This window comes from Siniperca chuatsi, linkage group LG9 (genome assembly GCF_020085105.1).
Source record: "Siniperca chuatsi isolate FFG_IHB_CAS linkage group LG9, ASM2008510v1, whole genome shotgun sequence".
In the NCBI taxonomy this organism is placed as follows: Eukaryota; Metazoa; Chordata; class Actinopteri; order Centrarchiformes; family Sinipercidae; genus Siniperca; species Siniperca chuatsi.
This window is the reverse complement of record NC_058050.1, coordinates 31148947-31209894: the sequence shown is the minus strand read 5'-3', so window position 1 is coordinate 31209894 and position 60948 is coordinate 31148947. Positions and strand designations below refer to the sequence as shown.

The window sequence follows — 60948 nt, the reverse complement described above, 5'->3', positions numbered from 1 at the left end:
TACGGGGAGCCAGCCAGCACATCCACAGCCAACCACTGTATGCTTTTAACTCTTAGTTTGTAACGAGCTGCACTGAACAACACTCAGCTCTGCTCAAATGAGAAACACATTTTCATTCTGCATTCAGACCACATCAGTGCACAGATTCGGACAGGGACAGGGTTTCTGTACGTGGAGCACACACACACACACATTCACACTCCTAGATGCACAGCAGGATAGCAGTTGATTCCACACTGAGGAAGTAACATCCAGGTTGTGCAAGTTCAATAATTACAACTCTACAACACATTTGGACACTTCTATATTACAAAACATTCTAAGTCAAAGGTTCACTCACTAGCTTTTCAAAGTTTTCAACCACATCTCATGGTCTTCATTCAGCAAATGGAGGTGGCTCAGTGTCATCATGTGACCAAACTTTTGGAATTAAAGGTCCACTGTGTAGGATTTAGTGGCATCTAGAGGTGAAGTTGCAGTTTGCATCCATTTGAATACCACCCCCCCTCCAAGCGTGTAGAAGAAACTACGGTGGCCACGAAAAATCGTGAAAAATGCGAAAGGGCATATCTAGAGCCACTGACTTTTGTCCGTTCTGGGCTTATGTAGAAACATGGCAGTGCAACATGGCGGCCTCCGTGGAAGGGGACCTGCTCCCTCTGTAGATATAAACAGCTTATTCTAAAGTAATGAAAACATAACGGCTCTTATTTTCAGGTGATTATACACTAATGAAAACATACTTATAAATATTATATTCCATTTGCCAATAGCTTCTCCTAAATGTTCCACACTGGACCTTTAAAACTGGAAACAGAAAACATGAACTGTCTGTGAACACCACACCAAATCTGGCTGACCAAAGAGCAACAACTGGGAAGATGTCAAAGGTCATTGACTGAGCAAGACTGTTTCACTTTTGAAAGACGAAATAACACAATCCTCCTCTTAAAAATGAAAGTTATATTTATAAGTTATTAAACACAGCCTGGTTAGAGAGTAATATTCAACACTTTCTGTCAAAATGACGGATAATGATCTTTGACCCTCAGTCCCCACCGACCAATGAGACATTGTGGGTGGAGTTAACGTGAGCCAATGAGAGAACAGAGGGTGGGGTTAGTCTGAGCCAATGATAAAAGAGAAGGTGGACTTTGTCCTAACCAGTGAGAGAGGCGAGGTAGGAAGTATTACTTCCGACGGCACTGTGACAAGCTGGTGAAAAGGCTTTGGATAGATCCTACCATTCAACGGGCGCTTCAGTCACGTCACATCCAAGTGTCTGAATACAGAGTCCATGGTGCTTCCAAGGCCTTTCTTCACAATCTCAAAATGACGAGACGTTTGTAGATGTTGTGTTACTGTGTACAAAACAACTTGTCTCAGAATATTTTGAGTGAATTGAGAAGATTGTATGATGATATTTGCCGTACCGTAGGAACCTCTGTGTTGTAGTTAGCCTTAAGAACATTGAGAAGATGATGAAAACTAATGTGGAGTGAAGATAGTTGATTTTTTCCTACGGTGTTGAAGTTATTTTTCATATAAAACGAATGTCGAACGAGTCAACTACATTTATTCGATATCTTTGGTTACTTAGCTAATTCAGATTTTTAATATAAAATATAAATAATGAATAAATTATGATGTAATATTATGATTAATCAGTTCAAATCAGCTCCATGTTTACCAGCCACAACATTAAAGTGATGAAGACATTAAAGTAATTATAATACAATAATGTATATTATTCTGAAATAATGAGTACTTTTACTTCTGGTACTTTCAGTGTATTTTGATGCTAATACTTTTGTACTTTTACTTTAGTAAGATTTTGTAAAAGAATATGTCTACACTGTGGTATTACAACTTTTACTTAAGTAAAAGATGTGAGTACTTCTTCGAAAAAAAAAGAAAGAATATCTCCGCTTCCTCCCCCTTGCCCTTCTCTTACTTCTTTTGTCTTTTGACTGCTGGTCACCCCATTTAACATGGGACAGATAGCATCATGCTGACAGATATTTGGTTTGCCAAAGTATTGCTTTAGAACCAAACCAAGATGAAAACATAAAAACAGTAGATAAAGAAGATTCTAGCCTACAGTGTGCCATGGCAGAGTTTCTGCATCCTAACTACCCTGCTCTCAGCCATGCAGACTTTATAAGAAACTTCTTAACAAAACATTCAAAGAATCACAATTACAATTACAATTTCTGAGGGTGTCTATGGATTTCGAATTTTCCCACAGAGAACAATACTGCTGGGTCAGACTTAGAAACTTAGACAAAAGACACATCTCAAACTCCTCTGCGTCTGGGTTCAATTATTGGGGTGTCTGGGTAATGTGTGCGGGCTCCTGGTTGACCCTTCTGAGCCTTCTTGTTTTTGATGCCACCATGAATGCTTCCATTGTTCATACATAATTTGTAGTAACATATAACCCTTCTCTTTCCTCCTCAGTCACTACTACACGCTCAACTGCTCCAAAAGCATAGCTGTCAGAGCACCCAAAGGCACCTAAAAGCACTTCAGGCACTAGTGGCTGTTTAAAGATTATGACTTATGCTAGCTTGGCCCTAACCCTACCTCCTACCCCTAACCCTTATATACCCACTTAATACCCAGATGCTTATTATTATATATTATATATTGCAATTTTTGATCCAGCATGAAACCTGCTTGCTTGTGTGTGTGTGTGTGTGTGTGTGTGTGTGTGTGTGTGTGTGTGTGTGTGAGAGAGAGAGAGCGAGAGAGAAGTAGGGGGCAAATTCCTTTTTGTGCACTCACACAGTCTGTAGTCACTGCATGTTGAGCAGAGAACAGAGACAGAGGAGGGATTTGGAAGAGAGGAGGAATATCCAAAATCTGACTCTATTTGAAATAGCACAACTCAATGACTTGTGGCAGCAGCAATTTAAGACGGATTTTCCTGAGAGGGAAAATGGTGGTAAGTGTAAATACACCCATAGGCCTTGCTGTGACACAAAGCTTGCCAAGTTTTACCAATTTGAATTGCAATTTAAAAGCAGTTCTAACTAACTGTTCTTCTCAGTGTTTTTTTCTCAAGGTGCTAACACAATGCTGGAGTCACCAACAAAACCAGACACAGAAAAACTGTGACATAGGGACACAGATTATTTAATTCATTCAACTTCATAACCAATCCATTCATTGAACTCCACCCTCTCTTCTCTCATTGGCTCAGACTAAGTCCACCCTCTTCTCTCTCATTGGCTCATGCTAGCTCTACACACATCTTCTCATTTGTCGGGGGGCTGAGGGTCAAAGGTCATCATTTTGACAGAAAATGTTGCATATGCTTTTGACAAAAATAAAACAAGAGAACACAGCAGGAGACATGTTGTTCATGGTTGTTGTCAGTCCTGTAATTGCCACTTGTGGCTGCTGTTGACACTGAAAAGTCTCTCCCGATAATAGGTTGTTGTAGTTATCAGTTTTATTATTTCATTGATGAGAATTGATTTCATTAGTTTGGCATGTTGGATGGCTCTAAATACTACAATATTCATAAGCCTGGGCTACGTTACTATGGAAAAGAAGTCAGTAGGAGGAGTGAAACAGAGCTTTAGAAAATTCTAAACGCTTTGTGATTGGAACAGGACTAAAATTAGTTGCTGAATTCATCTAAAATTGATCCAAAATTAAAGTGCTTTAAAGTGCTCCAGTTGTCATTTAACATTGTCTATGTAGAAAATGAACTTTTTTCAGGGAAGCCTTTACACTCAGTATAACTCCTCTTTGCATCTCGGCAAGTTGGCTTTAGTCGCCTAACCTAAACCAAGCTTAGCCTTTCTGTAGTTACCAGCTGTAGATACTGAGGGAATAAACAATCGTAAAACACTGGTTGTGAAGATCTACCTGATATATTGAAGAAAATTGTTATCCAGGTGGTTATTTTCTCCCAAACCCCCCAAATTGTGCTAATGCAAAGCAGTCAAGCATGAACAAAATTGGTAGGAGATAAGGTTTACCCTGAAGGATTATGAGGGATCAATTTTGCCAGGGTATTTGGTGCAGGTTGTTCTGTGAGCATCTGTTGAACATCAAAATGTTGTTAAGGAGCAAATGATGGAGAGACAAAGTAAAGTTAGGAGTGTAGTTCTTAGCAGAGGGCAGAGAGTGCAGTGTGAGGAACAGCAGTCAGAGACAGGAGCTGTGGAAAGACAGAGTGTGTTGGGGAATAAAACAGGGCTGAATGGAAACTCCACAAGGCTGCTGTCTCTCCCCTGCTCACGTGCTTTTACTTCACCAACACACACTGCAGCACTGCTCTGCTACGCTCTACTCAGCTGGTTCTCCTTTTGAACTGGTGTGTGTGTGTGTGTGTGTGTGTGTGTGTGCCGATATCCCCACCCAATTTACAATCTACCAAGAAGGAAAATTCTGAAGGCATTACTGAATTTGTGACATTGTTGAAGGCTTTTGGAAAAGGTTGAATGTAAAAATACAAAATACTGGTGCACAATATCTTAAATCTGTCAAATATTGGTATAAACCCCTCACTCTCTCTCTCTGTCTCATACACACACATGCACACACACACACACACATTTCACTTCTTCCCCCTTTTCCAAGCAAATTACTTCACCAGGGTTCCTGGATACCTGCTCAAACATCTGGGGCTGTAGTAGCTCAGAACTCAGGACGTAGTCAGAGTCCTGCACATAGTATTATGTTTTACACAGTAACATTACAGGGCTGGGAATTTCCCAGAGTTTTACAGATTATCTTTCTTTTTATTTTTTATTTTTTGGTGGGGGTTTGGAGATGGAGGCAGGGTGGGGAGAGAGGCTGTACTCTGCCTGCTCAGCAGCAGTGGAGGATTATGCAGCAGGGACCAGGTGTGCTGCCATGACCCTTTTTGGTCCTCCCATTGATCTGCATAATGCATGATGCTTCCATTGCACTCCACCCTTGTGTGAAATCAGCCTGTTGACCAGCTTTGTGCATCTATGAATGGGATATTAGGAAAGAGAACAAAATAAATCAGTACATTAGAGACAATTAAGAGCTTGACATGCAGTGCTACAATGCAGTGTATCCCCTAAAAAAATTGTTTTCCAGGGTGATGTGTGCTTGCCTTGCTTATGTTGGATTGTTCAACCACTGAAACAAGTAGCTTACCAAAAATAATTCAATTCAATAAAATTTTATTTACATAGCGCCAATTCATAACAGAAGTTATCTCATTGCACTTTTCCTATAGAGCAGGTCTAGACTGTACTATTTGTAGTATTATTTACAGAGACCCAACAGTTCACCAATAAGTGAAAGTAAGTGGTGTAGAGCGCTGTAGCAACCTTTAAGGACACCAAGGTCATGTTCTTGGTATTGTTTTTGGGAATCTGGAGGTTGGAATGACCTGAGGAGGATTCAACAGTTATACAGTTATATATTGGTGGGTTTTAAAGGCGGATTCAGATTTTAAGCAAAAAATACTAATTGAAGTGATCATTTGTCTAGAGTTGATTGTTTTAAATGCCTGGGTGAAAGATGTTTTTTGGCTCTATAACAATGTCATGCTACTCCCGCTGTTGCTTCTGATAGAGGACATTATTCTTATGATGGCAAAAGGTTGCTTTAAAAACGTGTGTTTAAACAAAAACAGTTTTTTGGGTGAGGACAGGGTCTGCAAATTTTCTGGAAGCTCAGGATTGTGACATGAGCAGATGTTTTTAAAAATGCCAAACCCCATGGAAGTGACTTTTTAAAATGTGTTTATTACTGTGGTTACCTTTGTTGTCCAGCCCCTTTGCCCCACAGCCTGCTTAGGGAATAGCAGCTTCCTGCATCACTCCTTAAATGTTGTTACTTTGTTGAACAACCACCTACCTGTACCAAAGCTCTCGGTCCCAATGGACTTTTCAGCATTCGTTCTGAAATGCTCAGGTGGATTTTGGCCTTTTTACAGGTCAGCTATTATGGAAGTTCTTTGGCCTCTTTATTCAAATGGCACTGCAGTTTGCAAGTGGCAATTCAATGTGCAAAGTGGCAATGCAATCCTCAATTCAGTTAGAATTATTCTGATTAAACGTTTAAATGAAAGTTCAGTCAATTGCATTTCATATTGCTATGTTTTTTATGCCTCTTTATTTAAATGTCAATTCAATGTACCAGTGAAACAGCGCCCCCAGTCTATTGCATTTACATTTACTTGTCTACATGCTTTTCTGGTGTCAAAATTCAATTGGAAATGCAATCTGTCAGTCCTCTCATCAAAGCGGGTCTTCAGTTAGGACGTCACTTCTGTCTGGGAGACAGATAGTTATCGAGCTTGTTGATGTTTCCTGTTATGTGGATCTTAATATGCAGCATTGATTAACTGGATAAGTAGATGTAGCTCAGTAGTCATTTTTTTGTGTGCTGATAAAGTTTACACTTAAAAAATATTGTAATTTTCAGCAAACCTAGCAAAACTAGCTACCATAACAGAAAATCCCAAGGCTTTGATATGAACATAAGTTATGCTAGAAATATTTGTCATAATGCCGATTTTCAGTGCAGTTTAACTTGAAGATGTGGCGATTTGTTGGTTGAAAGGATTAGCTATAAAATACTAGAATGTAAAGACATAATACAAAAACATTTTTTGTGTGCAATTCAACTTTCTTAAGGTGAGGAAACCAGGCTGAATCAGTGGGTGTTGAACATGAGGAGAAAGAAGTGGACTCCCTCTAGCATCTTGAGGAGGATCAGCTCATCACAGGTAGACTGATCAATTCTGAGGCTTGCGCTCATGCAATAACAAATACTTACTTTTCAGTCATTTCATAAAACAGTTAAGAATCACTATTAAGGAATGCTTTTATTTCACAGTTTGATTAATCATGCCATAATAAAGTTAAAGGTGAGAACTGTGTCATACACACACAGTAGTGTGTTCAGAGGAAATGTGTCCATTTCAGGTTTTGGGTTTTAAATATGTAAGTCTATACACATTATGGTCCTGCACTGAAGCAAACTTGCATACACCTGGTCTGACAAGCTGGTATGTATATGATACATATTGCCATCTTTTGTGTCTTGCTTATCCAAACGGTGAAAACTGAATGACCACATAAGGAAAACCTGATGTATGGAGCGTGTTTGGTCTCATCCATCTGGTTGTGGAGAAGGGAGACCACATGGTAAATGGACTGTACTTTTATATTATCTAGTCTTTCTAACTACTCAAAGCACTTCAACTACATATCAATTGGGTATCATCCGCATAACAATGAAAGTTTATGGAGTGTTTGCTAATAATATTGCCTAGAGGAAGCATATATAAGATGAATAGAATCGATCTAAGCACAGAACTTTGTGGAACTCCGTGACTAACTTTGGCATGCACGGAGGACTCACCGTTAACATGTACAAACTGAGATCAATCTGATATATAGGATTCAAACCAGCTTAGTGTGGCTCCTTTAATGCCAATTACATGTTCCAGTCTCTGTAATAGGATGTGATGTTCAATGGTGTCGAACGCAGCACTAAGATCTAACAAGATGAGTACAGAGACAAGCCCATTGTCTGATGTAATTAAAAGGTAATTTGTAATTTTCACCAGTGCTGTCTCTGTGCTATGATGCACTCTAAATCCTGACTGAAAATCCACAAATAAACTATTGTTATTTAGAAAGTCACACAACTGATTGGCGACTGCTTTCTAAAGGATCTTAGAGAGAAAGGGAAGGTTAGATATAGATCTATAGTTGGCAAAAACTGGGCTTTTTAAGAAGCGGTTTAATTACAGGTACTTTAAAGGATTGTGGTACATAGCATGTTAATAAAGACAGAGTGATCATATACTGTAAAGAGGTGCTAACAGAATAAGAAATACTTCCCAGAGATCCCAGAGTGGAAACTCTTTTGTTACAGCAGCTCACTATCACGTCAGTGCACACAGGAATAGAAGTACTAAGCAAAAAATATAATACACTATAATACCGGTCAGATAAATTAAGTATCAAGTGGGTATAAGTATAAAATTAAAATAAAAAAAGTACAAAGTGGATTTACCGGTTGATGATAAGAATGTATGGTATAATAATACAATGTAATAATACAAGTAGTAAGTAATAGTGCATGAACTGTGTTAGGTGTAGCCTATTAAGATTATAATGAGACGGTAGATGTTGCACAGTAGTAATAAAAGCATGAATAAATATCAATAAATAGGGAATTTAACTAAGGGTAAAACGTCTTTAAGCAGCCTAGTTGGAATGGGGTCTAAGAGACAGGTTGATGGCTTAGATGAAGAAATCGTCAAAGTTAGTTGAAGAAGATCGACAGGAGCAAAGCAGTCAAAATATATATCAGGTTTTACAGTTTGTTTCTAAGGTTCCTGTGTTTGAATATAAGTTGGTACCGGTTTAAGGCAGGACTTGATGAAGTTTTTATAGTTAAAATTGTATTATTGAAGAAACTCATGAAGTTGTTACTACTGAGATCTATAGGAATACATGGTTCAATGGAGCTATAACTCGCTGTCAGCCTGGCTACAGTGCTGAAAAAAACCTGGGGTTGTTTTTATTATCTTCTGTTAATGATGAGTAGTAAGCTGCTCTGGCATTACGGAGGGCTTTCCTGTATGTTTTAAGACTATCTTGCCAGACTAAACTAATTCTTCCAGATTGTTGGAATGCCATTTCCTTTCAAGTTTTTGTGATGTTTGCTTTAATTTGCGGGTTTGAGGATTATACCATGGAGCTAATCTTCTTTGTTTTATTATCTTCTTTTTTAGAGGAGCAATAGAATCGAATGTCGTTCGCAGTGAGCCTGCAGCACTATGAACTAGATGTTCAATTTGGGAGGGGCTGCAATTTGCATAGGAGTCCTCTGTTATATTGAGACATAACATTGAATTAAATGCAGATGGGATCGCTTCCTTGAATCTAGCCACAGCAATATCAGATAGACATCTAGAGTAAGAGTTTTTGCCTAATGGCGTGTAGTACCGTAATAGCAGTTCAAAAGTTATTAAATAATGGTCCGATAAAGAAGGATTCTGTGGAAAGACTATTAAATGTTCAATTTCAACGGCATATCATATACCAGAACAAGGTCGAGGGTGTGGGTAAAACAGTGAGTGGCTTCAGTACACTCTGACAAAAGCCAATCGAATCTAATAATGAGATAAATGCAGTACTAAGGCATTTTCAATGTCTATATGAATATTGAAATCACCTACAATAATTACTTTCTGTTTTAAGGACTAAACTTGATTAAAAACTCTGAGAATTCAGATAAAAATTCAGAATAAGGACCAAGAGCGTGGTACACTATAAGAAATAGAATTGACTGTCGTGTTTTCCAGGTTGGGTGTGAAAGACTAAGAACAAGGCTTTCGAATGAGTTATAATTTAGTTTTAGTTTAAGGTTGATTGATAGGCTTGAGTCAAAGATGGCTGCAATTCCATCTCCTCGGCCAGTGCCTCGAGGAATATGAGTATTAATATTTCTGGGCGGAGTGGATTCATTTAGGCTAACATATTCTTCACGACCCAGCTATGTTTCAGTAAGACAAAATAAGTCAGTATGATACTCTGATATTAAATCGTTCACTAGTACAGCTTTAGATGACAGAGATCTGATATTTAAGAGTCCAGAGTTGTGCTATTTCAGCATTTTTGTTTAGATTTTTATGTAACTCCTCTTCTGTTAACTTTTGATTTTATTCATTTAAGTGGTCGGGGGGAGTTTTGGGTGGGTAACTGCTCAGAGAAGCGTGTAGGACTGCAACTCTGACTCCTGGTCTCAACTCAGAGTTGTCATGGTTTTGGTCCACTATTAAACTCGGACAGATTTTTAGATATGAGAGCTGCTTCATCCAAAGTGGAACGAATGTCGTCTCTCCTAACTAAACCAGATCTTCCCCAGAAAATCCGCCAACTATCTACAACGCTGGCATCATTTGCTGGACACCACCTCGACAACCAGCGGCGGAATGAAAACATGCGGCTAAACATGTCATCACTGGTCAGGATTGGCAGGGAAACTACGGAGTCCGACGTTGTCTTTGCATATGTACACACGACTCACCATTAACTTTAGTGACTTCCGATTGGCAGTTGTTCCATGTTGACCTTGCATGGATTTTTGGATTTTGTACCTTAATTGCTCCTTGTCGGATTTGTTTGCCTGTCTTGGCCTGCCTTCCCGATTTGGACCTCTGCCTGCCTGACTATCCGTGTAAGCTCTCCCTTGTAATAAATTTGCTGAACTGCCTCTGCTCTGCCTCAAAGTCTGCATTTTGGTCGTATTCCCTTGTGTTCCCTCTTTCCCCGCGTGACACTTAAACGACAGAATGAACTGGCTATAACATGGACCCAGTGGACTTTGGTTCCCTCTCTGAGGAGCTCCAGGAGGTAAATTCTGTTTTGGAGAGACTACACATGTCTATAGCAGACATTGAAAACAGGCTGGTTGCTTATTCCTTAATGGAGAAAGTGATTTTGTCAAGGTCCAGGCTATTGGTCATGCCGGCTGTGGCTACAAATTTATCAGTGATTTCCACCCTGAAGCAAAGCCTCCAGCCTTCACCCCAGTCTGCTAGCAACCAGCATGCTAGCAACCAGCCTACATCCCTGCCTACTAGCCCTCTGTCAGTCAGGCTCAGATATGTTAGCCTGCAATCTGCCTGTCCTGAGCCGGTCCCTGCTCCGAACCCGTACCTGGGCACCCATCTGGCTTTTGGTGGTCCTTGCAGCTATCAATTTGATTCCCGGCCTGCCAGTCATCAGCCTGCACCACAGCCTCCTAGTTCCCAGCAGATATCTCTGCATGCCTACCTCCTGTGTGCTAATCTCCAGTCTGCACCTCAGCCCGTTCCTGTCTTAGAACCTTCTGGGAAACCCCCCAGAAGGAAGCATGGCTCCCGCTGATGTTGTCACCGCTGCCCAGCTACTCGTCTGCACCACTGCCCAGCTGCTCTGGTTGGCAACCATCTCCTGTCCTGGTTGGGCCGCAACCATCTGAACTCGCTGTGCTGCTGCAGTCCCACGATCCCCCTGAGCTGCAGCACACTCCCGCCACTGCTGGATCGCTGCAGCACTCTCCTGGTTCCCTGCTATCACTGGTTCTGCCGGCTCCTCTACCAGTCTCCCCATTGCCGGCTTCCTGTCTTGCTGCCCTGTTGCCAGACCCCAATCTTGTTCTCCAGCCACATCCAGTGACCTTTGGCCTTTGTCACTGGCCTCTAGAAGGGTTCCGCCTGTGCCACCGGCATTCCACCAGACTTCCAGATGGTTTCGGTCTTCGTTGCGGACCTCATGAGTTGCTCCATATGGCTGGTCATCACTTGGACCTACTCAGCCCTTCAGCCCTGCCTTCTGGGCGCCCCCCTGACGTGCTCTGCTCTTCTGTCCAGCCCCCAGGCCATCTGCCTGAGGTTCCCAGCTCTGCACCTGTCCAGCCCCCAGGCCGTCTGCCTGAGGTTCCTAGCTCCGCATTTGTCCAGTCTCCAAGCTGTCTGCCTGAGATCTTCCACTTGGCCCTTACTTCCTGTCCTTGTTTGCTTTCCCTCCAATTTAGATTGTTTGCCTCACTTTGATTAATTGCACCTGTGTCTCATTGTCTCCCCTACCTAAGTGTATTCAGTCCGGGTTTTTTCCATTGTTCAGTGTCAATTCGTCATTATCATTTGTATTAGCACATGGTTTCCCTTCTGTTCCTTGTTGACTTGGCATAGATTTTTGGATTTTGTAACTTGCCTGCTCCTTGTCAGATTTGTTTGCCTGTCTTAGACTGACTTCCTGATTAGGACCTCTGCCTGCCTGACTATCCGTGTAAGCCTTCCCGTGTAATAAATTTGCTGAACTGCCTCTGTTCTGCCTCAAAGTCTGCGTTTGGGTCCTATCCCCTTGTGTTCCCTGTGTGACACTCATACGACATAGTCACTATAATGAATCATACAAAATTATCCGATGAACTAGAGCAGCAAAAATATGCTACTAGTAACACACAAACACCGGTGACTGGAAATAAGACAATGCGCTTACCGCAGCACGTCAGCACATCCCTGTTGTTGAGACTGGCTGTTAGTTTCAAGAACACAGGCATTCACAGAAGTGCCATAGTTGTTCTGGCACTCAGCATCTGAAGGCCTGGTTATTGTAAACAGTGGAGCCACAGACAGTAGCTGTGGAAAACAAACAATGGTTCTTTCAACAGTCTTAACTCTACATACCACATATCTGCCTCACACATATTCACACATGTTTTCATGCAAACATAGGGTAAGAAAACTGATCTGTATTCAGAGCCCCTTCTGAGCTTTTAGCCAGACACAGTCCTTTCTCTCAACATCCTTTCAAGCTGAGGAAAAATGGAGGAAAACCCTTCCTTCTGTTAATTCCTAACCCTGCTTTTATCATGCAGGAAGCTTCATCAGCTGCAACCTAACTCCTAACTGCAACAATTTTTCACCTGCATTTTTTCACTTGTGATATTAATACATTCAACTGACATCTTAACTGTTTTCAGTGGAACTGTTTTGGACACCAGCAGGAGTAATGGTCAGGCATCTGTCAGATATTCTGCTCGAACAAAACGTTAACTGTGTGCTGTACATGTTGGGTTTTTTTTTTTGTTTGGTTTTTTTACATTTTCTAACTTCCAAATTAGTCAGCATAATGATTTCAATAATAAGAAGCAATGTGTGGTTATAGTATTGATTGTTGTAAGGCAGTGTAGCTATCTTGTAAAACCCCGCAGCTGATAAGGCATAATGGCCAGTGTTAGCTAGTATGAGCATCCTATTTTGTAAAACCTACCATTTGATGAGTTACAATGGTAACTTCAGTTTGCTAACATTAGCAATCCTTAAGTGTGGTTACATAACTGAGTGACTTTGCACAGCTAAAACATTTGTAATGTATTTTCATGTGGTGTAATGTTAATATTCGTGTGGAGGTTTTGGGAGATACTGCAAGTAATGAAGGGATAGATGCACCTACAGTCTGTTCTGCTGGCTCCTCAACCACCATAGGGCTTCACTCTGGCTCACAGTGCAACTTTAGTTGGAAGTATGCTGGCTGAGTGCTTTCTAGCTTTAAATGGGTCAATATTTTTTTTCTTTTGAAAATATACATTTGGTGCATCCACATACATATTTTTGTCAGGACACTTTGTGATTAATGTGGTTAATTTGATTGTCACCCAAATGAGGCCATTCAAAACCTTTGTAAAGTCCTCCTTCTGGAAACTGTCTTCTGATGGCAGACAAAACACAAGGGCAAGGGTAAAGGTAAAGGGCTTTCTACTGTACCTACCCAGAATGCAATAGGCCCAGTTGACGACCTGCCTGTAAGAGTTGTGGTATTGCCTGGGTATAGGTACACAATATCTACAGTTAAACTTGATAGTCTTATATATTATTTTGTGCTTTCTCATCTCTCTCCAGTCGCTTTCAGCAGATATTTCTGCCTCCGGAGCTGCAGAGTCTGGATCTATGATTGTTTTGTATGTATTATTCCTATCAATATTATTATTACTATTCTTATTGTATTAATATTAATATTACTACCACTACCATTTGTTATGGTTTGAGACTTGAAATTTAGTTATTTCCTGTTTTATTTTGTAAGTGTTGGGATCAGCGGTATGACATTCACCCTGTGTACAGTGTATCATTTGTGACGGCCCCTGTCTAACTATTGAGATGGTGGAGTGTTTTGCCAGTTACTGTTTTCATATGTGTCCTTGAAGGTACCACAGGAACACAGTTGCAGCAAACAGCCTGATTCAGAGCACCTCTGCCTTGCGCTCCTAGGGAATAAAGGTCCAGCTTCAGCGCCTCTCTCTGTCTCTGTCTTTCTTCCGGTTTCATCCCAACCAGCTTTTGCACACTTTTGCCTTTGTTTGGCTTTGTTTCGCTTTCGCTTCCCAACACCTTACACTTCATTATGCTCACCCATCTACATCACTGATGCCACTGACTGATACACCCTATATTTTTAGTTATATGGGGTATTTCTTTAGTTGTGCACTTTATTTCAATAAATACCTGTAATTTACCATCACCCTTCATGACCATTCATATTTGTCATGACCTAGGAGCCGGGTTATGACACACTGCTGACCTCAGTATTCTGATTCAACCTGCACTGCAGTAGGCAGCCTTGGCTGCTCTCTTCCAGCTTTTATAGCTTCACATCAAAGCCCCCCTCCTGCAGCCTTTCAAAAGAGCTCCACATAACTCAACCAACATGAAAGTGTGGCAGAGTGTAAAGTTTTTCTGGACAAAAAACAAAAACAAAAGTAAACATGCTGAATCTTTAGCACACTAGATAATGGTGGGATAATACCAACGCCATACCAGTTTGGAGCTGTGCACTCAGCTGCTCATTGCTTTACTTTTGACCTCTTTCACAGTACTTCTTTTCTGTTCTGTATTTAATCTGTGATTCCTTTTCTACCTACAGCATAGGGGCAGAAGTTTTAGATTTGCAGGAATGCTCACAGGAGGCCAAGGAATTTTCTGGCAATACCATTTTATTCTCAGGCTTGACTTTGATGTGGATGGATGTATTCTCCATTCTTTCTCTTACTGAGAAAATTAGAAGCATACATGTCAGCACAAAGGTCAACAGGGACAGCATATGATACAGTGTAGTTTCACTTTACAAAATTGGCCCAATGAAAGTGCTCTATCTGTCTCAAAAGTATGATTGAGAAATAAATTATCCTGTTTATAGCCTTGTTTTAGCCATGAGTAGTCCCTCGCCTGCTCTCAAAACTTCTCATTCTCAGTAACCCCCATGCCTCCGTTCCCTCCACATGCTTCCTCGTCCTGCTGCTGCTGCTGCATGAAGGCGTGGGGGTGGGTTTCACCTCATAGCACTGGTCCAGGGAAGGTTTTGCCTATAAGCTTATAGTGGATGAGGTCAGAGGTAGAGACAGCTGAACCTAGACCAACACTCAGGGGCGAATGTGATTCCCAAGGGTGTTGGGGAAGCACCTGGTCTCCCCAGGCCTGTGATTTAACCATAACAGTGTTTCTGTGGTCGGCCCAAATTCACATCAGTTGCCATTACACAGGAAAGAAAGAGGAAGCAGTGTTTTCTGAGCTGTGAGCCGCTCCTGCCAACTTCCAAGTTGTAGTATTTGGAGAATAAAGGGTGAAGGAAGCTGGTCCTCCCGTCGCCTTGCACGGCACAGGTTCTGCTTGGGTTGATTTTGGACGGTGGGACACCCTCTGGAATGGATCTTTGCCCTTTGTTTGGATGGAGCTGTCACAGACAGATAGAGAGCAGGAATTTAGAGAAGAGAGAAGTTAGATGAATAGTTTAACATTGTTTTTTGCTTTCTTACTGAGATGAAAAGATGGATATCAATATCATGTGTATGTGTTAAGTACAGCGTTGGTTAGCCTAGCTTAGCATAAAGCAGGTGAAAACAGCTAGCCTGGTTCTGTCTAAAGTTCAAAAACACACCTACGAACACCTCAAAAGTTGAGTTTTATTTACATGTTGTATCTCATTTGTACTCAAGCCTGTACTCAGTCTCTGTACTGATGAGACTGTGTACAGGGCTGTGGTGGGGAACTTTGTCTCATGGTGTGAGCAGAACCATATGCAGCTCAATGCGACAAAGTCTAAGGAGCTGGTTGTAGATCTACAAAGGGCCAAGGCACCAGTGACCCTGGTTTCCATCCAGGGGGTCAGTGAAGACATTGTTGAGGACTACAAGTACCTTGAACTACATATGGACAATAAACTGGACTGGGCTAAGAGCACTCAAGCTCTTTACAGGAAGGGCCAGAGCCGCCTCTGTTTTCTGAGGAGGCTAAGGTCCTTCAACATCTGCCGGACAATGCTGAAGATGTTTTATGAGTCTGTGGTGGCCACTGCTATCCTGTATGCTGTTGCATGCTGGGGCAGCAGGCTGAGGGTAGCGGACGCTAACAGGCTCAACAAACTGACCCATAAAGCCAGTGACATTGATCCATACAATAACAGAGATGTAAACTACAATGTGTACATCTTTGCAGTGTTTTCTGTCACAATGTCCAGCTCTCTCTCCCTCACTTCAGCCACATCTCCACTCTCCCAGGCCCCTTCAAAGTTATTGTTTACCTGTCCACGAGATGCCCTCAGACTTTTCTCCTGTCATTACAGATCCTGCCACTCCCATCTGTCCTGCAATCGCCTCAATCCCCTCACCTGAGCTTCCCCACCCATCTCCCCATCTGTACCCCATTCCCTCAATAAACCACTGAAGTCATCCTGCAGCTTGCTTCATCTGCATTTGGGTACAATCCTGTATTTCCTGAGCCGTGACAGCCTTCAGCTATAGTGCTGGCAGCCAGATGAGCACAGGTTTTGCTTTGGGTCTCTGTATAGGCAGAGATGGGCACAAATACATCAAAAAGTGTCTAGTTCACAAATACTTGTTCATCAAATGTATCAAAATAAAATACAGTACTGTATGTTCGTAATGGTATAAATACTGGCATGAGAAAATGTATTTAATTAAAATACACTCATTTGTAATAAATTAAAAAAATGTATAAATTAAAATTTTAAATACAAAAATACATTCCATACAAATTGATATCACATTTTAGGCATTTAATAGCCTCAATATGGGTCTGACCTTAACCCCCCGCCACTGAAAAGATGAGCTCTGCTAATTTCCCACATTATAGATTTGAAGTGGCCAATCAGGATATCTTGGAGGTGGGAGGCTGCGAATTCAGGGGTGCATGCTAGGTGGTTTCTGTCAGTCAAAGTGACCATAGACTGAACAGCCAATTGAAATGCAAAGTACATGGTTATGAGGGCAGTAAAGCATGCCTGCAAAGGAGAAAAAACGCTCAACTGGTGCCGATGATGGGAAAGTGATGTTGAATCTCACAAAGAGTAGCTTGATCAGTGGATATGAATCCTGTGAGGAAAAGTCCTTTCTGGGGTCCTCCAGAAAGTGAAGGGTCTCCAACTCTGCTTTGCTGTGGCTGGGCAACATCTCTCTGCCAAAATGGTTCTCAGTTCCTGTTGTTGGGATTGGAGACAGTAGAGGCAAACAGGGAAACAAGGTTGTAATGAATTTACATTAAATTCAAGGATTTTTAATATCACAAAAATGTTTTTAAATGTGACATGGAACTAGCTACTCATTTTTTTTTTAAATTGATGAATATTCATTTGTGATGATTAAGACGGTGTAGTCCCTCATTCATCCAGGAGTGTTCTATCGTAGAAAAGGTTTCAGTCGTAGTCATCTGGACACTGTTTTCAGAATCAAGACGTTTCGGCTCCCATCCGGAAGTCATTCTCAATTGTGAAAAAATTGGACGGGAACTGGAAATTTAAGCTAATCTGAGTTACATAAGCCCTGCCCTCAGGAGGGAATCTGCCTGAGTATCTGTTAATAGCTAGTTTCACCTGAAACTGACCTAAACTATTTTTTCACAATTGAGAATGACTTCCGGATGGGAGCCGAAACGTCTTGATTCTGAAAACAGTGTCCAGATGACTACGACTGAAACCTTTTCTACGATTTGTGATGATTAATTCATGAAATTGCAGTTTAACCTTAAGACACTGAAGTGAGAGTAGTTAACCCGTACTCTGGCCAGAGAAGACCAAGAAATCCTCTTCATTCTCTTGAGCGGTGTTTGATGAGGCACTCTCACTTTCTGACACAAGGCCAAGCTCTTCAGCTGGGTGCAGAAACAGGTGATGTATCCTCTTCTTCTCTCCTGATCGTGAAAAACGTGTGGGTTGCTGTAGCCAGGATGGCTTCATTGACATCAGTCTTTAGCTGTAAGAAGCTGCTGAACCATTTCTCAAAGCCAGCTATGGCGGCTTGCAAGATATGTGAGCAGTACCACAGGTTTGAAGCTTCCAGGTCATGTAGTTTAGCCTGAACAGCCAAGAAGGTAGGTATGAGCTCACCATAGTAGCATGAGGTCTGACCTTGAAGGCGGTCAATTGCAATGGCAATGGGCTTGAGGACTCTGCAGGATTCCTTAAAGGAATCAAGCTCTACTTCTTTGAACAGTGGGAGTTGCAAGGCAGGCATGATCCCAGGAAGCTTCTCCCAAAGAAATGTCAGCTGACCCAAACAGTCATAAAGAAAATACCACCTACAAATGCAGAGTGTCTTCAGTTGCTTGTTGGTCAAGTCATTGAGTATTTCTGCATATTTTGGTCTGCCAGAAGCATTCCATAGGGCTGAACAATGATTCAGCCTGGAGAGAGTTGGATTTTCTTTATTTGCCCTTTTGGCATCAGTGGTTGAAACCAAACTCAGTGTGTGAGTGGAAAACCTGACGTGAGGTGGTAGAATGATGGTGACACTTCTTCTCCTGGATATATTATTACAAATGAAAGATCCTGTTCCTGCTCATCTGTCTCATCCTGTTCCTCTGAAACAACTGTGATATTGAACTCACGAAATGCTTTTGAGAAGTTAGATGCATTGTCAGTTACAGTAGCCACAATAGTGCCAGTTGTGTGTCCATATTCTAAACGGATTATTAGGTATATTGTAGGTATGTGGAATGGGGAAATGTCTGCATGCAAGAGTAGCTTATTCACGTTCTAGCATGTCTGTTTGTATCCAATGTAGAGGGACTCCCATATAACTTGTTTTTTTACTTGACCAGATATGTATGCACTTAAGTCTCTTATTATTAAGTCTCGTTTTATTATTAAAATTTTCATTGATTCTTCTCCCAAGTACTGGACTGCGCGAGAGCAATTTGGGGTTTAGTGTCTTGCCCAAGGACACTTTGTCATGTGGGCTGGGGGAAGCAGGGATTGAAACGCCAACCTTCCGATTGGTGGATGACCCGGTTGACCCAGGTTTTTTTAACCCATCCCCTGTCACAGGGTGACAGCTGTATGGATTTAATAAGTAACTCTCTCTGGGGTTAGTTTCTTCTTATACAGGTGTGTCGAGCTGGGCACAGGGAGGAGACAGCATAGAGAGAGATGGCGAATCAGTCCGTGAGGAGCGTCTCTCCCAAGAGAGGGAGACCAGTGTAATTGACCTTAAGCCGGTGACCTGAGTACCAGAGTATAGCGGCAGATCACTGCAGGGACACGCATGACTGAGAGAGAGACCAGCATGACTGAACAACAACCCCCCATCAATGGAGAATTGGCAACAGATCGTTGTGGGGGCACGCCCGACGGAGAGAGAGACGAGAGAGGAGACGCTATGGGATCTGTGGAGCGCGCTTCACCTCTCCTCCCAGCTAAGTATCTGCCCTTAATTCCACATGATTCCAGAAGTTATTGTGCTAGTTCTCATCAATACAGCCCCAAGAGAATATACACAGCCGCTTACATTCACCATAATCCAGCGTCAAGTAGTCGTTTTTTTTTTTTTTTTTGTTTATTTGTTTGATTTGCTGTGGTCACGTGATTCATTTGTTTGTTTGGTTGATTAAAATGATTCATTAATTGACCCACTGCATTTAGAGGGAAATATCTGGGATGTGTCCTTAGGCTGTTTATTTAATGCCCATATTGGCATTGGGAGCCACCTTTTAAAAGACTGTGACTATTCTATCCATAACTCCTGTTAACAGTGAGTCCTCCGTGCACGCCCAAGTTAGTCACAGAGTTCCACAAGGTTCTGTGCTTGGACCAATTCTATTCACCTTATATATGCTTCCTCTAGGCAATATTATTAGGAAGCACTCCATAAACTTTCATTCTTATGCGGATGACATCCAATTATATATCGATCAAGCCAGATGAAACTAACCAGTTAGCTAAACTTCAAGCATGCCTTAAGGACATAAAGACCTGGATGACCTGCAATTTTCTGATGTTAAACTGACAAAACTGAAGTTATTGTACTTGGCCCCAAACACCTCCGAGACACATTATCTAAAGATATAGTTACAACAACATACATTTGTTACTTCTAGGCTGGATTATCAGAATCAGAAATGCTTCATTGATCCCCGAGATGGAAACTCTTTTGTTACAGCAGCTCACTATCACGTCAGTGCACAAAGGAATAGAAGTACTAAGCCAAAAATCTAATACACTATAATACAGGTCAGATAAATTAAGTACCAAGTGGGTATAAGTATAAAATTAAAATAAGTGTGAAGTACAAAGTGGGTTTACCTGTTGATGATAATATGGTATAATAATACAATGTAATAATACAAGTAGTAAGTAATAGTGCAAGTTAAGTGTAGCCTATTAAGATTATTATGAGACGGTGGATATTGCACAGCAGTAATATAAGTATGAATAAATATCAATAAATAGGACATTTTAAACTGAAAAGAGTATGTTGCAGAGCAGTATTAACAGAGAATATTGCACAATTATGTCAAGTATTGCAGAGATGCAGTAATAGAAGTGAATAAATATCAATAAATTAAACTGAAAACAGAGTATATTGCAATGGAGTATTAAACAGAGAATACTGAACAATTATTTCAAGGATTGCAGTAATGTTAATCAGAATCAGAAATACTTTATTGATCCCCGTAGGGAAACTCTTTGTTACAGTAGCTTGCCTTTACGTCAGTGCACACAGGAGAAAGTAAGCAAACAATATGATACACTATAAAATACTATAAAAACTATAAACACTATAAAAACAGGTCAGAAAATAAATTAAGTAACAGGTCGGTATAAGTATAAGATAAACTAAGTGTCAAGTACCAAGTGGGTTTACCGGTTGATGATGATAGTAAAGTATAATAATACAATGTAACAAAATAAGTAATAAGTAATAAGCAGCGGTGCATGTACTGTCGAGAGTAATGGAGGTATATAATATCGATAACAATAAATAAGAAAAACTAACATGGCAAAACTAATATTGCACGGGAGTAGTACACAAAATATTGCCCTCCTCTTGGCATTCAGGATGTCTTTGATGTCCTTTGTTACCCACAGTTTGTTATTTGAATAACAATGGACCCTCTTAGTTGGGACATTGCAGTCCACACAGGAGTTAATGTAGCCGGTGATGCACTCAGTGAGCCCGTCAATGTCCTCTCCACGAGGCTCACAGCGTACATCCCCATGACACCCCATGTCACTTCAAAACATTCCTGCAGTGTCTCATAGGCCTCCTCTGACCATGTCCTCACTGTCCTTGGGGTCACAGGCTGACTTTTAACCAGAGGCACATAGCAGGGTTTGAGGTGTACCAGATTGTGGTCTGACCTACCCAGGGAGGGGAGGGGGGAAGAGCTGTATGCGTCCTTAACGTTAGCATACAGCAGGTCCAGTGTCCTCTCCTCTCTAGTAGGACAACTCACATACTGGGTGAAATTAGTCAGTGTTGTTGAAACACTGACATGGTTGAAGTCACCCAAGATTAATGCACTCGGGTGTTGAGTCTGGAGTGCTATGGCAGTGTGAATGCTGTTGCACGACAATTCCGAGTTAGCAGAGGTTGGGGGATGTAAACAGCCACAACAATGGCATGTAAGAATTCATGTGGCAGATAATATGGCCGGAGTCCCGTCAGCAACAGTTCAATGTCCGGGCTACAGATACTCTGTTTGATAGTAACGTGATCAGAGTTATACCATCTGTTGTTGACCAGAACAGCAAGCCTGCCACCTTTCCGCTTACCGCTCCCGGTGTGATCCCTGTCTGAAAGCCATCGATGGAAACGTTATGATCTGGGATATCCTGGTGTAGCCATGTCTCTGAGAAGCCCATCAAACTACACTCACAGAACTCCGTCTAACTCAGGGCTAACGCCGTTAGCTCGTCCATTTTATTCGTTAGTGATCTCACGTTGCCCATTACGAGAGAAGGCAGACATGGTTTAAATCTCTTGTTCTTAAGTCCCTTTTGTCTGTACCCCTCTCTCTTCCCTCACCGCTTCGTTCCACCTCTGCATCCTCAGTGTGTCCTCCTCCAGATCTCAGTGGGCACATAGGTTGTCCTGGGCACCATGCTGCTCGGCTTCAGCATGATCAGCTGTTCCCTGGTGTAAACAATGCGGCCAAACAGCTGATCTGCAGCAGTGCCCTGACAGAGTAGCAGGAGAAGTTCCACGGCAAAAAAAAGTATCAAAACACTTTCTACTCTCATTTTCATAAAGAGCGTAGTTTAAATTATACTTACACAAAAGTTACTCAAGTTTGGAAGAAAAAGGAAATCTAAAAGTTGGAAAAAGCATGACGAAGAGACGGAGCAATGGCAACAGGTAGCATGCACGTTGGCGCATGCGCACTACATTGCAATTCATCATCAGGCTGCCCGAATAAGTCCCTTAAGACTCCAGTTGATCCAGAATGCTGCGGCACGTGTACTGACAAGAACTAGGAAAAGAGATCATATTTCTCCAATAATAGCTTCTCTGCACTGGCTCCCTGTAAAATCCAGAATAGAATTTAAAATCCTTCTCCTCACATACAAAGCTCTTAACGGTCAGGAACCATCATATGTAAGATGTGTGATATGTGATATGTAAAGATATATATCATAATACCATATTCCCGACTAGAACACTGTGCTCCCAGAATGCAGGGTTACTTGTGGTTCCTAGAGTCTCCAAAAGTAGAATGGGAGCCAGAGCCTTCCATTATCAAGCTCCTCTCCTGTGGAATCACATCCCAGTTTGGGTTCGGGAGGCAGACACCATCTCCACTTTTAAGAGTAGGCTAAAGACTTTCCTCTTTGATAAAGCTTATAATTAGGGCTGGCTTGGGTGAGTCCTGAACCATCCCTTAGTTATGCTGCTATAGGCCTAGACTGCCGGAAGACTTCACAAGGTGCGCCTCTTTCCTCTCTCCTCCTCTCCCTCTCCACCTGTATGCATTTTTATCCCATTACTGCATGTTACTGGGTTGGTGGTGAACCGTGAGCTTCTGCTTTGGGCTATGCTTCCTTCGGACAGTTTCCAGGAGCTGGAGCTACCTCTGGTTGGTCCACACCAGCTACTGGGGGCTGGCTAACTACAGGAGCTAATGATTCAGTTCCCGTGGTGCGGAACCACATTTCCAATTCACTAAGCCTCGCCTCCAAATAAACGCTACAAATAAACAAGGAGGCAGAGGAATAGTTAAACATTTGACACACCGAACAAGAAAGAGCAGGAGAGTGAGAGAAAGAAGCCATTGCTAGCTGCTATGCTAAAGAATGGTAGCTCGCTAAAATGAATAGTGTGTAAACTCTGGGATTAGCGAGAAAGTCGTTAAAAGAAGTAGAGAGCTATGAGAACTCGTTACTTATAGTTACTTATAGTTTGTCACTATAATGAAGAATCGAACAAAATTAACTGATGAGCTAGAGCAGCAGAAATACGCTACTAGTAAAACACAAACACCGGTGACCGGAAATGAGACAATACGCTTTCCGCAGCACGTCAGCAAGATCATCATATTATTAATATTAATAATCAAACACAACACTATATAATATACTATAGTAATACTATTTAAAATAATATAGGAATACTACAAAGATCGAGATACGTAGTATTACTATTGAAATATTATAGGGCAACTATAGCTAATAAAATAGCACTACAGAAAAAAAACTATAGTTACTATAGTAGTAGTAGCATATCTGGTGAAAAATATACAGAACACTACAAACTTACTAAAGGACACTATACAATTCTTATAGTATACTATAGTAATACTATAGTTAATTTTTTTAAGACCCACACAATGCTGTACCAGAACCAAAGACACTCTCAATGACAAAAAGGTAGGCAGATGTGTTACTATCATACAGCATCTAGGCATCTGTGCCTAGCTGACGAACATTAAATGCATAGACCACCCAATAATCTAAAATTGTCAGCTGTTTTCTTACTTAGTCTAATAGTCTAATAGAAAAAATAAATCAACATTCCACATAGTAGAATGAGACCTTACAAAAGCAAGCAACTGACTGGTTTGCATTACATCTCGAATGTAGAGAGCATGCTTTAAAATCAATAAAAAATATTCAATCCCTCAACGATCCAGAATGGGTATTCCACAAGACTCAATCATGGGGCCTCTTCAGCTTATACATAAATGATTTACCATCATGCTGCAAAAGAGCTGGTTGTCAAATGTATGCTGATGACACAGTCATTTACATATCAGCTAAAACCTCTTGTGTAGCAGCAGAGACATTAAAAAAAGAAATGGAGGGTGTATCCCAAATGGCTCTATAATAATCATCTAACCTAAATCATCTATGTGTTTTTCCATGAGAAAGAAAAGCAAAAGACAAGCTTATAATCAAAATAGATTAAGAGGAAATAAGTCAGTGATTTTAAATTTTTAGGTGTCATTTTAGATTCCCAACTCAAATTTGACAAACACGTTAAAACATATGCAAGATAGTAAAGACAAATCTGAACTGTTTTAGAATGATAAGACATTACATACCCCTTAAGGCAGCTCAACTGTTCATGCATGCCATGATATTTTCACATTTATCCTATTGTGTTACTGTATGGACCCAGGCTTCACAGTCAGCTGTAAAACCTGTTAAATCACTATACAAACAATCACTGAAAATAATGGATCAAAACAAATGAATTGGCACCACTGTATAATTCTGAAATAGTTTTCTATTATCAAACTGATTTTTTAATGTGTGAATAATCTCGCTGCAAATGTGCTTTGTCCATATGTCACAAAAACAAATATCAACAGAATAGCCACTAGGGAATCAACAAATGGCAACTTCAGAGTGGCACAGCGCAAAACAGTCATCTTTTTCAATGAAACAAATACATTTTTGGAATGCCCTACTTAAGGAAATAAATACACAAACTGATCTGAAAACGTTTAATGAAAAGGTGAAATACTGGCTGAAACAAAACCAAACCTGCGATCACTGATCTCTGATCATGGACACGTACACACAGAAAGAAAAATAGATAAACACACATAGAGTATATTCTCATTAAGACTGCGTGCATGCATGCACACGTACATACACACCTATAAAATTAAGCCCATACACATATATTTCCATGAAATAGGGAACATACACATGCACACATACACATATGCAATACATGTACAATTATTGTAATGTGATGTAACATGTATGAGAATGTCATTATTTATTACATACTCAATTTAATGTACTCTTGGTAATGATGATATGTTATGACCTTTTAAGCAGAAAAGCAAATCAGCCTTGGCTAGGAATCCCATATGCAACACATCTGTATCATGTTATTTTAACCTGTTACAATGTTTTTGCATTGCCCCTGACAAATAAATTAATCAATTATTAAAGAAGTGAGAAACATATGGCTCCTGTGGAAAAGATCCCGTAACTTAAATTAGAAACTAGCTAATGTTAGTGTTCATCCATAGACATTTGACACAATCTAATTCTAGGTTTTGGGTGTGTTGACTTGGGCCAATGTAGGCTGAGAATTGGCACATGTAGCCTCAACTGGACAAGCAATGGCCCATGTGGTGGCCTGAATTTGGGTGAGATACAATATGGCCATACTGACCTGGACCAGTTGAGTGTTGGGGATGGACAGAGGGTAAACTCTAAAAATGGCCCCTGAACTTATAGGTCTATGAAAAGGTAAATTAAAATAACATTTATTTATCAGAATCAGAAATACTTTATTGATCCCCGAGGGGAAACTCTTTTGTTACAGCAGCTCACCTTTACGTCAGTGCACACAGGAATAGAAGTACTAGCAAAAAATATAATACACTATAATACAGGTTGATGATAATAATACGGTATAAGGTAATAGTGCATGAACGGTCAAGTTAAGTGTTAAGATTATAATGAGATAGAGGATATTGCACAGCAGTAATAGAGGTATGAGTAATATCAATATCAATAAATAGGGAATTTTAAACTAAAATATTGCACACGAGTATTACACAGAATGTTGCACAATTGTGTCAAGTATTGCAGAGATGTAATGATCAATGCCCAGTTTAATGACTTAGGGTCATATAGACTAACACATAGAGGGAGGAGTTAGAGTTTGATGGCCACAGGCAGGAATGACTTCCTGTGGTGCTCTGTGGTGCTTTTTGGGGGGATGAGTTGCTGAAGGTACTACTTTGTTTTGTTTATTTTAAAATAATCTTGATTTTTACTTGGCAAGTTTAATGAGCTTTTTTATAAACATACTTTAAGATTGAAAGACCCTTTTCCTTGTTGAATTTATGTAAATTATTTCTGTTTTATTATAACCCGATCCTGACGTGCTGAGGTAAGCGTATAGTGTCATTTCCGGTCACCGCCGTTTGTGTTTTACTACTAGTGTATTTCTGCTGCTCTAGCTCATCACAGTTAATTTTGTTCGATTCTTCATTATAGTGATTAACTATCTGCTATAAACGTACACTAGTTCTGCTCAAGCACTCATAGCTCTCTCCTTTTAACGACTTTCTCACTAATACCATAGTTTACACGCTATTCATTTTTGCTAGCTACCGTTCTTTAGCTTAGCAGCTAGTGATGGCTTCTCTCTCTCCCTCTCACTCTCGTGCTCTCTCCTGCTTAGTATGTCAGATGTTTAGCTATTCCTCTGCCTCCTTTAGTGATAATAGTACATATAATAAATGTCGTTTATTTGTAGCATTGGAGCCGAGGCCTAGTGAATTGGAAACGCGGTCCTGCACCATGGGAACTCATTCATTAGCTGTTTTAGTTAGCCAGCCCCCAGTAGCCGGTGCGGACCGACCAGAGGTAGCTCCTGTTAGCCGTCTCCCTGCAACCTGTTCACGTTTCAAACAAGTTCTCCCCACTCAGCGACACACCCGCTGAGAAACCAACTCTGATTATTGGCAGCTCTATTTTGAGAAACGTGAAGTTAGCATCACCAGCGACCATAGTCAAATGTATTCCTGGGGCAAGAGCGGGCGACGTTGAATCCTATTTAAAACTGTTGGCTGTTGGCGGATAAACATAAATGCAGTAAGACTGTTATTCACGTCAGCGGTAACGACTCCCGCTTACGCCAATCGGAGGTCACTAAAGTTAATGTTGAGTCGGCGTGTATATATGCAAAGACAATGTCGGACTCCGTAGTTTTCTCTGGGCCTCTGCCAAACCTGACCAGTGACAACATGTTTAGCCGCGTGTCTTCACTCTGCCGCTGGCTGTCGAGGTGGTGTCCAGCAAACGACGTGGGCTTTGTAGATAATTGACTGACTTTTTGGGGAAGACCTGGTCTGATTAGGAGAGACGGCATTCATCCCACTTTGGATGGAGCAGCTCTCATATCCAGAAATCTGGCCGAGTTTATTAGTAGACCAAAACCATGAAAACTCAGAGTTGAGACCAGGAGGTAGGGTTGCAGTCTTACATGCTTCTCTGCGCAATTACCCACCCAAAACTCCTTAGTGACAGTGTCTGCCCCCCGACCACTTAAATGAATAAAATCTAAAGTTAACAGAAGAGGAGTTTTAAATAAAAACCTAAACAAAAACACTGAAAGAGCACAACAAAATAGGAGAATTAAATGTGGACTCTTAAACATCAGATCTCTGTGGCCCACAACCACAGATCCAGTCTCTGCAGCTCCGGAGGCAGAAATACCTGCTGAAAGCGACAGAAGCAGAGAGGAGAGAAACCTGGCTGGGTCATAAAGAATATGTTAGCCTAGATTAATCCACTCCACCCAGTCATATTAATACTCACATTCCTCGAGGCACTGGCCGAGGAGGTGGAGTTGCATCCATCTTTGACTCAAACCTATTAATCAACCCTAAACCTAAACTAAATTAAAACTCATTTAAAAGCATTGTTCTTAGTCTTTCACACCCGGCCTGGAAAACACGACATTTGTTATAGTGTACCGTGCTCCTGGTCCTTATTCTGAGTTTTTATCTGAATTCTCAGAGTTTTTATCAAGTTCGTTCCTTAAAACAGATAAAGTAACTATTGTAGGTGATTTCAATATTCATGTGGACGTTGAAAATGATAGCCTTAGTATTGCATTTATCTCACTATTAGATTTGATTGGCTTTTGTCAGAGTGTACATGAAGCCACTCACTGTTTTACCCACACCCTCGACCTTGTTCTGATATATGCCGTTGAAATTGAACTTTTAGTCTTTCCACAGAATCCGTCTTTATCGGACCATTACTTAATATCTTTTGAACTGCTATCACTGAACTACACGCCATTAGGCAAAAACTCTTACTCTAGATGTCTATCTGATATTTCTTTAGCTACATTTAAAGAAGCGATCCCATCTGCATTTAATTCAATGTTATGTTTTAATATAACAGAGGACTCCTATGCAAATCGTAGCCCCTCCCAAATTGACCATCTAGTTGATAGCGCTGCAGGCTCACTGCAAACGATACTCGATTCTATCGTTCCTTTAAAAAAGAAGATAATAAAACAAAGAAGGTTAGCTCCATGGTATAACCCCAAACCCGCAAATTAAAGCAAACATCACAAAAACTTGAAAGGAAATGGCGTTCCAACAACCTGGAAGAATCTTGTTTAGTCTGGCAAGATAGTCTTAAAACGTATAGGAAATCCCACTGTTATGCCAGAGCAGCTTACTACTCATAATTAATAGAAGAAAATAAATCGTTATAGATTTGAGGGGGGGAAACCCCTGAGTAATGTCATATGGACATGGTTTGCTTGGTTAAAAAAATATTAAAATATTATTACTAATAAATAATAGTCATTATATTTGAACTGGTTTTGCTGGCAGTGCAGATTCTTTGTTGTGGTCCGTTGTGTATTCATCTAGGAGTTATATTCTAAGGCTAGCTACAAACGACACGTAAGTACTTTCCCCCCCAAGTTTTTAATCCAAGTTTTAGCCAAATTGTAAAGATAACACCACAGACTAAGCTGCAGTCAGATGTAACGTTAGCTAAAGCAGACGTAGCTAGCTAGCTATGTGAACACAGTTGATATCAGAAGAAAGGTTATATATGAACATAACTCAAGTTAATGGAGAGTACACAGAAGGTAAATACACACGTGTGTATTTTAATACTGTACCAATTCAATGCAGTTTGTAAAAGTTGTGATGCTAATTGTGATTAGCGCCCTAGCATGCTAATCGCGATTAGCACGTTAGCATGCAACATTAGAATAGCTTTCAGTGTTGTAGCAGTCCATATTACTGTATACTGCTTCTGATGTTAGCTAAAGCCTGAAGCTAAAACTACCAGTATGATATAGTATATGAGCTTTTGGTTGATTGAGTTACTTTGTTTGAACTGTCGCCACCAGTCAGAGCATCATGTTGGACCCAGCATCCAGTCTGAAATCTACTCAGTCTCCCCCTACCATTAAGTATATATTATCTGAATATATAGTATATAACGTAGTTAAAAATAGCTTTTCTTTTCTTTCCTAACCAGCCACAACATAAAATGCTGCATACACAATAATGCATCCGTAATAATAATCTAATAATATAATTTCACACTGACAGAGATAATTCTTCTGCCAGCTGAATACCTTTACTTTAGATACTTTTACTTTAGTATATTTTGCTGCTAATACTTTAAGGTAAAATTTTGAACACAGATTTTACCTACAGGTATTGGTACTTTTACTTAAGTAAAAAACATGAATACTCATTCCGCCACTGTCCAGTACCTACACAAATATAGTATCAATGTATACTCTGAATGTTTGTCTAGTTGGTGTGAACTTTAATCATACAGCATTTACCTGTGGAAAAAAAAAATAAATGTGTACCTCCCCACATACTCTGTTAACTCGTACCATCTATTGTTTCTTATTCCCCTTCCTCCATTTATTGTCACAGTTAGATTGGTCCAGATATTGTCAACAGCTGAAAAGTGTTCTTATGTTCCATGAAAGTAAATTGACTTTAATGTTTTGGTAATTTACTGGAAAGGCTTAATGTTCACAACAACAAAAGAGTCTTCAATTTTATTTATTATTTTATTATTTATTTATTTTATATAGCGCCAATTCATAACAGAAGTTATCTTGTTGCACTTTTCCTATAGAGGCGGTCTAGACCGTACTTTTTATAAAATTATTTACAGAGACCCAACAATTACCACCATGAGCAAGCACTTGGTGACAGTGGCAAGAAAAAACTTCCTTTAAAGAGGCAGAAACCTTGGACAGAACCAGACTCAGGGTGGGTAGATAGAGGGGTGAGGGTGGGGGTGAGAGTTTTTAGTTTGTTAAAATAAATTCTTATAACAGAAAACATACCACATGAATGGATGTCATGGGGGTAGACAAGGGGTAATGCAGGGTGGGGGGATAGATTCAGGATTTTTCAATTAGGGAGGAGTAGATTTTAAGAATTTTAATGAGGTAATTGAACTTTTGTGGAAAAATGATTACAAATTACTCAAAGCATTTTTATATATCCTAAAACATGTCTGGAGGGGAACTTTAATGAATAACACAAACCCTGTGCACTTGACAATAATTTTGGTAGTTTGGTAGTAATTTAAAAATTGTTTTTCTTGTTCAATAAAATGAATAATTTGTGTTCACTGTACATATCAAAAGCAAATCATTACAAGGACAGTTTCAGTGTTATGCTGAACACAAAATAAAATCCCGTGTTGCATTAAGTAAGTGTAATATTAGTTAATATTAGTATAACTAATATTGCATTGGTAAAGGGAAGGGCCCTTGTTTTAATTTCATGGTTTTGTATTACTAATTAAACATTTCCTAGTTCCAGCAGTATACAAGATCAGTCACAGGCAGATATTGGTGTAGTCCTGGCAGACCCAGACTTGGATCAGTATAGGCCAGGTCTGCCATTTTTGTTGGGGTGATTGCGGCCCTATGCCAGTTCCGTTTCAGCAGCCGTACTTTGGACAGAGCCAAACTTCCCTCTGCTTCCAGTCTTTATGCTAAGCTAGGCTAACCACGTCCGGGAGGCAGGTGTCAGCAGGCAGACACGGGACACGGAGGTTAGTACAATGACGAGGGATTTATTTGAAAAAGCAAGACAGAGTACTGGGTAAAGCAATGACTGAAGAGACGAGGGGCTCGAGCTAGGAAAGTCTACGAGTCTTATCTGATATAGAGCAGGTAGTTCAGTCTACTGGAGGAGACGGGAAACAGGATAGCCAGGAGTTGAAAACACACACAACGGTTGAGTGGAGTCCAAAGTCCTTGGGGATACTTCAGGTGACACTGCGGTCGGGTAGAATCTCATAATAGGTTTGAGACCAGACAGTGAGTGAACCGGGGGAGTGTGACTTTATAGTGTGGGGTTGGTGATTAATGGCAGGTGTGTGATCAGTACTCAGGTGAGTGAGATCTGTTGATTGCAGTGGGTGGAGCTGGTGGTGTCTGTGTTGGCTCTCTGACAGCAGGCATACAAAAAATGTACAATCTGTAGTTCGAATAACAGCCCTAGAGCCGGCAAATGAATGTGGAGCTCTGGGTGCAGGACAACATGGAGGGAAGTTAACCATTGTTCATATGCATACAGTATACTACCCACATTGTAATGATACAAAGCTGGTTGAAAATGGGCAAAGTTTCCCTATGATACAATAAATGCCTTTGAAAACCATTCAGATTTCTTTACATAAAATCTATGATAGTGTACAGTCACAGAGTATGTAGACCCAAAGTGGTCAATACTGAATAACTAATTGCCAGTAAGACATTAAAAAATAAATAATATGAATAAAACAAATAATAACTAATATCCATAACAAACTGAATGTCTATCTGGCTGGTAGTTTTTGAAATGTCTTGCTTTGGACGAACAACTGGATGGATGGACAGACTTTATTTCTAAAAAGCGATTAGCGACGAATTTAGTGACTTATAAAGACCATCTGGGAAAAGGTAAGAAATATATTTTATATTGTAATTCATTCCCATGCATGCTGAATGGCTCTTCTAACAACAGTGCCGGGGTCTGTCCCTCTCCTCCTGCGCCGTGCTCACAGGCCGCAGTAGCTGTGGGGCAGTCAGGTTTGAGTATAGACGCTTCTCTCTCATTTTTTCTTTCTGGATTAGGATGTTCCTATAGTTTGTAAATATGTAAATAGCTTGTTTGATCTTGATCTTCTCCTGCCCTTTGTAACTATTTTTACTTCAAATGTATGATGTCCCTGTAGTGAGTTTGTGAGTATTTTGCTAAAGATTTCTATATCTACCTTTTTTATATGGTTTAAGGTGATCTCTCCCTCACTGCAACTGACACAACCACTAAGCTTTATTCAAATATAATATTTGAATATTGATGACACCACCTGGCGACTTTTAGCGACCTTTGGAGCTAGTGCTAGCTACTTTCATTGGAAAAGAGTTGGCAACACTAGTGAAACCTGAGTGACACAAGAAATCTGTGCAAGAAAATCTAACAGTAATATCAAGTCAAATCTAAAGCTGTATTTTCCCTGATGAAAAACAATGTTGTTCGACAGTTTGGCAAAACGCCACATAATGTTTAATGACAATGTATGACTGTTCACCGCCAACATTTCAAACTTCTATTATTTATAATAGAATATCTGCACAATGCAACAATAGTAAGATTAAGGTATCATTAAAGCTGAATCAGATTACTTTTTCTTGGTGAAACAAGCTTTTGACTTTTAATGGTGCTGTAGTAGTTGACTTGAATTGTCTATTTTTATTTATGGAGTAAGAACAGTAATGATAAAAGTAGTGATGTTACTGTTCATGATAAACAGACGGCATAAGGCTAAGTTCAGACAGACAATAGCACTGTGAAAAAGTGCAGCCTCATCATTTATTTCAATGAGACTAGGGGGCTCCAGCAAAAGTACACAAAAGTTCAACCTGCCTGCAACATAATTCAGCAACACATTGTGTTAGCCTAGCACAATGTCTGGAAGTGGGGAAAACTGCTAGCGTTCCCCTAAGGGGGGATCAATTTTGACTATTTTGTACAACTGTTTTTTGAACATTTACATAAACTGTTTCGGGGATATTGTTACTGACAAAGAAACTGCTGTGCAATATCCATCGTCTCATACTCATCTTAATAAGCTACACTTAACTTGACAGTACTCATTATTGCACTATTACATGTTACTTATATTATTACATTGTATTATACCGTACATACTTATCAACCTCTAAATCCACTTGGTACTTACATTTGTTTTACCTGTATTATAAGTTATTATATTTTGATTTGCTTAGTACTTCTATTCCTTCTATTCTCAAGTATGCATTGACGTGATAGTGAGCAGCTGTAACAAAAGAGTTTCCCCTCGGGGATCAATAAAGTATTTCTGATTATGATTCTAGAACCAGAACATCATGCAGACGTGGTGTGGTGTAGTTGCAGAGTAGAAGAATATTGCTGCTGTTAATGTCCCAGGTTGAGGTGATAACTGCAGAGGACAGGTTGTAAATGTTGGGAATGTCTTGGAGATGACTATCTTATTGAGGAAAAAGAGAGAGGAATGAGAGCAGTCATACTCCTGGACCTGTTGATTAATGTGCACAAGGGCTGGCAGATGCATTACCCACACTCATACCTCTCACAAGTGAGAAACACGCATTGGCACTGAAAGAAAAACACCATAGTGGTGTGAGTAGTGTGTACATGGCAGTGAGTTGAATTTCTACTGCTCCTGCATTATTTTCCATCTGAAAATGTGTTGATGACATTCCAGAACTGTGGAAAATGTGTGTGCTAAGTGAACAAACAGACATTGATTCAATTCCAGAGTCATATAAGCTAGAACATGATCCTAGGAGGGGCTGAGAAGTGAGGATCTGGGGTCGAAGAGGTATGAATGGGCTCCTGAGTAAAATTTTCAGCCCACTCAGTGTGTACTGTATGTTTAGGTCAGTTTTACGTATTTATATACGTAGGTTAAAATCTCTGATGTCCAAGGGGACATGAATTTCCAATGTGAAGTGTAATTTTTTCAATTCTCAACTCTCAGATACCTCACTGTAATAATAATAATAATAATAATAATAATAATAATAACTTTATTTGTATAGCACCTTATATGTGTCACAGTCTGTCTTGTTTTCTCCAGTCACTTCGCACTTCAGACTCCCCTTCACACCGCACCCCCTCACCTGAGTATTAATTCCCAGCACCTGTCACCCATCGCACACCTGCACATAATCAGCCACTCTACTCCCTATATAACCCAGCTCCTCACCTCAGTCAGGGTCCGGTCTCGTTCATATGAAGGACAGAGCATCGCAGTCTTCCTACGAATGCTACACGGACTCACCCACGACGCTACGTTGAGAAAACTACCACTTGGAACCCCGAACCCCGGCTCCCGTCTGTCTCCAGTCTCCTGAGTGTGTCGCTCCAGCTCCCGGCTCCCGTCTATCTCCAGTCTCCTGAGTGTGTCGCTCTAACCTCCGGCTCCTGTGTGTCTCCAGGCTCCTGTGTGTTTCCAGTCTCCTGAGTGTGTCGCCCCAGTGCCCACACTCTTCCACCAGCAGTGAGATAAAGGACAGTATCAATACCATCCCATATTACCTCTTTGTTGTAATAAACTCTCTCAGTCTCCTTACCATTGTCTCCGGTTGTTCTGTCCGTAACAGAAGACCGGACCTCAACAAGGATGACGGCCAAGAATTCCCTACTTCACCTGAGTGGGTTGGCCAAACGTTATATCCTCAGCCTCCCTAGTCCCTTTATTGCTGTGGACGAGCTTCTACAGCCGGGGATTTTCTCCGGTATAGTAGAAAATTGCGAAGAGTTCCTCACGAAGTGCTGCCTCGCGTTCCTGTTACACCCTGATCAGTTCCCATCTGAGCGGACACAGGTAGCCTTCGTGGTGCTTCAGCTGGCCGGTCCGGCACTGCACTGGGCTGGATCCCTGGCGGTTAAGGAAGAGGCAGTTCTCCATTCTCTGGACCTCTTCTTGGCGAGATTCTGCCAGGAGTTTGGCCCGCCGAACCTATGGTCATCCACGAATCCCCAACCTGTCTGTCAGCCGCCGCCGCCTGCCTCCAGCCCTGAGGCGCAGCCGCCGCCGCCGCCTGCCTCCAGCCCTGAGGCGCCGTCTCCAGAGGGTCCCGGCCTTCGCCGCCGGCCTCCAGCCCGGAGGTCCGTCAGCCGCCAGCGTCCCCAGGCTCAGCCCCGGCCTCCAGCCCGGAGGTCCGCAGCCTGCCAGAGTCCGCTCCGGTTACCAGCCCGGAGGTCTCCTCTCCAGTCTCCGCTCCGGCTCCCAGCCCGGAGGACAGCAGCCGGCCAGAGTCCGCTCCGGTTACCAGCCCGGAGGTCTCGGCTCCGGCCTCCAGCCCTGCGGCGCCGCCGCCGCCTGCCTCCAGCCCTGAGGCGGCGCCGCCGCCTGCCTCCGGTTACCAGCCCAGAGGTCTCGGCTCCGGCTTCCAGCCCGGAGGTCAGCAGTCGGCCAGAGTCCGCTCCGGTTACCAGCCCGAAGGTCTCCTCTCCAGTCTCGGCTCCGGTTTCCAGCCCGGAGGTCTCCTCTCCAGTCTCCTCTCCGGCTTCCAGCCCGGAGGTCTCCTCTCCAGTCTCCTCCCCGGTCTCCAGTCGTCTCCAAGCTCCAGGTCGACCGCCAGAGGTCGCTCCGTTCTCCAGCCCGGCCCAGCTCCAGGTCGACCGCCAGAGGTCGCTCCGGTCTCCAGCCCGGCCCAAGCTCCTGGTCGACCGCCAGAGGTCGCTCCGGTCTCCAGCCCGGCCCAAGCTCCTGGTCGACCGGCAGAGGTCGCTCCGGTCTCCAGCCCGGCCCAAGCTCCTGGTCGACCGGCAGAGGTCGCTCCGGTCTCCAGCCCGGCCCAAGCTCCTGGTCGACCGGCAGAGGTCGCTCCGGTCTCCAGCTCGGCCCAAGCTCCTGGTCGACCGCCCGACACACCGGATCCCGATAAGCTCCCCGGATCGGCTTGGCCCTTAGGGACAGGCCGCGGTGTCGGGGGAGGGGGGGGGTCTTTCGGCCCTCGGGAGCTGGCCGTGGAGGGGGGGGTACTGTCACAGTCTGTCTTGTTTTCTCCAGTCACTTCGCACTTCAGACTCCCCTTCACACCGCACCTCCTCACCTGAGTATTAATTCCCAGCACCTGTCACCCATCGCACACCTGCACATAATCAGCCACTCTACTCCCTATATAACCCAGCTCCTCACCTCAGTCAGGGTCCGGTCTCGTTCATACGAAGGACAGAGCATCGCAGTCTTCCTACGAATGCTACACGGACTCACCCACTACGCTACGTTGAGAAAACTACCACTTGGAACCCCGAACCCCGGCTCCCGTGTGTCGCCCCAGTGCCCACACTCTTCCACCAACAGTGAGATAAAGGCCAGTATCAATACCATCCCATATTACCTCTGTGTTGTAATAAACTCTCTGTCTCCTTACCATTGTCTCCGGTTGTTCTGTCCGTAACAATATGCAAACATACAGCCCAAAGTGCTTTACAAAACAAGATTAAAAACAAAAATGAAAATAAACAATAAGAATAAATAATACATTTGATAATATATGATAATATATATGATAAAACATTGACATAAAAATGTAAGAGCTGACAAAGTTGCTTCCCCCTAAATTAAAAAAGCCTGATTAAAAAGATAGATCTTTAATTTCTTTTTAAAAATAATAAGGAAGTTCTAAGATCCAGGGGGAGGGTAGTCAACAGTTTTGGGCCATAAAAACAGAAAGCAGCCACAACAGTGTTGGGATTTACAACGGTTAAAGGGCACCAAATTATGTAGTTGCAATCAATTATCAGAATTATAGATAATTAAAAATAATAACTTTAATGAATTAAGTCCTCTGGGGACACCACCATAAAAGAAGGGAAAATGATGGCTAATTGATTCAGTCTCATAAAATACACTAAACTATCAATTTGGAACTCTGATTAATAATTAAATTAATAACTACCACCAAAATTACCATTAATAGCTCGTAGGTTGAAGGATTTGGAGTTCAACATAGAAGAGGTTGGCAAATTGTTCACTCTTATGCACCATTAAAGACACCAGCATTTATTAAAAGATAATAAATGCAAAAACACACAATATGAAGTCTAATTCTAAATGCACTAAACTACAGAAAAGTGTGTGTGTGTGTGATCCAAAATGACACCTTGGATCCAAAATGGCATCAAACAAAAGAAATCCAAATCAGAATGGTGGCTGAGTAGCGGCCGCATGGTTAGACAAAGAAAGGAAATTCAAAATGGCAGCTGAGCCATGTTTGAAAAGAGTGTGGCTCTGTTACAATGCTGAGGATGTTTTATGAGTCTGTGGTGGCCAGTGCTATCCTGTATGCTGTTGCATGCTGGGGCAGCAGGTTGAGGGTAGCGGACGTTAACAGACTCAACAAACTGATCCGTAAGGCCAGTGACATTGTGGGGGTGGAGCTAGACTCTCTGTCGGTGGTGTCACAGAGGAGGATGCTGGCCAAACTACATGCCATCTTGGACAGTGTCTCCCAACGACTCCATGACGTGCTAGTCAAACAAAGGTGTACCTTCAGCGAAAGACTAATCCCCTCAAAATGCACCACAGAGTGCCACAATAAGTCATTCCTGCCTGTGGCCATCAAACTGTTTAACTCCTCCCTCTAAGTGTCAGTCTATATGACCCTAAGTCGATAAACTGGACAGTGGATCATTAACATTACTGCAATACTTGAAATAATTGTGCAATATTCTCTGTTTAATACTCCATTGCAATATACTCTATCAGTTAAATTTATTGATATTTATTCATACTTCTATTATTGCTGTGCAATATCAACTGTCTCATAATAATCAAAATAAACTACACTTAACTTGACAGTACATGCACTACTACTTATTACATATATTATTACATACGGGTAAATCCACTTTGCACTTTACATTTATTTAAATTTTATACTTATACCCACTTGGTCCTTAATTTATCTGACCTGTATTATAGTTGTAATGGCAAGAACAAACAGACTCTCTGATATAATAACATACAGATATTAATATAATTGTTTGGCGTCAATACTTCATCTGTGTATGATCGTTTGGACTGCGAGATGAGAAGAGTATACTGATAATGATGACATGGAACTACAAATTATCCTATTGACTGTTATGTCCAGACTTCAGGGACACTCTTCTCCCCGGGTTGAGGAGTCTGACCCTGAAGACTGGATAAATAACTGATGCTCCTTTTTTCTCTGTACTCATTCAGAGTAGATTATACTGATGTATGTTTTTGCTGCTGTGAGTCCATCTGCAGACGCTTGAAGTAAACCTACAGAAAGACAAGTGATTGCCTTGAGTGTTTCATTATTCTGAAGGAATTGCCACTACAATTTGGCGTTGTCGGCATTTTCACTCGTGTGAGAGGACTTTGGCGCTCAGAGCGGCAGGTTAAGACCGTGCACGGCTAGAGTCTGGGACTCTGTACCTCAACCTCCCCGGCAAGGAAGGGTGGAGACGAGGGGGCCTGCAGCCCTGGGTGTCCGAGGCTCGCTCACCGCTGTGATCCAGTGAACCTAGTGGCTGTGGCAGCACTCTCTTTCAGGTGAGTTTATTCAAGGGGGCCCGGGGAATACCGATTCTCGCTACCGTGAGGGGTGTGCATGACAGACGTGTCAGCAGGGCAGGTCTGGGACCGCTGTGTGAATCATTGCAGTATTTGGCCAACCTTTTCACTGTCAGACAGGGAATTTCTTACAGACCGGTTCTTTTCTGCAATTATTTTTTACACAGTCATTTGGTTCCCTCTTGGGTTATTTAAAGATTCATAGTTTAGAAGTCATCTTTAAAAAGGAGGAGGAGTGAATGTGTGAAAGGGAAAATAAAAAGACAAAAAAAAAACATAAAATAATTAAAAAACTGAGTAAGTAAAAGGTGTGAATGCCAAACAGATGATCTGGGAAGGCAATAAAAACAGGCCACTCTTAGAGACATTGAAGGGTTATTATTATTATTATTATTTTTTGGGTTGGTTCTCAAGGAAGTCTGTAAACTATCTAACTGTCTTTCCCCTAGCAGCCAGCTTCAAGGTCCTTTTTTTCTTTCCTCTTAATTGTGGCAGAAGCGCTCCTAAGAATCCAGCAAAAATATTAAAAAGCACAAAGAGGCTATTTAAAACATCAAACGAAGTTATTATAGTTGGGGAATCCGGGTTAAAGAATAAATATGGGTTCTAACAATAGCAAAACTTCTGAGAATGAAAAACTGCTATCACCTATGTTGAAATCCCTTAATATAAACTACATGATTACCAATTATGGTAAGCACTGCATTGACCAGCTGGACATCTGGGTAAAGGAATTTGGTTTTCCATCAACCGGCAGCTTCTCTCTCAGACAGATAGAGATATCAAAAGGCAAATTAGAAGAGAAAGAACAAGTCACTCAAAAGAAAAGAAATAAGCAATTTAAAGCAGACTGGAAGGCTTATGCTTGTTGGCAGCATGAAGCCCATATCAGGGATAAAAAAAATAAATAAGGCAGGGACAGATCAGCCAAACACCTCTGTGTCTCAGTATGTCCCACAATGTGCCAAGCTGGATCTGGACCTGGACTCGGCCCCCATCAAAGGAAGTCAGCCTCAACAACGAGCAGCAGCAGCTACAACAGCAGCACCAGCAGAGGCACAGCCACCAACTGCGACCTCAAAATACCCAGACGAGGCAACAGGAGGACAAGGATCATTTATTCCCGCACCTCCAACACCCAAAGAGGCCTACAAATCACATTGGGGTGGCCCAAACACCCCCAATCGCCCTTCCAGCCCTCATCACACTCGAAGCAACAAAGAATTCCGGCCCAGATCAAACTGCGGCACCTCCTTAAAAGTGATTGCACCAATGATGGAGATGGCAGCAGGAGATGGGACCTCACAACTGATTTTCAGACCATGGACATATGCTGACCTGAAAGAAGCCACACAATTTCTCCCCTCTGTTCGGGATGGGGGGGAGGCATATGCCACACAGTTACTGGCCTTCTGCCAACAGTTCAGACCCACCACCATCGAGCTACAGAGACTGTTAGGAACTCAGATGCCGAAACAGACAGAGTGGGACCATGTTGATAACATACCGTATAAGCAGGCTGTCACTGACCTCTGTGACAAAATAAAGACTCTTTTCTCCCTGAGAATGGATTTGGGAAAGATAACAGCCTGCAAACAAAAGGATGGTGAGACTGTAGTAGAGTATTTGGCCAGGCTCACAGAGATCCATAATACAAACAGCGGACTGAAAAAGCCTGAAGCTATGGGGGGTAATTATATAATCACCCCCCTGGGAAGTACATCTACGTGACCGTTTCATCAATGGCATCCACCCTGAGATTGCGGACATGGTGAAACGCGACTGCGTGACCTGGGAGTATGGTAACCTGGAGACCATACAGAGACACGCTATCCATGCAGAAAAATTCCTCAAAGATGAGCAAAGGAAGAAAAGTACGCACCTGACGGACAGATTACAGATGGCGCAGCTGAGGGCAAGAGAGAGCACCCACACTGACACAAAAGAGCATGTGAACACACAAGACACAGACAACTGCCTGCATGAGACACCGACACACACAGAGACATTGATAAGTGAGGCTATCTCTTACCTTGAGCACACACAAGCCACTGATGACAAAGCCCCAGCAGAGATATACACTGAATATACACATGATGCATACAAACGCATGCCTGAACACACAATCAATGTTGCTGGAAAAGATATTGTTTTTCTTGTGGATTCTGGTGCGACTGATTCTGTCATCAGAGAGTCAGAATTTGCAGTCCTTCCAAAGATGAGTGGCAGATTTGTGAGGACAGTGGGAGTTTCAGGAACACCCCTGGTGGAAAGGTATACCACACCATTGCCATGCAGTGAAGAAATTGAGAAACACTTTAAACATTCATTCTTGTTATCTAAACGATGCCCGATCAACATTATCGGAAGAGATATGATGATAAGATTAGGAATTATTCTGATTTCCACTCCCGAAGGCAAAATTGTAGCCAGAATTTCTGACACTGCATCACAATATGTGAAACACAGTAGCAGGGAGCTGATGTACTCTTATCAATGGAAACTGCCTCACACAGCTGCTGGCTCTGTAAATAACACTCTGATCACTGAGGTCAGAGCTCTCTTTCCAGACAACTATACACGAATAGACATCAAGTCGCCACAAGAGTTACACTGCACATCACATGTACATCTTGGGGTTGATAAACATTTTGAGGACACATGGTTCAGGCAAGACAAAGGGAGAAACACACTAAAGCTGACCTGGTTGTACTGGAATGATAAAAGATGCACTGTCTCAGTAGCTTTCAATGATCCACTGTGTAAAGCTTTGTTTCAGGTCCCTAACACATATCCTCATGTCCCCCTGGTCAAAGCAAAGCAGGATACATGGAAATGCTTGGGCCCTTGGACCAGACGTTGTGAGGAAGCTGCTGGCTGGGTAAAGACATCAGACGCAGGGGTGGATTTTCACAACCAACTTCAGGTATCCCGGAAAAGATTTTCAGCTATAACAACAGGGGTAAGAAGCATTGAGCTCATTCCAGATTCAGAGTTTTTAATGGCCCGTTTGGTAACATCAGATGATGAAATAATGTACACAAAAACATTTTTGTGAAAGACGTCTCAGAAATTCCTGAGTTAAATCAGGTACCATCATGCTTGTGGGCACAACACAAGTATGATGTAGGATTAATCAAAGATGCTGAGCCTGTAGTAATCACACCAAAATCTTCATACAGGCCGTGTCAGAACCAATATCCTTTGAAGAAGGAAGCTGTTGACGGTATTAAACCGGTGTTTGATTCTCTTTTAAAAGCAGGAGTGATTATTCCATGCGCAAATTCTACAGTCCAAACACCTATTTTCCCCTTACAGAAACTCCGGGACGCCGGAGAACCACAACACTGGAGATTCGTGCAGGACCTGCAGGCGGTAAATGCAGCAGTACATGCAAGAGCACCCAATGTTCCCAACCCACACACAATACTCTCACAGGTGCCACCTGGGAGTAAGTAGTTTTCAGTTGTTGACCTAGCTAATGTTTTTCTCAGCATCCCAGTGGATCCTGACAGCCAGTATTGGTTTGCGTTCTCTTTTGAAGGTAAGAGTTTCACATTCACCAGACTTGTCCAAGGGTATTTGGAGAGTCCTGGAATCTTTAACGATGCATTAAAAAACAATTTGGAAATGTTGAAATTGACAGAAGGAAGTGTGCTGCCACAGTATGTAGATGACCTTATGATCTGCTCAAAAACAAGAGAAGCTTGTGTAAAAGACACACTAGCTTTGCTCAATCACCTTGCAGAAAATGGCCACAAAACTAGCTTGTCCAAGCTGCAATTTGTGTCTGAAAAGGTTACATTCTTGGGTCATGTGATCTCAGCTGAGGGGAAGTCCCTATCACCCAATAGAACCCAGGCAATTCAGCTCATCCCAAAGCCAGAAACAAAGAAACAAGTTATGGCCGTCTTAGGGATGATGTCGTACTGTAGACAATGGGTTGCAAATTATGCACAGATTGAAGGCCCTTTTGCAGATATTGTACATGAGAAAGGTCTGACAGCAAAAGACAAAGTATTGGACACGGACACGGACACAAAACTGGACACAAAAGCAATAAAATAAACAGCCAGTTCAGGTAAAATCAGGATATGCTTTCAGGTAAAAATGTGTTTTGAGAAGAGACTTAAATGAAGACACTGACTCAGACAACATAATTTCTTCGGACAAGTTGTTCCAGAGCCTTGGGGCCCTGATGGCAAAAGCTCTGTCCCTGTTAGTTTTCATCCTGGACTCAGGAACAGACAGGAGACCCCTGCCCGAAGATCTCAAACTACGTGAAGGTTCATAAGGGATTACAAGATCTAAAATATAGTCTGGAGCCAGGCCATGAAGAGCCTTAAAAGTAATCAAGAAGATCTTAAAATCAATCCTAAAACAAACAGGGAGCCAATGTAAAGAGGCTAAAACAGGTGTTATGTGGTCATACTTCTTGGTACTGGTTAACAGCCTAACAGCTCACAGTCTGCAGTCGTGTCAAAGTTTTTTGATTAAGAAAAGTGAACAATAATCAAGGCGTGAGGAGATAAAAGCATGTACAACAGTTCCTGCATCACTAAGATTTAAAATAGATCGGATCTTTGCAATGTTTCTGAGGTGATAAAAACATGATTGGACAAGCTTAGTGATATGTTGCTCAAAATATAAATTGCTATCAAACAGGACACCAAGATTTTTTGCAACAGGCTTGATATGTTGTGACAAGTTACCAGTAGATGGCAGTATTTGTTTAGTGATGTGTTGGGGCCCAATAACAAGGATTTCAGTTTTATTTGAGTTGAGCTGAAGCAATGTATCGACATCCAATCCATTTTTTATGTCAGACAGGCAGTCCTGCAGAGAACTTAGCGTACTAAGGTCAATGGGCTTGACAGGGAGGTACAACTGCGTGTCATCCACATAACAATAAAAAGAAATACCATGTTTGTGGATTACATCACCCAAAGGAGGCATGTATAAGGAGAACAGTATTGGTCCCAGAATTAAACCTTGAGGCACACCATACTTGATATGGGAAAAGGATGACATAAAGTTATTAATGCTGACACAGAATTTCCTATTGGTGAGATAAGATGAGAACCAGTCTAGTGCAGTGCCAGATATGCCCACCCAGTGCCCCAGTCTATCTAAAAGAATGCCATGATCAATTGTGTCAAAGGCACAAGCACTTAAGTCCAGCAGCACAAGAATTGAACACATGCCTTCGTCTGCATTCATTAAAAGGTCATTAGAGACTTTGAGAAGGGCTGCCTCAGTGCTGTGGTGTTGATGAAAGCCAGACTGGAACTTTTCAAAGGTATTATTGTTTTCCACAGCAGCAAGAAGCTGCTGAGTTTAAACTGTGAAGCTGTTAAAATTCAGTAGGTGGCGGTAATGCACAATTAGGGATGCCAACCGCCATAAAACTCAACAGAAGAAGAAGAAGAAAGGAGCTGCTTAGATACAAGTTTTCGATAATCGAAATAAAAGGTAATTTGGAGCTTGGGCAATAGTCATCCAGGAGGGTGAGATCAAGCCCAGGTTTTTTTTAGGACTGGCTGAACACAAGCTGTTTTAAAGTAATCAGGGACACAGCCAGTACACAGCGAGCTGTTAAAAAGCTGTTAAAAATTTGTAAAATCCATAACTTCCATTAAAAACCTAGTTGGGATTTTGTCCAGGGGGCTGGCGGATACTCTCATAAGTGACATGATGTCTGCGAGTTCAGGCTGCGTAACAGCAGAAAAATTGCTCAAAGAATCCCTAAGCAGGTGATCCACATGTAAAAAGGCAGGGTTGATGGTGATATCAGATCTTATTAACTCCACCTTTCCAGCAAAGTGCAAAACAAACTTTTCAGAATCAGTAGGGGCTCAAGGAGAGGCAGGGTTAACTAACTGATCCACAGCCTTAAATAGGAATCTGGGGTTGTGCTGATGGGCAGAAATAAGTGCAGAGAAATGACATGTTCTTGCATCCTTCACCATCCTATTATAAAGGCATAATAACTCTTTCATGGCCACAAAGTGTACCTGGAGACCTGATTTCTTCCATCAGTGTTCTGCTCTTCTGCATTTCCTTTTACAGCTTCAAATACTGTCATTTAACCATGGCTGTTTTCTAGTCTTTGAGTTTGGTCTATTTTTCAGAGGAGCTATGAGAGGTTGAAGAACACAGGTACTTAAAATAATCAACCAAATTGTTGGTGTTGGAGGAATCGGGAAACACACTGCCAGGAGAATTGAACAGTGTACAGAATTCGGAGGCACTATGCTCATTAAGGACACGTGTGTACTTAGAGTGGGATAAGACAGTACTAGCAGCCTGTAATTCACAGTTAAAAACAATGCATAGGTGATCAGATACAAACATGTCCCTGATTTCCACAGATGGAGTTTTCAGGCCCGTACTAAGGACTAGGTCTAAGGTGTGGCCTCGGGAATGAGTTTGGTCAGACAAATGTTGTTGAAAGTTAAAAAGGTTAGTGATATTTAAAAAATCAGCAGCAAGGGCATTAGAGGAGTCATCAACATGAATATTAAAATCACCAGAAAGAAGAATTCTATCATAATTTAAAACAAGACTGGATAAAAACTCAACAAGAGCCAGCTGGTTTAGGGGGGCAATAAGTAATAGCAAATATGACCGGGAGGGTGCCACCAAGTTTAAACATGAGCACTTCAAAGGAGGAAAAATCATTGCAAGCTATGAGGTCACACTTTAAATACTTCCTATAGACAGTAACAAGGTCCCCACCTCGACCACAAATCTTAGGGCGTCTAAAGCTGTCATAATCAGGAGGGCACAATTCAGCCAGCTAACTGTGATCACCAGGACGTAACCAGGATTCAGTTAAAAACATAAAATCCAAATCAGTAGAAGAGATAAAATTATTTAAAATAAACGTTTTGTTAGAGAGGGATCTTACATTGAGAAGAGCCATCTTAAGTCTGTGCTGCTTCAGATTTGAGGTTGAGAGTGGAGGTAGGGTTCTGGCCCGGATCTTTACTAGGTTATTATTATTGCTGTCGGCTGTGTCTGTTTCGCATTAAGGACCTATCCGAAATTACCACAGGAATTTTAAAAGTAGCACTAGAGGGATCCGGGCTCCAAATAGCAGCACTATGACCAGTCCACAAGGGGGAGTTAGTGACAGCAGAGGGTGTGTGGCTGTTTTTGGTGGGCGGAGAAGAGAAAGAAGAGCGAGGGGAAACAGGTGATGTAAATAGTCAACTACGTGAGGAAGGCAGGTTAGCCGCCAGCATGCAACTACCTGACGTGCAAACAAGGAAAAACGATCCCAGAATAAGTTGTGAATAAAACCAATGTCATGGGTGCTGCAGACAGACTGGAGCCAGGTATGAAGGCTGAGGATCCTGCTAAAACGGTGGAGGAAAGTCCTGCATATCCAGGATGTCAAACCTGTTGGCCAGCGGGAGGTCCTGATGTGAAGGTGGAGGAGGCAGGCGCTTTGCACCATGTCTGTCCTTACAGGCTACAGTCCAGTGCTCCGGTTGGCGTGGAGTCGAACTCACCAGATCCTTCTCACCACCCCCGCCAACGAGTGACGATGCATCCACTGGGGCTCGGCAAGAAGTAGAAATGGCAATTGCTCTGGGCTTTGCGGATCTTCAGGCTTAGCTGAAACAGCTTCATGCTCCGGGGCGCCAGTGATGATGGAGCCGAGCCACGGAAGAGTGGGATCATTGTCCAGTGCTGGAGTGGAGCAGTCAGGGGAGTGAGATGGGATGGTCGCAGTCCGGTTGCCGTAGCCAGAGGAGCTGAGGACTGCAAAGTGTTTTGCCTGGGCCAAGGCGGCAGTGGAGAACTCCAGGATGAGCTTGTTTTTTTCTCTGAGCTCAGCTTCCAGACAGGCGCTACTTTTCTTCAGCTTTGAGATGGTAAGGTGACAAGATCCACACTCAGCCATCAGGCTCATTTAGTCCGTGAGAGTGCTTCAAAGCTTAAAGTCCACAGTAAAGTCCAGAAAAGTGCTACAAGCTTAAAATCCTTGGTAAAAGCAACCGGTTAGCCTAGCCACTGGGCTAAAAAAAAAACCTAGCTAAGCTAGCAGCAGTGGAGGTACTCCGGTAAACCACGTCGAGTTGCAGCCAGCTTAAAATCACTTAAGATCCACACTTCCGATGACTGAAAACTTTCACCAAGTAAAACAATGGCCAGGAAAACAGTGTAGCTTAGAAAACTTGGCTTAAAAACTCGATAAAATGTCAATTTATGATGGTTTAAGACGAAGCTTCTAGCAACGCTTCTGCCAGGTACACATGCGTCTGTGTTGCTGACACATGCAACACACGCATTAATGCAGCAGTTAAATTAATCCAGAACATCATATTAGTAAAACACTGACAGGGACCATTTCACTCTCTGTGGTTTTGTGATACGACCTGATGAACCACACTTTGTCGCATCTCCAGATGGGAAAGTTGTGTATTCCTGCTGTGGGGTAGGAGTCCTGGGAATCAAATGCCCATATAAATACAGGGAAGGCATACAGGGTGTCACGGTCACTGAGGATTTCTGCCTTGACCAAACATTCCAACTAAAGATACACCAGTACTACCACCAGGTTCAGCCCCATGTTTGCAATGTGTGTGTGGACAACTCAGGAGCTGGTTGTAAATCGCATCCCAAGAGATGCAGCACTCTTGCACAAGGATTTACCTAAAGCAAAGCAATGTTTTGTATCTTTTATTATGCCAGAACTTCTAACCTGCAGCCAAGATCCTGCCCTTCACTCACCAGTACTTTGCAACACATGTGAAAAGCCAGAGTTTGGAAAAATGATTGACTGTATGATGTGCAAACACATTATAGTTATGCACAAGTTGAGAGGAGGCTAAATAATTGGCACTGCAGTCGCTATAGATGAATGCATCTGACTCACCTGTGTCTACCTTAACAGTTAGCCATGAAGATGTATATATGTTTCTATTTCAGCAGGCAATAAGAACTGTTTGTACAGCTACATGAGAGTGAACTGGGCCAAAATACAAAAAAAGTCAAACATTCAATGTGATGGTGTTATTTAAAGATGTATGTATGTAATTGCCAGAGAGTTATTTTAAAGTATATGCTTCCTGTAAATGATGTAAATTTAGAGTGACATTACAGTACAATTTTAAAGTAAGATGTGAACATTTACTAGAAATAACAATTCCAGACACTGCAAATTAATTATCAAACTTTCTGTATTTGATTATTCTTTCTTACCAGGTTCTTAAAAATTCTAGTCACAATCAATCACAACAATGTATATACAATCACAGAAATTGGAATGACAGAATGCAAAATTTTGAAACTCTTCCATCTGCTTATAAAAAGTCCTGTTATTTGCTTATCTGACACTCTCCCAACCCAGCCTGCGGACAGAAATGAAACTGCCCCTGCAGGTGTTATTCACCACCAGGTACTTAACGGTGTTGTTATGCTTGTAGTTGGACCCTGTATGAGCTCTAGAAGTCAAGTTAGTAGGTATCTCTATGAATATATCTGTTCAGTCAATTATACACCTGCATCTCACCTGGGCATATTTTTAAGGATGGTACCCTTACTTGGCCATTTAATAACAGATTTCAATATGTTTTCCATTACAGGCAACCTGGATCTTGACTATGTTTGACACTGTGCTTTCCCAAACTTTGAACCCATATGCTATATATCTGTTACTTAACCCCAATCTCAGTTTCATAAGGACCACTAATCTTTCAGGATGCTTTCAGTTTGCTTCTGCACACTGTCTTTTATTTTTGACATTAACCAACTGAAGATAACTGAAGTTAGCCCAGTGAGAAACAGAAAATGTGCAGCATTGTTTCTGACCATGGAGAATGAGAAGCATGATTTCTGAAGCTCCTCTTTCAGTCTGTCATTCTCCTCTTTGAGTTGGTAAGCGTTTTTTCTCAAGTTGACATATTCAGTGTTGAGTTGGTCATACTTCTCACTGAGACTGTTGTATGCTGCTTGAGGGACTATAGCCTCAGCTTCTTCCACTGGTTCCTCTGGCATCCCTGGATCATCATCAGATGAAAGACATTTGAGAAAGACAAATGTCAAAGACATGTGACAAAGCAGTTAGATTGTGAAATACAACACATACAGAATTATCAAAGGACCCAAAGGCAGAACACAGCGAAGGGGAGAACTGGATCGTAGTTTAACAGTCTTTATTTAAATATGGCAAACTTGTGGTTCCTAGAGTGTCCAAAAGAAGAATGGGTAATAGTTTGTGTTCGGGAAGCAGACACCATTTCCACATTTAAGAGTAGACTAAAGACTTTCCTCTTTGATAAAGCTTATAGGTAGGGCTGGCTCAGGTGAGCCCTAAACCATCACTTAGTTATGCTGCTATAGGCCTAGACTGCCGGGAGACTTCCCATGATGCACCTCATTCTTCTCTCCTTCTCCATCTGTATGCATTTTTATCCCATTGCTATATGTTACACAATTACTATTCTACTATTTAAAAAAAATAAATTAATTAAATTAAGAAAAAAATTCTAGGTGGTATTTATCTATATAGATAGATAGATAGATAGATAGATAGATAGATAGATAGATAGATAGACAGATAGATATGCGATAATAAGGCTCTGTTGGAATGCTACTACTCCAGTAACCCTAGTCAGAGGGGTTACATGCACAGGATGTGGGATGAATGGTTACTTTGAAACCCACAATCAAGGCTTACAGCAACTAGTAGCTCAGTGTTCCAACATCCACAAGCGGCAACTGCTATCACAACTTGAGATTGACGAGATACAACACAAATGCTAGGGCAAGGGGGAGCCAGGACTACAGGTCAGAGGGGAGCAACCAGCAGCTCCCCAACCAGAGATTGGGTACGAAGCCCCAAGAGAAATCACGCTGAACGAGGCAGCAACTGAGCTGAAAGATAAGATCATGGCGAGGATGAATACAAGGCAACCCCGACGCCAACTACAACGGCTAAGTGAAGTACCATCAGAAAGTCTCCTAGAAGATGTGAATGCAGCATTGAGAGCGATCCCTACCACAACCATCACTGAAACCAATGAGCTGATATAAGACTCAGCAGCAGTGATCCTAGAGATGCTTGGCTACAAGAGCAACCATGGGAGCCATGAGAGACAGTACCCACCATGGAAACGAAGGTTGGAGGCAAAAATCAAGGAGGCCCGGAGAGAAGTAAAGGGTACAGTCCCATCCAACTATCGGCCAATAACCTGTCTCTCCACAACATGGAAGCTCATGTCAGGCATCATCGCGGCTAAGATAAGTGGACACATGGATCAATACATGAGCAAAGCACAGAAGGGCATTGGCAGAGGAACCAGAGGAGCCAAACACCAACTCCTGGTTGACAGAACAGTCACCCAAGACTGCAGAGCCCGACACACCAACCTGTGCACTGCCTGGATTGATTACAAGAAAGCATATGACTCAAAGCCGCAGACATGGATCACTGAATGCTTAGAGATGTACAACATCAACAGGACTTCATTGCAAACTCGATGAGGCTGTGGAAAACCACCCTTGAGGTCAATGGCAAGCCACTTGCACAGGTATCCATCAAATGTGGCATATACCAACGAGATGCTCTGTCCCCACTGCTGTTCTGCATAGGTCTGAACCCCCTCAGCCAAATAATCAACAAGACTGGTTATGGATACCGACTCAGGAACGGGGCCACCATCAGTCACCTCCTCTACATGGATGACATCAAGCTATACGCTAAGAGCGAGTGGGACATCGACTCACTGATCCACACCACCAGGATCTACAGCTCTGACATTGGGATGTCATTCGGGCTTGAGAAGTGCAGTCGAATGGTGGCAAAGAGAGGGAAGGTAGTCCACACAGAAGGGGTCTCACTCCCAGAAGGAACAATAGCAGATATTGAGGATGGTTATAAGTACCTTGGAATACCACAGGCAAATGGCAACCTGGAAGAGGCAACAAGGAAGACAGCAACGGCCGAATACCTCCGAGTAAGGCAAGTCCTAAGAAGTCAGCTCAATGGCAAGAACAAGGCCCAGGCAATAATCAGCTACGCCCTGCCAGTGATCAGATACCCTGCGGGAATAATAAGGTGGCCAAAGGAAGAGATACAGACCACAGACGTTAAGACGCGAAAGCTCCTCACCATGCATGGAGGGTTCCATCCCAAATCCAGCACCCTGAGACTGCTAGCCGTAAGGAAGGCGGCCGTGGACTAGTGAGTGTGAGAGCCACTATGCAGGATGAAACAAGGCCCCAACAGATGACGTGCTCAGGGAATGTCTCAGGCAATGGGGAACAGAGGAAGACGTGCTGGAGGGCCACCAGCCCGATCTAGCCATTGGTAGGACTTCTTGATATCAGCCACTTCAGTTATGTTCCGGTGGTACATCCCATGTAGGGGTTTGTCCTCCCATGATGGTCCACAACCATCACTGAAACCAATGAGCTGATATATATCAGAATCAGAAATACTTTATTGATCCCCGTAGGGAAACTCTTTGTTACAGTAGCTCGTCTTTACGTCAGTGCACACCGGAGAAAGTACTAGAAAAAAATAAACACTATAAAACAGGTCAGAAATAAGTTAAGTATCCTGTCGGTATAAGTATAAGATAAACTAAGTGTCAAGTACCAAGTGGGTTTACTGGTTGGTGATGAAAGTACAGTCTAGAATACAATGTAACTCCTTATGTAATAAATAATATTAATAAGCGGAAAAATAGTTTCAGTAGCAATAAATAAGATAAAAACTAACAAGGGGAAAACTAATATTGCACGGAAGTATTACACAGAATATTGCACACTTATTATTAATTATGGCGGAGATGTAATGTTCAATGTCCAGTTTAGTGACCTAGGGTCAAACAGTCTAACCCTTAGAGGGAGGAGTTAAATAGTTTGATGGCCACAGGCAGGAATGACTTCCTGTGGCGCTCTGTGGTGCTTTTTGGTGGGATGAGTCTTCCGCTGAAGGTGCTCCTTTTCTTGACCAGCACGTCATGGAGCGGGTGGGAGACACTGTCCAAGATGACATGTAGTTTGGCCAGCATCCTCCTCTCTGACACCACTGCCAGAGAGTCCAGCTCCACCCCACAATGTCACTGGCCTTGCGGATCAGTTTATTGAGTCTGTTGGCGTCCGCTACCTTTAGCCTGCTGCCCCAGCATGCAACAGCATACAGGATGGCACTGGCCACCACAGACTCATAGAACATCTTCAGCATCGTCCGGCAGATGTTGAAGGACCTCAGCCTCCTCAGAAAATAGAGGCGGCTCTGGCCCTTCCTATAAACAGCCTGAGTGTTCTTGGTCCAGTCCAGTTTGTTGTCTAAGTGTACTCCCAGGTACTTGTAGTCCTCCACAATGTCCACACTGACCCCCTGGATGGAAACCAGGGTCACTGGTGCCTTGGCCCTCCGTAGATCCACAACCAGCTCCTTTGACTTTGTCGCATTGAGCTGCAGATGGTTCTGCTCGCACCATGAAACAAAGTTCCCCACCACAGCCCTGTACTCCGTCTCATCACCACCGCTGATACATCCCACCACAGCAGAGTCATCAGAAAACTTCTGAAGGTGGCAGGACTCTGTGTGGTAGCTGAAGTCTGTGGTGTAGATGGTGAAGAGGAAGGGAGAGAGGACAGTCCCCTGAGGGGCCCCAGTGTTGCTGACCACGCTGTCTGACGCACAGTGCTGCAGGCGCACGTGCTGTGGTCTGTCAGGTAGTCCACAATCCAGGACACAAGGGGGGCATCCACCTGCATCGCTGCCAGCTTCTCACCCAGCAGGGCTGGCCGGATGGTGTTGAAAGCACTGGAGAAGTCAAAAAACATGATCCTCACCGTGCTTGCCGGCCTGTCCAGGTGGGTGTGGATGCGGTTAAGCAGGTAGATGATGGCGTCCTCAACTCCCAGCTGGGGCTGGTAGGCGAACTGAAGGGGATCCAGGAGGGGTCTGACCATGGGCCGCAGCTGTTCCAGCACTAGTCTCTCCAGGGTCTTCATTATGTGGGAGGTCAGTGCCACCGGTCTGTAGTCCTTGGAGCCACTGGGGCGTGGCGTCTTCGGCACAGGAACGAGGCAAGATGTCTTCCACAGAATGGGGACCCTTTGAAGACTCAGGCTCAGGTTGAAGACATGCTGAAGGACTCCACAAAGCTGGGGGCACAGGCTTTTAGCACCCGGGGCTAACGCCATCGGGGCCTGCAGCCTTGTTTGAGTGGAGCCTCATCAGCTGTCCTCTCACCTGGTCAGCAGTCAGGCACACAGCAGAAGTTACAGGTGGGGAAGGGGGGGAGTCGTCGGTCTGGAGAGGGCCGTTAGCCTGATGGGGAGGGGGGAGCAGAGTACTCAGAGGAGCTTGAGGGCCGGCAGCAGCTGAGTTAGAGGGGGGATGAGCAGGAGCCGGTGTGTCGAATCTGTTAAAGAACAGATTCAGTTCGTTGGCCCTGTCCAAGTTGCCTTCAACTCCTCTGCTGCCAGTCGGTCTGAAGCCAGTGATGCTCTTCATGCCGCTCCAGACCTCCCTCATATTGTTCTGCTGAAGTTTCCTCTCCAGCTTCCTCCTGTACTTCTCCTTGGCTTCCCTGATTTTCACCTTCAGGTCAGCCTGGATTGCCCTCACCTCCTCCCTATCACCATCCGTAAAGGCCCTCCTCTTGGCGTTCAGAATGTCCTTGATGTCCTTTAAAATAAGACGGTGTAGTCCCTCATTCGTCCAGGAGTGTTCTATCGTAGAAAAGGTTTCAGTCGTAGTCATCTGGACTCTGTTTTCAGAATCAAGACGTTTCGGCTCCCATCCGGAAGTCATTCTCAATTGTGAAAAAATTGGACGGGAACTGGAAATTTAAACTACTCTGAGTTACATAAGCCCTGCCCTCAGGAAGGAATCTGCCTGAGTATCTGTAAATAGCTAGTTTCACCTGAAACTGACCTAATAGTTTCAAGATGGCCCAGTAATCAGGCCTATTGTTCTCTGGCTGCATCTACTTCATCACTGCTAAGTGCCTGATTAGCATGTGATAGGCGTGACCAAGGTGATAATACACTCTGATAGACTTTGGGCAGATTAAATCTCAGACCACCATTTCTGTTCAAAGAGGGGTTCTCTTTCTTCACAAAAATGGCTGAGGAAAACTGCAAAGAACGGTACATAGGCGAAACCAAACAGCCACTTCACAAAAGACTTTATCAGCACAGACGACACGCTAACTCAGGATTACAGAGCGCCGTGCATTTGCATTTAAAAGCTACAAACCACACATTTGAAGACAGCGAGGTGAAGATTCTTAGTAGAGAGAAGAGTTGGTTTGAACGGGGCGTCAAGGAAGCCATTTTTGTGAAGAAAGAGAACCCCTCTTTGAACAGAAATGGTGGTCTGAGATTTAATCTGCCCAAAGTCTATCAGAGTGTATTATCACCTTGGTCACGCCTATCACATGCTAATCAGGCACTTAGCAGTGATGAAGTAGATGCAGCCAGAGAACAATAGGCCTGATTACTGGGCCATCTTGAAACTATTAGGTCAGTTTCAGGTGAAACTAGCTATTTACAGATACTCAGGCAGATTCCTTCCTGAGGGCAGGGCTTATGTAACTCAGAGTAGTTTAAATTTCCAGTTCCCGTCCAATTTTTTCACAATTGAGAATGACTTCCGGATGGGAGCCGAAACGTCTTGATTCTGAAAACAGTGTCCAGATGACTACGACTGAAACCTTTTCTACGCTTGATGTCCTTTGTTACCCACGGTTTGTTATTTGGATAACAATGGACCATCTTGGTTGGGACATTGCAGTACACTTGGTGTAAATATGTGAAGAGAAGATCACAAACCATAGATTAAGACAAAAAACAAGATACAATATAACTATATATTATAATATATATAATAATAGATTTTAAATACATTCTTTATGTGATATGATGATTAGTCACCCATCATTTTGCAAGCCCCACAGAAGTACATGCTGACGTGCTGCGGTAAGCGTATTGTCTCATTTCCGGTCACCAGTATTTGTGTGTTACTAGTAGCGGATTTTTGCTGCTCTAGCTCATCACAGTTAATTTTGTTCGATTCTTTATTGTAGTGACTATCTGCTATACATTTAAACGTACACTAGTTCTGCTCAAGCACTCATAGCTCTCTCCTTCTTTTAACAACTCACTAATCCCACAGTTTACATGCTATTCAGTTTTGCTAGCTACTGTTCTTTAGCTTAGCAGCTAGCAATGGCTTCTCTCTCTCCCTATCACTCTCCTGCTCTCTCCTGCTTGGTGTGTGAAATGTTTAGCTATTCCTCTGTCTCCTTTAGTGATAATGGTAAATGTAATAAATGTCGAGGCGAGGCTTAGTGAATTGGAAATGTGGTTCCGCACCATGGGAACTCAATCATTAGCTGCTGTAGTTAACCAGCCCCCAGTAGCCGATGCAGACCGACCAGAGGTAGCTCCTGTTAGCCATCCCCCTGTTAGCCGGGAAACCACTGAGATTGGGTGACTGTCCGAAGGAAGCATAGCCCTAAGCAGAAGCCCACGTTTCACCACCAACCTGTTCACGTTTCTAACAAGTTCTCCCCACTCAGCGACACACCTGCTGAGAAACCAACTCTGATTATTGGCAGCTCCATTTTGAGAAATGTAAAGTTAGCGACACCAGTGACCATAGTCAAATGTATTCCTGGGGCCAGTGAGGGCGACGTTGAATCCTATGTTTAACTGTGCTGGCTAAGGATAAATGTAAATACAGTAAGATTGTTATTCATGACAACCCAGAGCTGAGACCAGGTTGCAGAGTTGTAGTCCTACACGCTTCTCTGCGCTTCCAGAGCAGTTACCCATGCAAAACTCCTTAGTGACGGTGTCTGCCCCCTGACCACTTAAATTAATTAAATCAAAAGTTAACAGAAGATGAGTTATACATAAAAACCTAAACCAAAACACAGAAATAGCACAACAAAATAGGCAAATTAAATGTGGACTCTTAAACATCAGATCTCTGTCATCTAAAGCTGTACTAGTGAACGATTTATTATCAGAGTATCATATTGACTTTTTTTGTTTTACTGAAACCTGGCTGGGTCATGAAGAATATGTTGATATGATTAATGCTCATATTCCTCGAGGCACCAGCCGAGGAGGTGGAGTTGCAGCCATCTTCGACTCAAGACTATTAATCAACCCTAAACCTAAACTAAATTATAACTCATTCAAAAGCCTTGTTCTTAGTCTTTCACACCCGACCTGGAAAACACGACAGCCAATTCTATTTGTTATAGTGTACTGCGCTCCTGGTCCTTATTCTGAATTTTTTCTGAATTCTCAGAGTTTTTATCAAGTTTATTCCTTAAAACAAAAAGTAATTATTGTAGGTGATTTCAATATTCATGTGGATGTTGATAATGATAGCCTTACTACTGCGTTTATCTCATTATTAGATTGAGATTAGAGTGTACATTAACCCACTCACTGTTTTAACCACACCCTCGACCTTGTTCTGATATATGGTATAGTAATTGAACATTTAATAGTCTTTCCACAGAATCCTTCATTATCGGACCATTATTTAATAACTTTTGAGCTCCTATTACTGGACTACACGCCATTAGGCAAAAACTCATACTCTAGATGTCTATCTGATATCTGATAGTGCTGAAGCTAAATTTAAGGAAGCAATCCCATCTGTATTTAATTCGGTGCTATGTCTCAACATAACAGACGACTCCTATGCTAATTTCAGCCCCTCCCAAATTGACCTTCTTGTTGATAATGCTGCAGGCTCACTGTGAACGACACTCGATTCTATCGCCCCTCCAAAAAAGAAGATAATAAAACAAAGAAGGTTAGCTCCATGGTTTAACCCGCAAATTAAAGCAAACATCGCGAAAACTTGAAAGGAAATGGCGTTCCAACAACCTGGAAGAATCTCATTTAGTCTGACAAGATAGTCTTAAAACATATGGGAAAGCCCACCGTAATACCAGAACAGCCTACTACTCATCATTAATAGAAGAAAATAAAAACAACCCCAGGTTTCTTTTCAGCACTGTTGCCAGGTTGACAGAGTCACAGCTCTATTGAGCCATGTATTCCTATAGCCCTCAGTATTAACGATTTCATGAGCTTCTTTAATGATAAAATTGTAACTATTAGAGAAAAAATTAATCACGTCCTGAATAGTAGGATGATCCTATAACATACAATCTAGAAACGTCTCACTTTGGTAATAACATTAAGGGCATGGTAAGACTTTTGTATGTTGTGCCAGTCAGCAACAATCCTTAGATAGGCTGTGGCGTTTAAATGGTTCTCAGTTGGTACTAAGGAGCCTAAAGTGTGTCAAGAAAATATCCCCCACACCATTACACCACCATCAGCAGCCTGAACCGATGGATCCATGATTTCATGTTGTTTACGCCAAATTCTGACAACATCTAAATGTCACAGCAGAAATTGAGATTCATCAGACCATGCAATGTTTTTCCAATCATCTATTGTCCAATGTTTTTAGTCCGGCTCCATGATAGCTTCAGTTTCCTGTTGTTAGCTGACAGGAGTGGCACCTGGTGTGGTCTTCTACTGCTGTATGCCAAAAGGTTCGTTCAGAGATGCTCTTCTGCATACCTCGGTTGTAAGCATGTTGTCTCGAACCAGTCTGGCCATTCTCCTCTAACCGCTGCCATCAACAAGACATTATCAAACTTCAGCAGATCATCTTGTGTCTACATGCTAAATGCACTGTGTTGCTTCCACGTGATTGGCTGATTAGATATTTGCGTTAACAAGCGGTTGAACAGGTGTACCTAATAAAGTGGCCGGTTGTTGTGAAATCCCCCAATTGTGTAATTATTTATTAACCATGCTATTTCATTAGTAGTGTGCTATTTTTGTTATACAACTATATGACAGAATATTTCCATGTTTTGCAGATGAAGAATCTTGCATATTTGTTTCTTGCAACAAATAAGAAAGTAACTTAGGCAGTGACCAGCAGAAGTGGTACCAAATGAAGAGCCATTTGGGAGCCAAAAGAGTTAGCTCTTATTGATGAGCTGAGCCAAATGATCTGGCTCACTAAAAAGAGCCAGAATTCCCATCACTGGCAAATGCCCCTGCCTCCAGGATCCTGGCTTTAGTTTCAGACCAGAGCTGCAAGCCAACACTGCCAGAAATCACTTGACTCGCAAACTCGCAACTGTGTGGGCAGATCTCTGAAAAGTGGGTGTCATAAACTCAGCTCTGAAAGAACAATCTGCAATACAACCACAAATGTACATCCACAAAAGTTTCAAAATAAAGATTCGAAACTCAAGTTTCAGCATTTCAAAACTTTTTTCCCAACATATGTGCACCAGTTTTCAGATCACCCTTTACAATGTTTCAAACCTGGAAAAGTACAGTTGTCTGTAACAAGAGGGGAGGCAGACTCTATGTTTACATCAATGATGCTTGGTGCTCAAATGTAGTCAAAGTTGATGGACAATGTCTCCCAGATGTCAAGTTTTTAATGCCAAAAAAACCATACTATTGTTACGTACAGAGAGGCAGGAGACACCAATAGGGAGACAGATGTAAGTTTATTTGGATTATGGCCAGAACAGACAGGTAAGCAGGTATGAAGAAGGGGAAGCCCGTTGGAGTAGGATGGAGAGGGAACCACGCAGGAGTAGGATCCCTCTGGAGTGAAGACTCGCTGGAGTGGGAGATCGCTGGAGTGGATTGTAGGTGTGATAAAGAATCGCATGTGGTGTCCTTAGATCAACGGAGGTCGGACAACTGGCTAAGGTGAGTGTTGGGCTTTAATCCTGGCTGTGATTAGGTGCTGATGGGGAGCAAGACTGTGACAGGGAGCAGGTGTGTGTGATTAACAGATGGTGGAGCCTGGCGTATCCGTAACATTACCCCCCCTCCGAAAAACCCAGCCGACGTGGTGGTCATCCTCTTTCACGGGGAGCTGGGCGGACAACCCGGGGCCTGGACAGGTGTGGAGTTGGGAGCCTCAGACGGACGATCCGGGGCCTGGACAGGTGTGGAGCTGGGAGCTTCGGATGGTCGTCCCGGGGGCTGAACATGTGTGGAGCTGGGAGCTTCTGGGGAGCGACCAGGGGGCTGGACCTGGGTGTATCTGAGGACCTCGGGGGGACGACCCGGGGGCTGGACCTGGGTGGAGCTGAGGACCTCAGGCGGACGGCCTGGTGTGGAACTGAAGACCTTGGGCGGACAACCTGGGGGCTGGACCTGGGTGGAGCTGAGGATCTCTGGCGGACAACTCGGGCGCTGGCCTTGTGCGGAGCTCACCGCATGAGGTCTGTGAAAAAGATCAAAACCATCTAGAGGCCTGGCAGAATCCCGGCGGCGAAAGCTGAGGGCCCCTGGAGACCGGCGGCAGAGGCTGAGTGCCCCTGGAGACCGGCGGCAAAGGCTGAGGGCCTCTGGAGGCTGGCGCCAAAGACGGGGACCCTCTGGAGGCCGGAGGCGAATGCAGGGACCCTCTGGAGGCCGGCGGCGAAGCCGGAACCCCTCTGGAGACCTGAGAACCAGATCAGGAGCCGGCAGCGGGACACCAGGACAGGGAGCCGGTAACGGGAAGATTGGTAGAGGAGCGGGCTGGACCAGTGATGTCCGGGAATCCGGAGCCTGCCATTCTGGCAGAGAAGGAGGGTACTGCTGCTGCTGCTGCTGCTAACCTGCCGATGGTTCAGCGGCGTGCTGCAACCCAGCAGGTGTTTCAGTGGTGTGCTGAGGTCCAGCAGACGGTTCTGCGGTGTACTGCAGGCCACAGATAGTTCCGCAGCATGCTGCGGTCCAACCGGGGCAGGAGGCGACTGTGATCCAGCGGCAACTAGAGATGGCTGCTGCTGCGATCCGACGGCGACAAGTGATTGGTGCTGCTGCGATCCAACCAGAAAAGGAGGTGGTTGCGATCCAGCGGTGGCAAGGGATTGGTGCTGCTACGATCCAGCCGGGAAAAGAGGCGACTGCGAACCGGCAGGGAGTCAGAGTCAACTTTATCAATAACTTCATTAAGATTTTTAACCGCAGAATATATTGTTTATTAGAATGTTAGACTCATTACCCTTTGTTAATTACTTACATCTATAATGGCTTTATTAACAGAAACATACATTCATGTTGTTATTATTAAAACATTATATTGAAACAGAGCACCATGATTGAGTCTTTATTGAAACATTAACATTAAAAATGTAACAATACCAACTACTGTAAACATCTCACCCCTACTGTACTGCTCTCTCCACTTTACTGTTTTAAGTGTTCATCAACAGTCACCCCAACTCTATGCATGAGTCGTAAAAGAAGCAACCATGCTTTTTTAATGAATTTATACACCAGGCAGATAAATTACAGTGAATTTGTGTAAGATAAAATGAAGCACACAATCAGGAACTGTTTGTTGCATACAGTGATCAGTATGGATTATCCATGATGTAGTCATTGTTCATATCACATTTATGTCACCCAATGCTTATATGGTATTTGTGTTTTGTTCTTTGTGCATTTGTGTGCTATATCATATTTAATGAGTATCACCAAGGGGGAAGGGGGACGAATAATGTCAATGGTCACCCTTCACCTTCATTCATGCATTGTTATTATACCTCAGCTCAGCAGTACTATGTCCCAACAGTGGAAGACAGGTTTCTAGTTTATTATGAACAATTTAGAATGATCAATCTATAGACTGTAGGAAAGAACCCAGAAAAACATGGAGAGAAGAACATCAAACCTGTGTATGAAACAGTAAGGCAACAGTCCTCCACTGTCCTCAACTGTTTCCCCATGTCATGATGTCATCCTCTGACCTCCAGTGCTGCTCCACAGAGGACTGGCTCCTGCCAGCAAGGCCAGGAATGTTGGATTGTTTGTTTTGTAGGTTGTGAAAAACACTCTGAAGCATTTTTGGGGAAATTCACAACACTTGCAAGTCAAACACTGCTTAAAGGCAAACATACTGTTCTGCACAGCTATCAAGCTGGGAGGGGAAAGAACAATCCGGAAGGCCCATCACTTAATGTTTTTACCGTGCATGGTGTGTTCACCTTATCACTAAAATGTATCAGGTTAATCAGTGTGTGTTTTGCCCATCAGTTAGGCAGTGAGGATGCCTCATGCCAACAGCACGCTCAGGTGAGCAAGAGCATTCTAATCACGCCATTTGTGAACAACCTTCTATTTTTCTCTGATATAAAGTAAACAGATGATGCTCTTAGCTAAAATCAAAATCTGACAAGGGATCAGTATCATCTGCCATGGCAGGACCATGATGCTGGTTTTTGCAACAGGACACATCAGCAACAACAGGTTTCAGAACTCAGTTAAGACTGTATTTATGCTGTATGTACTGAATGTGCAGGTAAGTCATTTGCTTTATAGAGGTAAACCATAACTGACCTAACCCATTTGTAGACAAAACAGAATATTATGTGAAAAATGTTGATCAGTGCTTAATTTAGGATTTATTTTCTTCTGTGTTGCACCTGTCACCACACCCAACAGTGATATCATGGTGTCCTGGAGTACACCTGTACATCACTTCAGCAATGTGAGAAATTAAACCACTGGGGGT

The 60948-nt window shown here is 42.6% G+C and overlaps 1 protein-coding gene and 1 long non-coding RNA gene across 5 annotated transcripts; one reads left to right on the top strand and one right to left on the bottom strand.

Moving 5' to 3' along the window:
- Positions 1-1025: 1025 nt before the first annotated feature.
- Positions 1026-35838, top strand: LOC122880973 (proline-rich receptor-like protein kinase PERK10). Of its 4 annotated transcripts, none has more exons than XM_044206552.1 (3): positions 1026-2947; positions 6636-6727; positions 33909-35838. In XM_044206552.1, exon 3 carries the CDS (start codon positions 34455-34457, stop codon positions 35748-35750), a length of 1296 nt encoding a protein of 431 aa, XP_044062487.1. In that variant the 5' UTR covers positions 1026-2947; positions 6636-6727; positions 33909-34454; the 3' UTR covers positions 35751-35838. The 4 variants fall into 4 exon arrangements, 3 of the variants coding, with proteins under 3 accessions (XP_044062487.1, XP_044062488.1, XP_044062490.1); XR_006379077.1 differs by lacking the exon at positions 33909-35838 and adding an exon at positions 16125-16847 and having other exon boundaries at positions 1027-2947; XM_044206555.1 differs by lacking the exons at positions 1026-2947; positions 6636-6727 and adding exons at positions 33432-33469; positions 33588-33650.
- Positions 14482-16957, bottom strand: LOC122880974. Its single transcript, XR_006379078.1, has 2 exons — positions 16828-16957; positions 14482-15236 (listed from the first exon to the last, which is right to left on the bottom strand). It is a non-coding gene; the product is annotated as an uncharacterized LOC122880974 (long non-coding RNA).
- Positions 35839-60948: the final 25110 nt, after the last annotated feature.

What these genes read in the sequence shown, in the direction of transcription:
- LOC122880973 (XM_044206552.1), top strand. Translation starts at nt 34,455, where the DNA reads ATGACGGCCAAGAATTCCCTACTTCACCTGAGTGGGTTGGCCAAACGT.